Below are 72089 nucleotides of genomic sequence, written 5' to 3'. Positions count from 1 at the left end.
AAGATTAATGCATGAAACAAAAAGACAAAGCCATCCACAACACATAACACCAATATTTGTACGTGGAAACCCTGTAAGGGGAAAAACCACTGTGGGAAACCTTACCCACAATCAGATGATACTACTGTAGATAGTAAGTGTATACAATGGGGTCTGCACATGCAGAAAGGCCAAGCGCCTAGAGCTCACTGCTCAATCACAAAATAGGAGTCACACTAACTACAATTGGATGGTTAAATCTAATAAGAATGTACTGCTCAAAATGGCATCTTCATATGTTGGATTCAGTACCGGTGTAGTTTTGATTGTCTTCACAAAAACCCTCCTTCAATCTTCAAATGATGTCTGCATGTATATCTCTGCTTATTCTCACATATACCTTCACACAATCCTTTTTCACACTGCACGTGATCTTACAAATAAGATCTTACATTTATACCATAACCTAGGACCAATTTTAGTAGGTCAGCTCTACAAGATATATTACAATAAAATTATTTTATAATAAAAACAATATCCGATGCAATAACTAATTTAACATGTCGGCTCAATGCATTTACAACAATAATAAGTCATCTCCATAGCGTGCCATGCTGATCTGGAGAAGATAAACCTGTCGGTGTAACCTAAACCTATTTGCTAGTAACAGCAAATATGTAAATATGAATATGCCAATTAACAAAACTCCAAGACAAGGTGTCCACACGATGTCTTTGACATAACCAAGTGTTTTCCATACCCTTCCAAGTGTCAGTGATCATTTTATCCTACCGGTGTACCAGATACCAATGACTGTGCATAAGTCACTTGCTTGCCGATGAATGTTGCTGATTCTCCAAAGTGCTAGAGTTGATAAGGTTTAGTAGGTGTTGACATCAATGACAAAACCATACCAAAATACCAACACAAACAATGCAATCTTTCGAAGTCTCCAAAACCCTAAAGCACATTCCAAACTCTAGTCCTCCCAAAACACAAAGGAATTAAAATTTTCTAAACTTTGGACTCCGGGGATCCAAACCCCGAAAACCAAATTGAACAATGAATCGAAACATTTTGGACACCCGGAATATGGAGCAATGTAAATGGAAAAAAAAATTATAACTCAAGACCCCACACTCCCGAAATCCCGAAGTCCGGAGTGATGAAGTTCCTGAAGTGAAATGCAAAGAAACTAAAAGCAATTTTTGGAACTCCAGACCCCCGAGGCATGAAATAACTAATCATTTAAAACTCGTAACTTTGGGAGTCCAAAACCCTAGAACCAGCGAAAGGAATGAGTTCGGGATTCTAGACTCCCGAGATATGGAAAAGTTAGTACCCGAAAGCTCCAAGGTCCGAAATCCTGAAATCTACAGGAATTGAAATACCAAAGGCCATAATGCATAAAACAAGTGTATGCTTTGGAGTTCCAGACTCCCGAGATATGGAAGAGTTAGCTTCCCATAGCTCAGAACTTCATAGTTCCAGAATCCCAAAGACAAAATGAGTAACACATCAAAATGCACTATGATGGAGGATGGCTCCATCAAGAAAGAAAACATAGCAAATAAAAAATAATAATTGATGAAGTCTCTTTAGAACTCTGGACTCCCGTGCGCACAGAGAAAAAGTCACTCCAAAACTTCGTAATCTTGAACTTCTGGGGTGCACAAAGGAACTAAGTCCAAGACTCTAGAGAGAATGAAATCCTGGAACCCCAGAGTCCATGATGTATACAAGCTGCATGGAGACAAAAGGAAGATCGCACAAACACTCAGCATGGATATGAATTGATGTTGTAAGGAATGAAGCGATTTAAATGGATCATCAGTGGAATTGAAGAAAGAGTCATGGCCTGCACTAAGCATAAACTGGAAAGATGCCATGAAGATGAGATCCCAACAAAAGTTATACACCACTGAATGTAATGAGCAGACCCAATAAAGAGAAGCATCAAGACATATGCAAAACCAAATTGAGAGTTAAGGCAATGTGATTGTAGCTGAAGGCCAAATGGGAAGTACAAAATGAAGATAGAGTATCGAATTATAGTCAATGAAAGATGGAACTAGCTATTCTCGCTGGAGAAAGGAACTTCAAATCCACAACTCTGAGTGTCTGAGCTGTTAGCACACAGTTAACTTTCTATTATGCCCATGATTTATGGAGAGCAGGCGTTGCATATGCATTGTGAATGTAAGCTAACTAAAGAGTTTTAAACTCAATCTACCTCATTATTTCAGTTTAACTGATCTACATCTTCAGAAATTTCATGCATCTCATGCATAATTTCTGCTCCTGTGATCTATATATCATTTGTAATCATACAAATTTGTTATAATGAAAATGGTTTTATTGCTTTCATTTGTTCTTCTGATTTTTCTTCTACAAGTTTTGCTCTTCTCTTCTTGCTAGATCCATACTGTGTAGGTTAGAAAATTTTACATGGTATTAGAGCCTGGAGTTAGAAAGAAGGAGCACAACAATTATTTGTTGTCAGATTTATGAAGATTACCATCACCATGGAAGTTGACGTAGACCTTTGTTTCTAGATGCATGCATATTCTTCCCTTAATTTTTGCATGCTCCTTGCTTTTTTTTTCCTATTTTGATTCTTTAAAACTTGTACGTGCTTTGCAAGCACTGCATGACAAAGATCTTGAAAATTAAGTTTCCTGAATAAAATAGAAGATTAAATTTGCTATGCTCTCTTCCTTCTATTGACAGTCAAAAGTATTCTTTTGTTCTAAATTCCTATCTACATAAGATTCCAATGTTGCAACTTTGTTTGCTCCTAGAGATTCTTTCTAGCAGGGTTCCTGACTACATGAGATTCCAGAGTCGTATCCTCGTGTGCTTCCAGAGTTTCTTTCTAGTTGGACATTATTGAGCAATGGATAAACAATGGCATCATCCTAATCGGAGGACATTTTGAAGTTCTTCAGCTTGGAGCATATTTCTGCAGATTCATATCTTCCTATCTTCAAATGATCAGTTTATGTATTCAAAGACCGTGTACCTATCTATTCATCCATGTGAGCAATGCAGAATATGTACAACTAATTTTCAAAGTATCCCAGAGGTACTCATGCAATGGTTTCTATGATTCTGTACAATCCTGTTGCAGTGTGGGTTCATTTGCAGTTCTTTTTCATCGGCAATTGCAGCTTTCTTCAATAGTTAGAATAATGGTTAGGAGTTTTTCTCAATTGGGTTTTCTCCTTTCTTCTTTGTAATTGGGTTTCTGATCAGGCTTTGTTTCCTAGACCCATATCTCTCCTTAGTTAGACTTAAGGGGGAGTGTTAGCGCACATTTAACTTTTTGTTTTGCCCATGATTTATGGAGAGCAGGCGTTGCATATGCATTGTGAAAGTAAGCTAACTAAAGAGTTTTAAACTCAATCTACCTCATTATTTCAGTTAATTGATCTACATCTTCATAAATTTCATGCATCTCATGCATAATTTCTGCTCCTGTGATCTATATATCATTTGTAATCATACAGATTTGTTATAATGAAAATGGTTTTATTGCTTTCATTTGTTCTTCTAATTTTTCTTCTGCAAGTTTTGCTCTTCTCTTCTTGCTAGATCCATACTGTGCAGGTTAGCAAATTTTACATGAGAAACATACGATCCAATCCAGAATACCAAGAATCCTAATTAGGGCAAGCAAAAATGTGCATCTCATGGACTTGTGTAGTCAAAAGAAGTCTACATATCAGAGAATCAAATCGAACTAAATGCTTAAGGTTGAGCAAAGAATAAAGCGGCCCGAAATGAAATGAAAAAGTATTGAATCCACGATAAAGGGAAACCTCAGTAACAAAATTTTGGCTACAGATGAAATGAAAGATATCACCATTATTGGAGCAGCATTTGGGGTAAAAAAATGTACCAATGCAGTCAGTAATATGAGGGAGTCATTCGTTGTAATGTATAAAAATTATAAGGAAATAAAATCTGAAATGGGTTCAATGACTGATGAAACATTATGTGTGGCTTTCACTGGATTTGTTTTTCTCTCCAAAGTTGTTTTAATCAAAATCTCTAAAGTCCAAAGAAGGTCATAAACGGATATCACATTACTATGAAGATTTGATAAAGGCCTGAATTTGTTTTTCTTTTTACACATCCAAGTGAGAAACCGTTTTATTCTAAGGGAAAGCAATTCAACTTTTGATATATCTAAACTTCTTGCTTTTTGGTTGTGGTAGGTTAAATATTTTGGAAAAGTGGAAAATGGGTTCTACCATGAAAAGGGGTATCTCTTTTATTGAATTTTAATTTATTTTAAAATTTAATAAGAATTATTTTATAATAATTTAAATCTTCATGCATTATTATTTTATTTTAATATTCACAATGGATTAATTCTTTATTTTAAATTGTGAATATATAAAATAAATTGGTACATTTTGGGAAATAAATTAATTATTTTATTTTATTGTTTTAATGTCAGGTCTTAAATGAGTTAGATTTGCAAATCATGGAGATAAAGTTGGAATGAAGTGGAGATAAGTTGGAACAAATGTTGAACTGGAGTTTACTTGAAGGATAAACATGCAGTTAGAAAAATCAAAATGCATGTTGGAGCAGTGCCACCATCACAACCACTCTAGCTTCAACTAATAATGGATGTCACACCTACTTTTTCAGCAAATTTTACATGATTACGAAGTGTTGGTTCATGCAGCACCGTTTTTGTAATGCTCACCCAGTCCCAATTTCGTAATAGTTAATTGGAGTCCAAGGCAGAGACTTGCAAGTCAACTGCGACTCACTTTTTTTCCAGTTCTTAATTTAGGGTAGGTTTATTTTCTAGATAATAGGGCAGAGAAATTCTATAAATTGAGAAGTTGGATTCATTTGTAGGGGTCCGCAAATTGATGATTTGAGGTCCAATTAGAGATTCCATTTAGAGGGTCCACAAATTGATGATTTGAGGCCCACTTAGAGATTTTAGATTATTGTTATGAATTTGAGTAGTTTCGTGATACATTCTTTGGAGTTAATACAAGCAGCTTATAGATTGTCTGATCTATGCGTATGTGCTATGAATTTGTTCTTTGCAATCTGGTAATGTCTATTGTTTGAAATCAGCAACTTATTTTGGTCTTATGTTTTATTGCTTTATGAACCATATTGCACACATAAGTGGTGTATGAGAATTAATGTGATAGAATGATATTATGGTGGTATTCTTTCCATGAATTTGTGAGGTTGCATGACTTTTCATGTTTATTGGAGGTCTGTTGTTGAATGCTGGTTTGAATGATATTGATGATTTTTGGATTGCAGGGCGCTAATTGTGTAGCTCATTAAGCTGTTATTGTATTGGTTTCATTGTTATTTTCTTGTTTCCCTGATCTATCTTTTGCAGTTTATTTCAAAAGAGAATCTAAATCTGAAAATACAAAAAAAAGTAGGTAATTCGAAGTTGTTTCAACCAGCAGGCCCCTTGACAAGTACAATCACATCAGCCACTGAGTTGCCCACCACCGTCGAGACCCGACTATAGAGACCTTGGAGTGATTAGTTCCTCAGAACTTATCGCTTTTCAAGAGAGGTGGTGAGTGTTCACATTAACTACCTGACTATTGGTGAGTGTGTCAAAACACCCATCAACAGGTTGGTGCTCCTTGGGTTGGTGCCCTAAATCTTTGTAATCCATTGTTTCACTTATGAGGCTGGATGGGAGCAGTAGTCTCCAACAGCATTTCTCACCAAGGTTTTTCCCATATTAGGTTTTCCTTGTACATCTGGTGTTGTGGGTTTCATTTGTGTGTTTGTCTCTTTTTGCATCCTCATTTGTCGTATCGGTTTGACTGTTTAGTGCTTAAGATAATAACTGGTATTCTAAGGTTGTTTTAAAAAGGAAAATAATTTAGGAACCATTGATTCGCCCCCCTCTCAGTGGTACATTATGTTCAATAATTGGTATTAGAGCATAGGTTCTCGGTTGATTAAAGCTTGGGTAGATTCTAGACTTAGAACACAATGGAAAGAAATGAGTCTGCCTCCTCAAAAGCCCCTATGTTTGATGGATCCAACTATGCTTTTTGGAGCAGAATAATGGAGACCTATATTTCCTCCCTTGGTTTTGATGTGTGGGTGTCTGTCAAGAATGGGTATACTATCCCTAGTGTTCCTCCCACTGATACGGATGCCAAGAAGTAATATGAGAACAATGAAAAGGCTAAAGATTCTATCTTGAGTGGGCTATTTGATAATGAGTCTGTCAAGGTCATGCACTATGGATCCGCCAAGGAGACTTGGGATAAAATGCAGAGGTTATTTTAAGGAGATGCAAAAGTCAAAGAGGCCAAGCTACAAACACTAAGGGGCCAGCTTGAAGGCATCAGGATGAAGGATGAAGAAAATATTGCAAACTACTTTCACAGATTTGATGAAACTGTGAACACCATCAGAGGACTTGGAGAAGAAATTGCAGATGAGATTCTTGTCAAAAAGGTACTTAGATCTCTCATACCTAAGTATGATACTAAGGTGTCTACCATAAAATAAGACAAGGATATGAAGATCTTCACAATGGATGAGTTATTTGGCTCACTGATAGCCTATTAAATGAGAACAACCGGTGATACATCCTCAAGGAAAGAGGCAGCGTTCAATTCCACCAAGAAGGGAAAAGAAGTGGTTTCTCATAAAGGATCCAGTGAAGACTCTGATGCAGAGGTAGAAAACTTTGTCAGAAAGCTCAAAAGAGGATTTGGCAAGTATAAAGGATAGCTACCACTCAAATGTTTCAACTATGGTAAAGTTGGACACTTTGCTGCAAAATGTCCTTATAATGAAACCGATGGAGATGAGTCAAGAGGCTTTAGCAGAGCTGTTGGTAAAGACAAAGAAAGAAATGTCTATCGGCAAGGAAGAAAAGGCTACCGGAAGTAGAACATCCTATATACTATTGAGGATGATACCACGGATGAAGAAAGTGCATCAGAAGATGACTACCATGAGAATGAAAGAGAAGTTAATCTCTTTATGGAACTTGATGAACCGGTTGGTGAAGATGAGGAAGAAGAAGACATTGAGGTTGAAGTGGATCTAGAAGGTGAGCTTATAAGTGCTCTTGAGGAGCTAAGTAAAACAAGAAGAGAACTCAAGAAGTTCAAGCTTGCTACAGTAGATGAACAAGGTCTCTTGATAAAATCCCTAGATGAGTCCAATCAAGTTATATCTTACTTGAAACTTTAGTTGGAAGAAACCAAGAGGATATGTGAAGTTACACCCTCTGATCTAATAAAGAAGGAAAAGAAGCATCAAGATTTGGAAGCATAAATAGTGAAGCTCAGAAAGGAGCTTGAAGAAAGTAAGGAAGAAATAAAAGTGAGAAGCAAATATAAAGGCAGCATTGAAGCCTTAGACAAGATGTTGAGAAAAGGGAAGCAATTCAAAGATACCGTGGCTTGGGATTTGAAGAAGGTCAAAGTTCAAATAGTAAAGACACATCTGGTAAGGAGATACAGTTCACTTCTTTAAATGAAGGTTAAGAGAAGAAGACATGCATGGTAAGCAAGGATTTCAGTAAGAAGACATATGCAGATGTTGTTAGAAACTGTCACACAAACCGATATCACAATCAATGAACCAGAGGCCACACTCATTGTACCTACATGCAGATCCAAGGAGAAATGACAAAGTTGACCATGAAGGATTCACCTGAGTCAGCAGCATGAAGGGAAGACCCTCGATGATGCAGTCATTTGCAGGACCAAGGCAACCTAACCGGTATGTTTCAAACTTTCATGGTTATTGTTACCAGTGTAACAAATTTGTGCATAGAATAGCTTACTGTAGATTAACCAATAAGCCTTCTATAAGCTATGAAAGTAGAAATCCTTTTAATGCACTCTAGGATATAAATGTTGTATCTGTTATCATTGCAATGGATATGGTCATAGGAGTTTTGAATGTAGGAAGAATAAATCGGTGCCCTACAATAATTTCAAAGATTCATCATTAAATGAAAATGTGAAATGCTATAACTGTCAAGAGTTTGGACATATAGAAAATTTTTGTAAAAATAGGAAGATCAAGTAGAAGAAGACAAATCCTGATCAAGAACTGGTAGTTGAAACAGAGCACAAAATAGCAGCTGACAAGAAGAAGGAAACCAAACCGGTATGGGTTGAGAAAGAAAAAGACAAGGCAAAATCAAGTCTAGTAGTGCAGACTGCCTTACATATTGAAAGAAAAAATCTATGGGTTGTAGACAGTGGTTGTTCCAACCACATGACCAGTGATAAAAAGAAATATATCAAACTTGAAGACTGGAATGGTGGTTCAGTAAGATTCGAAGACAACTCATCCATCAAAATAAAGGGAAAAGGTACTCTAAATATTGATGGAAAATTGAAGGAACGTGATGTATATTATGTGGAAGGCCTAAAGCACAATCTGCTGAGTGTGAGTCAAATGTGTGACAAAGGTTATAAATTCACCTTTGACTCTACCAAAAGCCAGATAAAGAAAGAGAGTACTAGTCAGGTTGAGGTAGAAGAAAAGAAAACATATGGGAATGTTTACAATCTGAAGGAATGCTATGAGTCCTAATACATGATGGGATAGGTTGATGAAAGTTGGTTGTGGCACCGAAGATTAGGCCACATAAACTTTGATAACTTAGTTGCAGTAAGCAAAAAGGGGTGTGTAAGAAATATTCCACCCATCATCAAACCAGTAAGCACATTTTTTGATGAATCTGTGAAAGGGAAGCAAATCAAGGTGAGCTTCAGAACAAAAGAACACAACACCTCAAGACCAGTTGAAATTGTACATACAAATCTATGTGGTCCAACTAGGACAAGAGCTCTTTCCGGTGAAAGATATTTTATGCTCTTCATTGATGACTACTCAAGAATGACATGGGTCACTTTTTTGCAAGATAAATCACAAGCATTTGACATATTCAAGATCTTTAGGAAGATGGTAGAAAAGGAAAGTGGGTGCAAGATAAAATGTCTAAGATCAGACAGGGGTGGAGAGTTCACATCAAATGAGTTTAAAGATTATTGTGAAAGACATGGAAATAGAAGGCAATACTCAGCCCCTAGGACACCACAATAAAATAGTGTGGTAGAAAGGAAGAACAGGACAGTCAAGGAAATGACCAGAACCATGTTAAATGAGGCTAATCTGCCAGACACATATTGGAAGGAAGTTGTTCATACTGTTGCATATACTTTAAACCGGGCTCAACTAAGAACAAACAACAGAATGACACCTTATGAGTTGTGGTATGACCGGAATCCATTAGTCAAATACTTCAAAGTATTTGGAAGCAAGTGTTTTATCAAGAGAGACATGGATGGTCTAGGTAGTTTTGATTCCAGGAGTGATGAAGGAAACTTCCTTGGTTACTCATCTAACAGCAAGGCCTATAAATGCTACAAAAAAAGACTAAGAAGAGTCATTGAGAGTGTGCATGTAAAAGTTGACGAGGATATGTACAAAGGAAGTCAATCACAAGTAAACTAGTATGATGATTTTGGTGATGAAGGTGAGGAAGCTCAGTTAGACAATGAACCGAAAGAAGCATCCAAAAAGGCTCCTAACCGGTATGTCCAGATGAACCACCCGGAAGAGCAAATTCTAGGAAATAAGAGTGATGGTGTGAAGACTAGAAGAAGACTTTCCCGAAATGATGAACAAGTCAAATCTTACCTCATGACTGAATTAGAACCTAAAATATTCAATGAGGCCAAAAAAAATAGGAATGGATGGATGCCATGGAAGAAGAACTGCAACAGATTGAGAAGAACGGGACTTGAGAATTAGTCCCTAGACTGGAAGACAAGAACATCATTGGCACTAAATAGGTCTATCGGAACAAGATGAATGAAGAAGGTAAAATTGTTATGCATAAAGCTAGACTTGGTGAAAAGGATACTCTCAAGTAGAGGGAATTGACTTTGAAGAAACATTTGCACCGGTAGCTAGATTAGAAGCAATTAGAATGTTTCTAGCCTTTTGTGCCTACAAGGGTTATAAAGTATATCAAATGGATGTAAAATCTGCCTTCCTAAATGGAAATTTGGAAGAAGTGTACATGGAGCAACTGGAAGGGTTTCTACTACATGATGATGAAACCTTTGTGTGTTGGCTGAAGAAGGCCCTATATGGTTTAAAGAAAGCTCCTAGAGCACGGTATTCAAGATTGGATCAATAACTGAAGGAGAAAGGATTCAAAATGGGGAGTGCTAACAGCAATTTATACATAAAGAAAGATGGAAACTACATGATCATTGTGGTTGTGTATGTAGATGACATTATTTTTGGAGGCAATAAGGACACCCTTTGCAAAGTATTTTCTGACCAGATGTTGTCATAATTTGAGATGTCAATGCTTGGTGAGTTGACATACTTCCTTGGTTTGCAGATAACACAGCAAGATAAGGGAATCTTTATCTCACAAACCAAGTATGCAAAGGATATGTTGAAGAAATTTCAAATGGAGGATTGCAAACCAGTAAGTACCCCCATGGTGACCAAAAGAAAATTAAGAAAGAATGATGAATCACCGATTGTGGATCAGACATTGTATAGATCCATGATAGGCAACCTATTATATCTAACTGCCTCTAGATTGGATATAGTGCAGGCAGTGTGCATGGTGACCAAATTTCAAGTTGCACCAAAGTAATCACATATGAATATCGTAGGCAGAATTTTTAGGTACCTACAAGGAGCACTCAGTTATGGATTGTGGTACCCTAAACAAGGGGAATTCATCTTGAGCATACACTAATTTTGATTGGGTAGGTTGCATTGATGACCGAAAGAGCAGAAGTGGCGATGCATTCTTCCTAGGTGACCGGTTGGTCTCATGGCATAGCAAGAAGTAGGATTATGTCTCCCTATCAACTGCTAAAGCTGAATACATTGTTGTTGCTACATGCTGCTCTTAGATACTTTGGATGAAACAAACCCTCAAGGATATACAGGTGGACATCATTGATCCTATTCTCATCTGGTGTGATAGTTCAAGTGCCATCAACATATCAAAGAATCTGGTGATGAATTCTAGGACAAAGCATATAGCCATCAATTATCATTTCCTCAGAGAGAAGGTTGAAGGACAGGAAGTAAAGATAGACTATGTCCCTACTCGAGAACAAGTAGCAGACATTTTCACCAAACCATTGCCGGTAAGCACTTTTGAGTACCTAAGACAAAAGTTGGGAGTTGTGTCACCTACCTTATGCACTTGAGATAGGAAGGATCTATATGGCTCAGGGGGAGTTCATAAAAGAAACTATAACTCTTGAACCACATCTCAGTACCGGCAGGGGGAGCTAGGTATGGATCAAAGGGGGAATGTATAGTACCCTTTGTAATTGTGTCAAAGGGGGAGAAAGAGTACCGTATGAAATCTTGCAGTAAGTTGACATCAATGCCAAAGGGGGAGATTGTTGGCATTATTGGTATTAAGTTGTCATTGATGTCAATTGGTTTGGTAAGGTCACCGGTAAGGAAGAAGTGATGACTGGTATTAGAAGAGAAAGACATGTGAGTGAGCAGACAGAAGGAAGAGTACCGATACACATGAATTGTGTCATCTGTTGGTAAATCAGGCTTACCAGTAAGGTACAAACCAGGATGAAGGTTGGTTGTTTATTTGTGATGAAGAGGCAGAATGTTAAAAGAATCACAACAACACCCGGTGAATCAGAACAGAGAGGATGGCATGAAGACATACCGAAAGGAAAGATGAATTATCAAGAGGATGTGTTATCGGTAAAAAGTATGTTTGTTGGTTATACCGATAAGGTGAACTGATCCGGTAGTCAACCTTGGCCAACAAAGAAGGTCAAACCGACATAGATATCCAAGTAGACATGGATGTCAACAAACATGACAGTTGGATGCTAGGTGGTGATATTGCACGGGTTGGTGAAGTGTGCATCGACGTAACAAGTCAGCAAGCAGGTCGACTTTTATGAAGAACCCGCAAGTCACGGAGGATGCCAAAGGATTACGGCTCAAGGAAGGAAAGTTGGCAAGCGACTGAATTGATCCTGCAAGAAGATTTAATCTTCGTACCCGTCTACTGAAGGAAACAGAAAAGCCATTAATGGTGTATGACAGAGAAAAGCAAAAAAGCATGGTGCAAACTTCCAGATTTAGAAAACGCACATTGGAATGTGAATCTTTGCTGGTGGTGTTCGATGTCATGAAGATCATATCCCTGGAAAACAAGATCGAATCAAATCAAATTTGGATCGAGTTGGAGAAGGCAAAACCTAACACGGCATTGTTTGAATACAGTTTTTGGCGGGAATCCAAGATTATAAATATGTGAGCTCGAGACAGAAATAGTTGATGCTTGATGTGAAAAAGGAGAGTGAAGGGAGCTTGAGCATAGAGAACGATCATCTTCCTTAGAATTTATTCTAAGAAAGTTACAGAGGTTGAGCTAACAAGTAAGGTGTGATTGGTCAAGAAGGCATCCAAGTGTGACTAAGTGTGTTGTGAGGCTGAGCGAGAAGAAGAGAAGGTTGTTAAATGGTAGAAATCTATTTGATCAAGTGTTGCAGAACTCATTTGCAACCAGAAGCTATAATTGTATCAAAATTGTATTTCAATATACATCACCAAGTTGAAGCTTGGTGCAGGGGTTGGTGCTCCTTGGGTTGGTGCCCTAAATCTTTGTAATCCATTGTTTCACTTGTGAGGCTGGACTGGAGTAGTAGTCTCCAGCAGCATTTCTCACCGAGGTTTTTCCCATATTGGGTTTTCCTCGTACATCTAGTGTTGTGAGTTACATTTGTGTGTTTGTCTCTTTTGGCATCTTCATTTGTCTTACCGATTTGACTGTTTAGTGCGTAGGATAATAACCGGTATTCTAAGGTTGTTTTAAAAAGGAAAAGGATTTAGGAACCACTAATTCACCCCCCTCTCGGTGATACATTGTGTTCAACATGAGATACATACTTAACTCTATCTTTCCAAAAACCAAATGCTCTTACAAGACATGATTGTAATTGTAATCTTTTAGATGCATTGACATCAATGATAGAACAGACCATCACCTTTGACCTCAATGACAACCTTTTCTTAATAGAAATATCCAAAAACAACATCCCCAAGTCATAGGCTAGCAAAATCCTCTATTTTCTAGGTGGTTCATGGACAAGTGAAAATATTATAGACTACCAAGCTATGTTATGCTAGATGATCTTCACATGTAACAAATGAAATAACACAAACTAGTAAAACACGTTGTTTACTATGTGAGTTCCATGTCAACAATTTCAAAAATTATGAGCCAAGAAAAACATGTTATTTATTCGATAAAGCTAATATTGTGCTACAAATATGATCAAAAAAGTGTGACAAGAGCACAACCAGCTTTGAGGTGTGTGGACAAAGTGAAACATATAGAAAATGTATGCCCCCACCTTAAAGTAATTGCTAACACTAACCGAGAGCAATTGCCTTTAAGGTACACAAAGAAGGATACATGTAAATAAAAGCACGTTGTCACAACGAATTTCCCCCAACATAGGCTTATCAAGGTGATGTTGGCATTATACACTCTTATGAGAATAGTTGATGTTGGCATTGATGGAAACCAACTGGCAACCAACTGGCAATCATCTAGCAACCCACCGGCAGTTACTGGCATCACCAATAGACTTCTACATACACCAGCAGCGGCAATAATGCATACCGACACTCAATTCGACATGGAATAAACTTTGTTTATTGTTTTATATTTTAATTATCTTTTGTAAAAGCCGACATGGCATATTGTAAAAGACTCATATATATGTGTGAGATCTTATAAGTCATTTTGAGAGATGAGAGGATATGATATGATAAGAGAGAGAGAGGGAGAGAGAGAATAGATGATTTTTTTATATAAGGTGATATAGTTGACAGTGAAGGTTTTGGTAATAGACTGAGCTTAAACCGGTACTGAACCTAGCATAGTTGATGCTGATCTAAAGCAGTACATCGTATTGGATTTTGATAATCCATTTTGTAAGTCAGTGAGACTTCATTTTTGTATTTGAGCAGTGAGTTCTAGGCTGCTAGCCTTCCTGCATGTGCAGGCCCCTCATTGTAAGTAATATTTATTCATTGGATAGTGAGTGAATATTGTGGGTCACAAACCCCACCGAGGTTTTTCCCACACCGGGTTTCCTCGTTAAATATCTTGTGTTATGGTGTGTTCTCTATGTTATCTTTGTTATTCTTATTTACTGCATTAATTCTTATTTACCGGTACACTGTTTTGGGATACAGAGTTATTAATAAGTTTCAATATTTTTCTAACTAGTTAGACACTGATTCACCCCCCCACCTCTCAGTGTCTTTGGGACTTTCATTGATTCTAACAATTGGTATCAAAGCCTAGTCCTCTATTTTCAAAAGCCTAACAGCTTGAGGAAGATTCTGACACCGGTATAGATGGAGAACTTAAGAAAACAATTGGAAGGAGCTCTTGTAGATTATGATGCAGAAAAAATGAAGAATATCAAACTTGAAGATGATCTAAGGACTACACGGGAATTAATTAAAGGACTTCAGGAGAACCTTGCTATAGCACAAAATAAAAGAAAAGAACTTCATGGGAAGATGTAGAAAGATGATGAGGAAAAAGAAACTCTTAATGAACTTGCAAACAAGTTGAGACAGGAAAACAGTAATATGAAGAATGAAATGCAAGATATGACTATGAGGTTATGTAAAGACATTGAAGACAGGAAGAAGAATTAAGAAGACTTGACTAGAAGACTCAATGATGCTGGAAATGAAAATCTAAGACTTAGTTATGAAAATGATATGTTAAAGACAGATCTGATTCACATGCAACATGATAAAACTAAGCTTATGAGACAAAAGGAAATTCTGGAAAATGAGTTGGCTACTGCAAATCAATACAAAGAGAAATTCAAGAAAAGTTCAGAGGAGCTTGATGACATGCTGAAAAGTCAGAAACCTAATGGAGATACTAATGGACTTGGATTTGAAGTTGGAGAAAGTTTCGGTACCGCAAACAATCTAGATCAGAACAAACCGGTAAGACAACCTAATGCTTATAAGTTTAATGGAAAATGTTTCAATTGCAACAAATATGGTCATAGATAAAATCAGTGTAGATTTAGAAACAATCAGAATATTAATGCACCCACCAGTCAATGTTCCAAATGCAACGAAGTTGGTCATAATTCAGAAAACTGCATAATGAATGTGAAATGCTATATTTGTGAAAGATATGGACACATGTCTAATCAATGCAGAACACAAACCAGCGTAGGATATGGAAAGGTTATCCAGAGGAATAATGTGACTTGTTATGCTTGTAACAAAATTGGACATATTGCCAAATTTTGTAGAAGCAAGACTTCACCGGCAAACAATAAAGGATCCAGTTTGAAAGGCAAAGAAAAGGTAGATGAGGTAAAGAAAGAATTTTCAAAACAAAAGATTAGGAAGAGAGATCACAATGTTGATGAAACTATCTCTATACCAATAGAACAGATTAATCCTTCATTGATAGAAGATTCTTCATCCAACTGAGAAATAACCCTTTGGGGGTATTGCAGTAAGTTGAAAATCATGCAGATTACCCTCGATTGATGGTGAGAAGATAGATTTCTTCTTTATTGGCAAATGTGTTAAGTTTTCACTTAAATGGCGAGCATTTAATGCGGTTGATGAGAGAAATGTCATTATAAATCAGCTAATTTCCCTCATTTTCGACTCACCGAGCATTCAAATTAGAAGAGAGCGCAAAAACAGAGTGAAGGCATTCAAGGCGAAGGTGCGGAGCGATTTCTTCAAGCATTCAGAATATTTTCAGGCAGCTAAAGGTATTTTTCAATGGCTTCTTCTTCTGCTCTCGAGTTTATTCAGAACCCTACTATTGTGGAAAATGTGAAATGCCCTAGGCCCGTATTTAAAATAATTCCTGAAGTTGCTAAGCAAGATGACTCTATAGGGGCATTTTCAAAAATTCCTAAAGGTGTAGCTTTTGCAGAAGACCCTAGGATTTATATACATTGCAATATATAAGAACTAGGTTCCAAAGAATTGATGAAAATGTTTACTAAAGTGATTTGTGATGAAAATGGTGTTGTTAAACCCGAACACAAGATTATAGAAACTTTAGGTTTTGTGGAGATACTGAACATTCCCCAATTTCCAAAGGAAGTAGTAAGAATTGTTTTGAGTAGAGCACATGGAGAATTCTTATGGTTGGATTTTGTCTGCAAAATAACCTGGCAAGCAATTAGGGCAATAACTGGTTTACCCTCAACCAATAGTAGACCTGTTAAGACTAAGTAGATTCCTAACAACAAAGTGATGATCTAACAGAAGCAACATCTAACAATAGATCACTAAGAGTTAATGATATCAAAGACATCAATGTAAGATTTGTAAGTATGGTGCTAGGATACAAGACTACACATGCTAACAGGCTAAATTCAGTTTCTAGTCTTTGTATAAACAATGGTTATGAGATGGTTAACAACAATGCAATGATAGATGTGTGTGAATGGCTACAAGATGAACTCATTGACGATTTGAAAAAGATCAAAGGAGATAAGAAAGGGACATTCCGCTTTGGAAATCTTTTGGTATGTTTAATGTTGTATTTCACTATGGAAATCCTCGGTACAGGACCTAAAGACTTTGGATATGATATACCGGTAGGAAAACAATTACAGGAAGCTTTTACTGGCATGGGAACTGCAAAGGACAACAACATAATTGAATACTTCAAAACCTTCCAAGATAAAATGAAAACTAGAGAAAGGCTACCATAGAGTGTAGTGGACAAATATAACAAAGAAATTTGTTTTGTTATCAAGAAAGATGAGACATGGATGGAAGTTGTACTCCCTAGGACTATATGGGTGACTGAAATGGGATATGAGGTAGATCTTAACATTCTTGAGACATATGCAAAGGCTTTACTAGATGCATCGAGAGAACCATCAAAACAAGTTTTTGGTAGTGTTGAGACTATTGAAAGTGATGTAAAAACATTGAAGCAAAGAAAGAAAAGAGAAAAAATTATTACAAATGCTTCTAAGAAAGTTAAGGAAATCAAGGAAAATGTAATGAACATTAGTGGCATATCAGCTAGTGAACTTGAAGGACTGCAACCGGAGGCACACATTTCACTGGTTGGCACATCTTCTGGAACTGACAGTGAGAAACCAACTGAATTTAAAAGAGTTGAAAAGAGGAAGAGAAAACCTTCACCGGTACCCTCTCCTTCACCTAAGAGAACAAGGAATTTGAGGAAGAAACAATGGGTAGTAAGGGGACCACCAAAGAAACTAACACCAAAGAAGAAACAACAACATGTTACCCCTTCTTTGAATGATTTATTAAATGAGAAACTAATGATGGAAATTTGGCCAATGTACACCAACTGTATAACACATTTAATGATTCTGACAAGGAAAGCATTGAGAACGGTATTATTTTACATCTGGACATATACAAAAAGGCTTTAATTGAAGTTGTGGATGACTTACCCAATGAACTGTATAGGAGATTGGAAGCAAAAAGGATTGCAGTAATGGAATTAGATAAGAAACTGAAAGTTGAAAAACTTCTAGCTATACATCCTGTAAATTCAAAAGAGGAAATTGATGAATTAATTTCTGATGCTAACCGATCTGTTTTTGCCAGTGGACACCGACAAGTAAATTTAATGGCAGGAAGAGTAAAAGAGATTGTAGATGAAACTGCTAATAATTGGGAAATATTATTTGTGGAGAAGGAAAAACAAGAGGAAATGAACCGACCGAATAAGACATTTAAAGTATATCAGAAGGATAAGGACAAGGGCAAAGGAAAAATTGGTGGTATTCCAAACATCAAGATCACTGACAATTTACCGCCACCTTTGGATATTGCACCGGTACATACAGATGATCCACTGGTTATTGACACTGAAGGTGTTACACATGATGACACAAACCCTGAATCTGAGGTACTCTTCACCATGAATGTGGATACTCAAGAAGTAAATATTGTTGTAGATAAGGACACTGAAGAGGTTAAGGAAGACAATGTTGACAATGGCAACTTGGCAAAGAAACCGGTAGAGACTGTTGAGGTTGAGATCCCAACCCAAATAGAGCAACCATTAGAAACTGAGAAACCTACTCAGGCAGAGAAACCGGCATTCACTGTGACATCAAAACAGTCTGAGAAACCCTTGCAAGTTGAGATGCAAACACAAGTTAATCCACTGGAGGTAAACACAAGTAAAATGGTTACAACTGATGGAAGCACAGAGGTAATAAAGGCAATTGGTCAGACATCTAGCACATCAACAAGTGAATTCAGACCTACCAATGTAACAGAGGTACTTTTGGATTCAATCAAAAAGATAACGGATTGCAATGCATTGGCCTACAAGGCAATTGATAACACTGTACCAATTCTTAAATTGATTGCACCAAATTGTAACATAGATCGCATTAAGGATTCTTTAGGCAAATTGGACACATTGTCCAAATTTATTGTTGACAATGTAATAATCATTGATAAAGTGAATGAGGATACAATAAAGGAAAGAGTTAAAAAAGAGAAGGACAAATTCTTTGATGACACCATAAAGAAGTGCACTAAACACCTGAATACATTATTATCGGCACTGAACTCTACAATTTTGGAGTATAAAGAGCTATACAGGGAAACATGCAAACCTCACCTTCTGACAGCGGACATAGACAAGGAGATCAGTAAAATACAGAAATAAATTGATGACATAGTTGATAACATAATTGGTTCATCTGGTCACATATCATTTTTTGAGCAAGAGATGGCAGGTTTTGAGGAAAAATTAGAGAAACTTGAGAAAGAAAAGACAAGGATAAAGATAAACTTGGTCCTAAGTTGGAAAATCTTATTTCTTAGAGAATAGAAATAACTAAGGCATTACTTCAGGGAGAACTATCACTGGAAGATCATATGCATCATCTCACCGGTACAATCCAACAGACTAAGGAAACCTAGAATGGCAACAAAAGGTTTATGCAGAGTTTGAATTTGGTTTTAGCAGATATGTTTCAGATTTTAACCAACCGGTTACAGACTTTGAGGTGAAATTTTTGCACTCATTTGACATTTTTTGACAACCTTTGTCATTGATGTCAAAGGGGGAGTAGTGGAGAGAAAAATTGATTAATCCGAGGAGATCATTTGCTCAGGGGGAGCACATCTTTTTGGAAACTTTTTGGAACAGTTTTTGGATTTTTCTCATGAGTGTTGCCAACAATGCCAAAGGGGGAGATTGTTGGCATTCTACACTCTTATGAGAATAGTTGATGTTGTCATTGATGGCAACCAACTGGCAACCAACTGGCAATCATCTGGCAACCCACCAGCAGTTACCGGCACCAGCAATAGACTTCTACATACACCGGCAGGCACTTCACCGGCAACAGCAATAATGCATACCGGCACTCAAGCCGACATGGAATAAACTTTGTTTATTGTTTTATATTGTAATTATTTTTTATAAAAGCCGACATGGCATATTGTAAAAGACTCATATATATGTGTGAGATCTTATAAACCATTTTGAGAGATGAGAGGATATGATATGATAAGAGAGAGAGAGAGAGAGAGAGAGAGAGAGAATAGATGATATTTTTGTATAAGGTGATATAGTTGACAGCGAAGGTTTTGGTAATAGACTAAGCTTAAACCGGTACTGAACCTGGCATAGTTGATGCTGATCTAAAGTTGTACATTTTATTGGATTTTGATAATCCATTTTGTAAGTCAGTGAGACTTCAGTTTTGTATTTGAGTAGTGAGCTCTAGGCTGCTAGCCTTCTTGCATGTGCAGGCCCCTCATTGTAAGTAATATTTATTCATTGGTTAGTGAGTGAACATTGTGGGTCACAAATCCCACCGAGGTTTTTCCCACACTGGGTTTCCTCGTTAAATATCTTGTGTTATGGTGTGTTCTCTATGTTGTCTCTATTATTCTTATTTACTGCATTAATTCTTATTTACCAGTACACTATTTTGGGATACAAAGTTCTTAATAAATTTAAATATTCTGCTAACCGGTTAGACACTGATTCACCCCCCCCTCTCAGTGTCTTTGGGACTGTCATTGATTATAACAAGTGATACCACATGTAATCAAACAAATCGTACAAGAGCACATGTGGGAACCAAATATTAGGGGTTGACATTAATATGTGATAAATAATGTATATTAATATAATTATTTTCAATTGACCTCATCCCTTAAATATAGTGGAACTACAAGTACTATGTAGGAAGCACATATAAAGAATAAATACAAAATCTTGTGTTAACATGGAAGAGCCCCAAATGTCTCAATACTTTGTATCATCTCCAATAAATGAAACAAAAACACGTATACGACAAGAAAAAGAATAAAGCTACACAGAAGAATGACACAATAGATGTGTTCTCTTTATATCCAAGTTCTAATGAAACATCAAAGGTCATCCAAAGAGAATTGACAAAATAAAATGCATGTCAATTAGCACATCATAGGGAATAGCATTATGTGCAAGCAAAAACAAAACACAAAGGGTATTGCACCTGTGAGTTGTTCTATAACAAATCATCTACATCCCAATCTTACGCATCATAAAGAGATGGTGGGTAAGATGCTAAAGGGGCTATCAAAAGTGTATTACTAGTAGAATCACTTGGTTTCATGCATGAAGGATCACTTGCTAAAGAAATACTATCGTGCATGCACCCAAAATCTAAATTCATAAATTTTGCAAACACTATAGACAATTCTACATTATTCTCAATTTTTTCATCCATACCATAAGAATCATCATCAAAATAAATCACAAGAGGTGGTTTAATAGTGTTATCAATGGTATTTCAAGTAGTATTAACCACAAAAGAGGAAGTTGTTGGTGTAAATAATGACTTTATCAAACTAGTTAGCTATTAGACTACCTAGAGAGAGTCCTATTCACATTGTTTAATTCTTCACTTAGGGAATTTTAGATATTTATCTCACCTAATGTGGTTGAGACATGTGTACTCACCTAGTGACACCTCTTGCACACACATGCCACTTTCTCCAACACTTGTGAAGTGTTCTCACTATTGTCCCATATTTGGAGGTGTAGTTGTTCATTATTGCCTACCTTCTCACTTCACTTGCTTGCTTATATATGAAAGCCTACCATATACATTTTAATTAACTCTTTGACAATATTAATTTGGATTTTGTGCGTTAATGTTTTGTGGAAGTTTATCTAGTCTTTGTTTGTTGATCTTAAAAATACCAAGATGGTATCAGAGCTATGCAACCCAAACCCTTCCAAAAAATTGCACCTATCTAAGTCAAGGGTTCCTAATAGAATTATTTTGCAGTTGATTGATAATTTGGTATTTTTCTATCTGTTTTTTAATCTACATACATAAGGCATAAGAAAAGTAGGTGTAAATATAGGGCATTTGATATTCAAAGAGGCTCATTTTTTACATAAACAAGAAAATCCTATATTGCATGTTTGTTTTTGGTGAGATATGGTGATTGCATCTCTTTTGGATCCATTGATCCTTTTGGTTGTCCCATTACATCCAACAAACTCAACAAAGTCAAATTTGCTTTTGTTTCACTCAATTTGGTCCCATTTGTAATTGTGGCAAACAAGAGTTTGAAGTTTGCATTTGACGAACAATTTTTTTAGGACATTTTTGGGCCAAACAAACCTTGTCATTACATTCATGAGGCTCAAAAGATAAATTTATCCATTTTTGCTAAAGTAATTTTTTAAGGATTTTTTTTGCCTAAGCAAGTCGTACAACTCCTTGAGTGCACGGGGCATGAAAAATTTTGTCATCAAAAAATATGTTTTATTTCTGTGGCTTTCTATTTTCTATTGACCAAAAAAAATTATTTGCATTGTCAAAAAAATTATATAGTTGCAAAAATTTTAAGGCAACTTGTAAAGATTTTAAAACAAGAAAAAAAAAAATCGATCTACAAACCATACTAGTTTGTAGACCTTCCAGCATACCCCCTTGTTGGCCTATGTGTACCTTTGGTTAGCACATTTACTTGTTGGGGCCCACATTATTTGTTAGTTAAACAATGGGCTTATTCAATTTTGAAAGAAAGAAAGAAACGAATTTTAATGTCCATTAGGCCAAGAATAGCCTATGGGACAACCTGTCCAATCCGAACCGACTTCTGAAGATCAGCTCTTTGCCTATGTAAGTTGATGACATCTGAGTGCTCCCAGCTTCTCGATATTCTCCTAGCTGAATAAATTATACCATGTGCTAGCAGTTAATATATTGACAAACTTTTCCCTACTGTCTTTAAGTGCTTCACACTCCAAGATAAAATGTTTTTCAATTTCCACACTCCCAATGTTGCAAAGCGGGCAAACTCTTTCTTCCCAAGTCTCTTTTGGCCTTTTCCACTGCATGGTCTCACATCGAAGTTGGTGAGAGTTGGTTCTAAGCTGAGCAATGAGAATTTTAGCCTTCCATGATATATTAACCCCTATATAGACTTTTTGAAGATGATCATAAGTGGGTTGAACTCATTGATATAGTATTGTTTCTCTCTTCCTAACCTAATACCCCAAATTTTCTTGTAGAACTTATCTGTAACAAAGACCTTTATCTCCTTGTTATTTGTGGGGAATGAATTCAAATAAATGTTTCATTTTTTCAATTATTTGATGTTTTGTTGCATCCGCGTCTTCTTCCTTTTGTACAATATATCATTGACAACAACCTTAGGCCATCTACCTTCTCCCATTTACTCGGTTCTTTTTAAATAACTAATGAGATGCACCATAGCAATTGCTTCAATAGGGGTAGCTCTCATTTCACTTAACATGATATCATATGGACCTATACTTTTAATTTTGAACTTGCTTGTGATTAAATGTTTTTGAATTCTCTCAATTTGCTTCCATTAAGATACAAAGGTACTATTGGCCCAAATTTCACAACCATAAAGAACAACCGACAACACCAAAAGTCAACTTCTTTCAATTTATCCATGCACTTTGTTATTGGCACTAACTCAAGCACCTCAGTGTTTTTCACACCTAACCCAACACCACCTCTTGCTCTACACAACTCATCCAAAGCTTCATCTCGCACAATCTATCCACTTCCCAAAGACCACTACCATCGACAATGCCTTGGGTAGCTCCCTTTTTTAGGCATCCAGGGGCTTGGGCTTGGGTGCTAAAAAAAATCATGTTTTTACAACTTGGCCTAATTAGGAAAATGGTCATAACTATTGGAAGTTTGGGGAGATTGTTGGAATAATGTTGCAAATATGTGCTTGAGAGATATTTGAGAGATGTGTTGCCATTGATGTCAACATATTTCTCTATCTGTGACAGTGGTGCAGTGAAGTTCGGTGAATTAGTTTGTTCAGCATGATGAAGATCAGAGTTTGTGGATTAAAGGGTTTTTAGAGGGATGTCTATAGTTGATTCAGTTCAAGTTTCAGAGGTCCGCATGGAGACTTGATTGAGTTATGGGTATCTGTGTTGTGGTTGTTTTTTCAGTTGTTGTCAGTATTTTGATCTACATTGCTCTGCATTGTAATATCTTGATATGCGGATTTGGAGATATGTTTGGGACGTTGGTGTGTGTCCTCAATTCAAGTGGTTTGTGGTTTGGAGGTCCACAAGTGATTTTCCAAGGTTGACAGTCATTGCGAGTGTTGAGCCAACCTTGATGATTCATCCAAGGTTGATGTCATGTATAAATAATTGTAATGTCTTTGTAATTGAGAGTAGATGTAAATGAGTGGATAAGTATGTATGTGTGTTGAATGTATACATCCTTCGAAGATAGAGAAGAAGAGTGAAGAAGAAAAGTTGTTTTGTGCTTCAATGGAACTAAACCAAGCATCAAGGAGATGTTATTTTCTAGTTCATTGTTTCTGGATGTAATTTGAATCTATATGTATAGGCAGTGAGCCTTCCCTAGGTTGTAGCCCTTCTTATTTTGAACAGTGAGCTCTAGGTAGTGTGCCTGAATGCATGTGCATTCCCCATTGTAATACTTCTAACAGAATATACCTATTTTGTGGGTTCATCCCCACCGTGGTTTTTCCCTTGATTGGGTTTTCCATGTCAAAAATCTTAGTATCATGTGTGTTTATGATGTGTTGTTGATTTATGCTTTCATGCTTAATTATTAGATTTGAGAATAAGTTAAAGTTGCTTGAGTTTTTGACACAATGGATTCACCACCCCCCCCCCCCCCCCTTTCTCTCAGTTGTCTACCATATTTCATCAATTGGTATTAGAGCTATTTCATTAATAACTTCTTCATATAGAATCATTTTTTGGCAAATAAAATATTGTCAGAAAGCTAGTTCCGAACACTATCCAATGGTGTGGGTATTTTTTTAGATTTTGTTGTTGGTGCATTTTTTAGCCTATGGAAGTCAGAAGTGCAATTTTGGCTCTTGATTTCATAACTTTTAGTTAGATTCTCTTTTTTTCAAGTTTCTTGTGCCATTGGAATGGCCTTTTAGACCTATTTCAATTTATCCATGCACTTTTTCTATATTTTGCCCCAAATGTAATTAATACATTTTTTTGTTTTTTTAACACTCTAGTTAATTACTTGGATGTTTTGGCACTTAGAACTCCTTTTTTTGCGTGGAATGGCTTCATTTGGGTTGCTTTATATGTTTATATAGCATTTTGTCATTTGTGGATTATTTTGAGCATCTATTGTAAGCACTTTCTCTTTTTTAGATGCATTGAGATAAAGTGTCACATTCTTGTGCATTTATTTTGGGGATTTTGCACAAATGTTGTGCCATATTATTGTACTCACGCTATATTATAGTGTCATGAGAGGTTGTGTAGTTCCTTTATCATTTTCTAATCACACCTTTGTCAAGTGAGCTTCCCTCTATGAAAACCATGGATCTCAACGATTCGTGCCTCATGTATCTGTGCCTTGGTTTTGCACACCCTTTTTCAATTGGTCATTTAAAATGTTGTATCTTCCCCTTCATGCACTATTTGGTGATACCATTTCGGTGGACATGTCAAGACTCTCCTTACTTAGCATCATGAGAAGTATTATATTGTTCATGCTAATGCCTCCTTAGTTTTTCTTCAAGTGAGTTATGAGACACTCTTGCATTCCTATTTTGTGGAGGCAACCTTTCATCCTCGGTTGATCTTATTTCGTTAGAATGTTGTACTCATATTTTCAACTTGCACTGGTTGAGTAGTGATGGTTTAAGTCACTCATACAAACTCATGTGCCATCTATAATTTTGATTGATGGATGTTATTGTCTTTGTTTGTCATCTAATCATTGTTCAAGTAGTGTTGGTGAGGGCACTCATATAAATTGTTGTCTTCTTAATCTTGATCATTATCTTGTTTTTAGAGGAGGTTCTACAATTAGAGCACTAAATTAGTCATATTTCAATAGGTGTCTACAATTTCTTTGTGCTTTAGTGATGTTCCTGTTGTTGGGACATTATTTTTTTAGGCTTCTTAGTCCTTCATGTTTTCTCTTTTTGGAGAGGAGTTTTTCTCCCATGAGATTTTTCTACCTAATTAGGCCTTGTCAGGACTCATCGTTGCATCTTTGCATTGGTTTTGTTCCTCCCTAACTTGCACTTAAATAGGGGTGTTGGTGTGAATAAAGTTATGTTGGACATTGGTGTTTTTACGCCAAAAGCTCGAGTTGTTAACGAACGCCACAGCAGCCAAAGACAAGGATCCACGAGAGGCGGTTAAGCACATGTCCCAAATCTCGAGTTCAGTGTTGAATATCTATTATAGATGTGTGCAAGAATGTGTGTCAATCAAATTAAACACTAAACACATCAATGAGACTAATTGAAAGTAAATTTAAGAAAAAGAAATTCAAACTCCGCTTCCTTATGAATGTCCCGTTGTCCTCTATCTCCAAGGATTTATTCAGCCATGTTAGCTCTCAGATTTATGCACTCATAGCTTTCAAAATGACGACCTAGAGAATGAGATTGAATTCAAAATGCAAGAAATTCTTCCTACAATTGTATGACACTAAGCTAGATGAGATGCAATTTTGATTCTACGTAATGTTAAAACGCACTATTGATCTATGCTAAATGATAATGCTATGCTATGCTATGAAATGCTTAAAGATTACTAAAATGTTGGAAATGCTTAATGTTCCTAATTTGTGCAAAATGATCTTCTAACTTCTAGCTTCTAGACCTTGATTTGTGCAAATGAGAGTTTATTTATAGATTTTCCAAGGCTCGTGTCCTAGGTGGCAAAAATGGCAGTTAGGATTTGATTTGAGAAGATGAAGAGTTGGAGATGGAGAAGTTAGAGAGAAAAGTGGAACATGCTTCCTTAAGAGAAACCAAGTGCTATGTGGAGGATGGAGAGGAAAAGGAATGCCAAGTGTCCTTAATTGGTTGCAAATGCCATGTGTCTCTCCAAGTTTGTTGAATTGGTTGAAGATATTTGATCAATTAAATATTTGAGAATATTTAATTTATGAGACACATGTTGATGTGGCATAATAAGACAAGTTGGTTAGATGATATGGAAATGATTTTAGGATAGGAATAATAAATGTCATGAATCATACAAATAAATTAAAGAATTTATTTATAGATAGAGGAATTAGACATTAAACATTAATTAAATAACATGTATTTAATTAATTTTTTCTCAAGCCAATTTTAGGTGCATACAACTGACTAGAGGGTAACAATCCCCCCCTCAGCGCAACCCACAACATTTGAACCTGTAACCCAGTGCTCCGATACCACTTGTTGGACACCGTTGTCGTTATGGCAAAAGCTCGAGCTATCAACGAACGCCACAGTGACTAGAGACAAGGATCCACGGGAGGCAGTTAAGCACATGTCGCGAACCTCAAGGTCAGCATTGAACGTATATTACAGACTACACGGTAACAAGTTATGTACTTAACTAATTCATTAGTGGGGACCTATTCGCATATTAAGTTTACGTAGGGCCTAGGAATATTACTAGAAGTCTTAGTTGTCTAAATGAGATCTTATCTTATTTTATCTTAATTACTTCCTATATCATGGGTCATTTAATTTTTGCTATGTTAGTTGTCTCATGTCATAGGATTAAGACACATATCATAATCTTATTTAATTATATGCCCTTACCTTGCCTATATAAGGAAGGTACCTCTAGTATTGTAATATATCTGCAAGCATCAACTTGTGTGCAATATCATCATCATGTTTTGTATACTTGATTCGATGGAATAGCATATTTTGGTGTTGCTTCTCTCTTATCTTGTGGAAATTATTTGGTATTGTTGATTGAAGATCTTGGATGATTACTTCAACACCTAAGTCAAGGTTGTTCACTATCTTCACAACGTCCTTACTAATGTTCTTAACATTTGATCCTGATCAGTGTGGACTTCGTTAATTTCCCCTTCCTCCCTAACCATAGCTCCTTTAAGAACATCAACATTAGTCTCCAAGTCATGGCTATCATTGTTCTCTACCATAGTTCTTTGTGAGTCTTCTTATATTACATCTTCTTTTAAGGATTTTTGGCACATATTGTTCAAATGACCAAACCTTCTATAGTTTTAACAATATGGACCTGAATTTTCATAGACAATTGACTAGATCCACTCCCCAAACTTAGATTTTTAAAATTATCCATGAAGGTAAGACTTTGTCCATTTCTGGATTAACACAAAATCTAGCAAACACTAATTATTCTTTTCCTTCATAAATTTATCAATAGTCAGAAATTGACCAAAAGAGCTAGTTATACTTCCAATAATCTTTTGGTCCTAACATTCAAGCAACAAACTACTAATCTCACCCGGGCAGGGGAAACAACACAAAGATCAATTGTTGAATTGAACCCAGGGAAGATTATTACAATTATTTTGATTAAAAACAAGGACCCTTCAACCAAAACCCTATTCATATCTTTCTGAATAGAAAAAAAAAAAAAATGTCCTTCCACCATAGCACACAAAATAGTACCAAACATAGTTAAGCCATTTATGAACTAGATCAATATTGGGTCAAAATGCAAAAACTTGCCTCTAAGATGTTCTCCATGGTTGAAACAACTTCATCCATTACAGAATCGGCAAGGTTGATAACAATGCCTTCTTTTGTCTACAAAATCATTGCTAAATCTACCCTTCCTCCCTTTCAAGGTCCTAGCTTTTTGATAGAGTTAGACCAACTATTTTGACATGTTTCACCATTAAATCCCTTTGAGAAGATGACAATAATATTGCATGGGAACAGTGGAGCCCCACGAGAGCCCCCCAAAGTACCACCCATCAACAAGAATCCCAGCTAAACTTCAAAATTCAAAAACCTAACCCTAACATATACGTTCTCCAATAATGACACTTAAGTTGATACAAAAGAAAGTTTTAATTTTCTCTAGTGTCCAATCCTTTTATCATGGATTTCTTGTGTTTGTAAGATTTGTTTTGAAACATCTATCCATATTCTCACATTGTTATACAAGTTCATTTTCAAGAAATCTAAAAATGACTTCATTAGTCATTGTCTAAGCTTAAATTGTTTACATTGATATGACATTCAGTGTCAATTCGTAAATTTCATTTTGACAATATTAACAACTAAAGATGAAGAACCTAAAAATGACTTCACTAGTCTAAGGTTATATCATTTATGTTGATATAACTTTCAACAACAAGAGTCAATTGCATTTTAATAATCTTCATAACTAAAAATGAAGATTAAATCAAAAGGGCATTCTTTCCATAATACAACATAAATTGTCATATATGGAAATGATATGGATTTATTGTAGGGTACTAATATTTATATTTAAAATATTCATAATACTTAAGCATTTTTTTGGAACCCCAAAATTGATATTTGTATCAAAGTTCAACTACCTAGTTTTTTTTGTCAAACTCACCAAACCGTATTTCATGAGTAGGAATGGTTTACTTCACACTCATTGCATCTATGTGATGCTCATAAGGGTGCAACATTGAAACTTTGCAAGAGCTTACCCATGCCAATACTACTCTAACTCAAACACGCTTAACTTTTACCTCAAGGTTGAACCTAATTAACTCACTATCCATTTGCGAAACCTTCAACAACCATTGTGACTTATAAACCATTCTTTGTGCAGCCCCTTTAGCTCATCAATTGATAATCAGGGGCCATTTTCTATAGCATGTTAAATTATGAAATTTATATCAAGATTCAACTATTGTTGAGTAAACATTGACGCATATTTCATGAATACTGGTTCACACAAACCCATCTCTCATAAGAATGACTGATCCACTTAGCAATCATTGCATCCAAATAATGCTCACATATATGAAGCATCAAGACTTCTTGAAAGACCACCCGTCCTAATATTCTCCAACTCAAGCACACTTAAGCATGAATTTTCCTCCAAGATCATACCCACCTAGCTTGCTAGAACATTTGAAAAGCCTTCAAAAAATGTTGTCTTTCAAACCATTAATTATAGAGCCCCTTTAGCTCATCGAGTGAGTTTGATCTTGGGGAAAACTCCATGATTAAGAGCACTTTAGTCAAATTAGTACAAGTGACCTTAAAAATCTTGATACTCCACCTACTTCACCCCCATGAGCATCATATAGATGCCATGAGTATCAATTGGACCATTCATTATCATGAAAGATGGGTTCATGTAACCACTACTCAATGAATGGTTCCTAAAACATGATACTTGCTAGAAGGTTTGCAATTGAGGTAGCAAGCTAAGTGGACTTGTTCCTGGGGTAAACTCCATGGTTAAGCACTCTTGACTCAGAGAAGTATTAGGATAGCCGACCTCCCTAAAAGTCTTGATGCTTCACTCTTGTGAACATCACCTAGAAATGAGTGCTAAGTAGACCATTCATTCTCATGATAGATAGCTTCAAGTGAACCACTACACATGAAATATAGATCAAAGGTTGGTATGGCTTCATACACCAGTAAGTAAATAAAATAAAATTTGGATAAGCCATAAAATAAATATTTTGTGCATAAAATAAACAAAACAGTAGTTATAATTGATATTTGATAATTCAAAATAGAGTGAGCTGACAAATATGCAACAGCTTTATATTATATGCAGTGTACAATATGGGGAAATAGACGATGGTCATAGTTGAAACTCAAAAACTACCGAACAAATCATCACATTGTTGTCCATTAAATCCATCCAAATCTACAATCAGTTTGTTCAAACTAATGTAATAGGACTAGTATATGCCACTCCCACTCGCTCCATTGTGGGACACCTATTTAGAAGTTCCAGTTTTATTAGTTGTGTTTTTAACTCTTACATTTCTGTAAGTATATCAAAACTATTAATAGAAAAGCTTTACCTTTTTAATTTTTTAAACTATTGGGTTTTTCCCAAGGATACGTAGTCTTACTCTTCAAACTCAACAGGTTTGTTGCCAAGTAAAGTCATGTGACTCAACAGCTTTTAAATAATGGCACATTCCTTTTTTGTCTTTCCCTGCCATTTGAACACGTCAGGAAAAATGCCAATATATTATGCCTCCAATGATTTTAATAGTGAGCCAGCATCCAACTACAGCTATCGCCCAGTATTTCTTCTATGAATTCACTTTCTACGGTTGGTGAAAAGCAATAATAGCGATAACTTCTAAGCACCTGTTTACCACAATGAAAACACCGATATAGCAGGCGGCCATGCCCCGAAAGTGTATTCAATAGGCATCAGAAAACCAAATACCTTGAACCTGATGGCAAGTAATGTGTGTGAAGCAATCAACTTGCATCCTGATGTTTGTACGGCATGATGAATCAATAACACGATATTGAAGGGCGTTGCAACAACTGTTAATTGCTAAGAAAGCTTGAACCGGTTTGCGGCTAAAGAAGATCTGCTATAAGAGATTACTTGCATGTACCCAAAACTATCATTCCAGAAAAAAAGCTTCAAAACTACTACTACAACAACGATTAAGAGAATCCATAGTGCACTTAACAACAACAAAAAGAGGCAGGCAGCAAGCAGTTTGATGAGACAAAAGAATCCATAGTACACTTAACAACAAAAAAAGAGGCAGGCAGAAAGCAGTTTGATGAGACAAACATACTGTTTCATGGCAATACCATGAATTCAACAAATAGATGCACCAGATAATTTAGTTGTTACGGAATTTGATCTCAACATTAGCCTTCCTTAAGACTTAACTCCAATGCCTTTTTACGGTATCAGCTATTTTAATCGCACCAAATGGTCAACACTGTTTGATAATCTTCTATCGAAAAATATTAAGACAGAATCATGGTCATGATGGAATCCACAATGGCCAAATCCTTTACTGCTTTTCTTATGTCAGGGTGGATAAACAAGACTCGATAGATTACAGACAGTAAAATTGATGTTCAGAACTTGAAGGTGTGAATAGTTATGTGGACAATATTTACAGACCTTGAGAATAGATTACTTAGAAAGACCATGATGCCATAGAAATATGATTCACTATAAGTAAATGGATAACCAATTCACAACTGAATTATAATTGCAGAACTCAAGTCCTAGAATATCAGGCCACAAATTTCAAAATTTGAGACGAGTCAAACTAAAAAAGAAAACACTCCTATACAATCACAAGAAATACAGTGAACCAAAAACACGAGATTGGGGCTAGCAATCAATGACACTATTATTAGCAATAATAGAGCTTGCCATGTTAATTAAAAGCTGATGATTTAGTTTTCATAAAATTACAGATTCAGTTAATAGACTGCTTTGATTGGAACTTGTCAGCCCTCTTCACCAAATTCCTTAGTAAATCTCTCGTGCACTTCCAGGTTCTCCTTGCTAACAGTTGGCTTTTGCCTTGCAAGAACTTTATCAAAATCTACTTTTGAGATTGGCGGTGGTAGTATCTGTAGCAGGAGAATTGGATATATGGTCATTTTTTGCTAACTGGTACTGAATATATGAGGTGAATATCAGAAACAATTCAGTTCTGAAAGTACCTTTGCAGCTAGTCCTTCTGCTGCAAGGTCCTGCATAGTAGTCTGCACGGCACCAGCTTGCCTGGGACCACATGGCATCCACATTTCTCCATCCTCTGTTGAAATCTTCCTGAAGAACATGGCATCTTGAGTTTTCCGAACGGGTTCAAATAGAACATCTTTTACCTGTCATCAATAGCAATACGTTAGAACAAAATGAATATGGATGGCATAATAAATTCATCTTAAATAAGGTCAAACAATTTAAACTATTTCTGGCATTCCACAATCTGATTAGTGGCAAATAGAAGTTAGAGATAAAGAGTTACTTACACAGACTGATATATCAGAACCAGAGAATCCCTCTGTTCTACGAGCAAGATCCTCAAAATCTTTTTCACTAAGGTTGTTAGGTGTATCACCTAAATGGACCTAAAATATCACACATGCTCATATTAATTGTATAATATAGTATTCCATAATTTTAACAGTACGTACAGAGAATTAGCCTTGTTCTAAAATTATCTTCTGTTGCTACTTTTTTCCTTTCATATGTTACATTCCAATTCCTCCTCGTGAATAAGGCAGAGGCCGCATACCTTGAACATATGCTGCCTTGCCTTGAGATCTGGTAGAGGGATGTAGATCCGTTTGTCAAATCGCCGTCTGATTGCCTGTAACAAAGTCACCAATGATCAAAGGTGGCATTTCTTATGTCTATTCAACATGTTCAATTTTAATTCCAATCTATAGCATGCTAATAGTAATAGAAGAGCTTAATAAAGAAATTATCTATTTTCTGTTAAAGTTCCATTAGTAAATTCAACCTGGTCCAATGCATACGGAGTATTGGTCGCAGCCAGAACAAGCACTTTGTGGTCATTATTACCTACACCCTGTACAAAGAAAATAGGGAAGCTACATAAAATATTACTTGAAATGTACTAAAGAAAAAACAATGCAAGAAGATGATCCAAGAAATTGGATACTTAACCCTGTCTAACAAAACAATCCCAGCTTGAAATAAATCAATGCTAGGCTCAAGCATGTCATTAAAACAATGAAACAACGGTACTGAGCTGATTAGCATAGACCATTGATGAATTATGAGAAAAAAAAAATTAAATAAGAAGTATTATGCAGCACCAATACTCGCAAGCATGTTCTGCAGGATCTGAAACAATCGTATGTATTACATACAAAAAATTATGCCAAAAAGTATTAAAGCATCCCTGTTGCTTTTCTATAATAAATAGTCTATCAGATTAATTATTGTCCAACAAGAAACTCTTTCAATTTTGGGAGAAGTGCAGCCTTACAAAGAATTATCTACAAATGTTCAGTCCAGAATTGAGTCCTTGTGAGAAGGTTGCTTAACAATACTGGAAAAGCTACCATTCAAGTTCTCCCTCTAGGTCCGAAGCAAAGATAAATACGATATCCCTCCCTGGGCATTATTCTGACATAGGACCTGTATACAGGCAGTTGTAATTTTAACCGAAGAGCAGCAGACAAACTACTCTAGTCTCTAACAGCACTCAAGAAAGTCAAAATGGATCCATGGAAAAAGCTGTTAACAAAACCATATGCTTCTTGTAAGGCATGTGATGTCTAGGTTTCACCATACTCAAATGTCAAGCAATGCTTGCTCGTGCATATAGCAATTCCAAAATTTGAAAATGAAAACAAGCTAATAGACAGAACAGTGTGTGCAACATGAACATCAAACCTGCCAAATAAAATAAACAATTAGATACCACGTCTTCCAGTGCCTGTCTCTCTGCAATATCTTCTGTGATGAAATCTCTCCTATAGCTGAAGCTCTATCAGCAAATTTCTTTTTAATATGGCCTTCTTTCAAGGGATAATTTTGCATCATAAGCATTTATATATACAGACATGTCTAGTGATTATTACTTTGGGATACCTCTAGTTTGGATGTATTTGCTCCTAGATTTCATCTTCTGTGAATTTAATTTGGTCATTCAGTTGCTTGCTAGCAATCCTGATTAGCTACTCTCACTTGATGTACCTTTAAGTCCTATTGGACGACTTCGGAATTCATAGGCATAATCTGTTTCTCTCTTTCTTCTCTACTGAAAAGTCTCAAAATTTTATAAAAAGGCATCCATGAGACTCTAAATAAATGATGGCATCTAGCTCTAATCTTATCACATAAAAAGTTAAACAAATGTTTCTCACTCCCTTTTTCATTGTTACAGAATATGTGTGTATCTTGGATCTTCATGTACCAGAGCATTACCAAAAGGTATGTAACACACATAAACAGTAAAATCATTGTCCATCAGCTATAAAAATTTAAGAGTTAGTCTCTTAATGTTATAGGTGAAAAAGCAGGTGATAACATCAAAATCTGGAACAAGAAAGATAATTAGGCACCAGGTACCAAGCACAACTATCCTGTAATACTCTGCAAGCATTTTCATGATAATTATTATTTATTTAATCAGGCATGAACCAATTTCTGTCTATAGTTCTCAAGAAATAAACTCAAAATTGATTATATAACCTATGGCATAAGGGTGTGAAACCTTTCAAACTGCAACCGATCTGTCAGAAAGACACAGGCAAAACTAAAGTCTTACTACTTTATGCAACAAAAATAACTAGAGCAATCATTCCATGAAGAGGTAAGGCACCTTGCAAATATCTCAGTATTTCCCTTGTACAATATTGAAATTCAAAAATGTTATTCAGATCCAATCTGAGTGCTTGTATCTCTTTCCCACCTCTTAATGTCAGGAAGCAGCCATTCATGGTTCAACAATTTAATTCTACTTCGAATCCACTTCACAAATTTGGCTTTTCTTAAATGTCCAAAAAACACAAACAAGAGCAATCATTGAGTTATGCATAAAAGTCTAACAATGAAGCATCAGTCAAAATATACCCTTGGGCATTAATGTGCAACATAAAAGTGTGACTGAAAACAAATGAAAATAACTCAAAATATCGTTGATATGAAAACAAAACAACCTTTCAATGAGCACTTACAGAACAATTGAAAAAATTTGAATAAAAGCAACTGTAGCTTGAAAAGGCAATATTTGTATTAAGGATATTACTCAGACAATCACAAGTGAATTACCAGATAGAAATGATATAAAACATGACACAGAATTCTCTAAATTTCATAATGGAAAACAAAGTCTATATGGATAATAAAAAGGCTAACAATTATAGACCTGCTAAAAAAACACACAACCACTGACCTGAATGTAAAAAAGACAACACAAGTTTCTCTAAATTTCATATTGACAACAATATCTACACATACACAATGCAATTGCCATCAATCTTGGAAATGCTCAACTAGCATAGAACTGCTGTCTAAACTTACATTTCTGAGCCTAGTATACCAATATGTAATCGGGTAAAGCATCAACCTCCAGTGCTTCTACCTAATCAATATGATCCCACTTCATTTAATAATAAGATATCCACAAAACTTGATGAGAAAAAAATAATTTATTGACTACAACACATTTAGAATTAGAGCACATGTACTCTTTCTGAGCTTGGTTTACTTGGAAAGGAATCTGAGAAACTCAATATCCCATACAAAGGATATTCATAAACAATCTTCAACAGCTTGACGTTTGAGCATATTGTCAAATCCCCCTTGCCCACAAACCAGGCTGTAAAAGTTAAAAGCTTTGACATTGGACTTAAATCTCCATCTTCCAAGTACAAACAAACCTCATCAGCAAGCTTAAAATTATGATGTGTTATTCTCCAACCAATTCCAATAGCTCGACTGATTTCTTGATAATTCAGAAGGTTGGTGGTAACTGATGCAGAAGCTGCAAAAGCTTCAAGTTTATCTGCTCCTTTTTAGCAGAGAAGAAGCAGCTGAAGATGATAAAATGCAACTCATAAGAGGAAATAGGCAAAATACCACATTTAGTTTAAAAAAGGAAACAAGTGAATGAGTAAAACACTTGGTTATGGGCATGCTCAATCCAAATCGGGCTTGTTTCATCATGTCAATCAATGCTCGATCACAGATTCCAAAGGCTTTTGAGGGCAAGAAAGGTAGATTATTTAAACTGGTGACCTAGGAGTTTCAACAATGCTTATTAGAGCCCAAATTTTCTCCAAGAGGCCATGGCCAATGAAAGAGAAGTTGTGCAACTTGGGTACATAAATAGTCCTGTTGAAAAATTAAATAAATGAGTCAAATCTAGCAATTGATTTCATACCAATCAACCACTACAATGACTAATTATAATTTCAGTAATTGAAAATCAAAAAACACTAATCAACTTCATACAGATTCTCTACTAATGATTCAGGTGGCAGTAGCATTACGGTACAGAATTTAGAAAAAAGCCAAAAAACTAGGTCACGTAGTCAGGGTGTAACTCCTTTCACCCTTTATCATAATTGGAAACCATTTAGTGAATTGGAAAAACATGGATCATACTCTAGACCCACCAAGATGGTTGCATTACCATTAATTTTGGCCAAAAAAAGTTTGAGCCTCCAGAAAGTGCTCTGAACAGCCTGAAACTGAAATACAAAAATGTAGAAAACACCAAAATTGAAGGTTTTGTGAGTTTATTATCATGACAAATCGCCTCTTCTTCTTGAGCAGTTGGGCCAACTTTTGTCACATGATTTATCATTTTCCATATTGATTTGCTTCATTTTCTATTTTTAGATTGTCAGTTTCCTACTGAAAATAGGTATAAAGAAATTGGCATCCAAATGTTAAAAAAGACATTTTGATGTAGCTTCACAAACTCTTCGCAGTGACTGCACCTTTCTGTAAATAACACATTATTTTCAATAAAGATTTAGTTTACATTGCAGTATATATTGATTTGTCATTTGTGATCACTTGATTCAGTTTCCTTGTCGTTTACATTGCTTTTATAACACTATAAGTTTTTGAAATATAATGCGCTGTCCACTTGAGTGCCAGTCGAATCTGAGTCAACCAGGGCCAAGCCAGAAAAGTCATTGGATTGAATATTTCTAGCTGCTATAGAACTTTAATATACTAAAGAAAGTAAAATGCACACATCTACAGAAAAGGCAAGAAAGACAATCCTAATTTTGCAAAATATAGTCATCTAGGTAGCTTTTAATAAACTGGAAAACGACTTAATTTCCAAATATCATAGGCGCAAATATAGCCACTTACCAAAACATAACACAATTTTCTCCCTTGACAAAGGGAACATGTCTTACGTAAATGCCATGAAAAGCCTCAATTCCTAACAGTGAAACTTACCGTGCATAAGCAACAGAAAACAAACACTAGACTAGGAAGATAAAGCCTTAAAACATCATCATTTGTATTCAAAAGCTATGTTACAAACAATACAATCTTCTAAATCTAGGTTATAAAATATAAACACATGAAAGTATTTAGTTATTTAAATTGATTTATGAATTCCAAAATAATTTCCAAAAGAGAACTCATCCAGCTTTCTGAATTTTTGGTGGCTGAAGAAGTTTATTTGATTGATACCTGCATCTGAACCAGAAGTTCAGTTTTTATTCGTCGAGAAGCCTCACTTTCATTTCCTTCTCCACGTTGCCCACACAAGGAATCTATTTCATCAATGAATATAATAGAAGGGGCGGAATCCCGAGCCATTTGGAACAGATTTGAAACAAGTTTCTCACTTTCACCCATCCATTTTGAAACAAGGTCCGATGAAGAAATGCTGCCAATTCAATATTGCATATGTTAACACAGTGAGCAACCAATATCACAAAACCCATATAGGTAAATCATTTCATACACTATGAATATTTGAAATGCATTCAGATATAAATTCAATTGAATTCTTTGAGAAAAAATATGGCCTGCTGCCATACACAAAAAATATGTACAGAACTAAAGCATCAAGTTGAATTTATGATTCAAATTCACCAATGTCTCTTCCAAAGAATACAAACTAAAATTCATTTAAATAGAAAATACACAGTAGACAACAACATTAAGGTTATCACCTATTGGGGGGCTGTTGGTGCCCTGATTCTTGCCTGTTTGGAAACAGAGGATGGTCCTTTAACTGGTTTCTCTCCTTTATCACCTATTGAGGTGGTGATCTTGGAGGGTATATTGTGCTTAGCTCTGTTCATTCTCGTGATCAAGGTTAGGGGTACCTTTCAAAAACCCACTGTTTTAGGTTGCGGGAGCCTTGTAAAACCCACTTTCAGGATTGAGGGGGCCCAGAAAAACCCTATGTCTCTTGTGTTTCTCAGGGACAAGCTGAATGCTAGCAGTTTTCAAGGGCCTAGGTTGGCCAGTGTTGGTTTTTGGTTAGGTTTTGGCTTTGTGGCCCAGAGTGTCTGATACAGGTTATGGGAGCCTGGGAAAACCCTTCTTGTTGACTGAGGGTGTCTGGAAATACCCTCGTTCTTTGCGTCTTGTGGTCTATTGTTTGCTGACCCACGATTTGGACCAGCCTGGTTTGTAATGCTCTACTCTTGATGTCTGGCTGGCGCTTGGTTGTTTGTGGCTGCTTTGGTTTGTTGCTTATGTTTTGTGCAGCCATTGGTTTTGGGCTCTGGACACCCATAAGTCCAGAAGGTTTCAGGTCCTTTCAAAAACCTGTGGTTTGCTGCCAGGTGGTCTTGATCATTTTTTGATGGCAGTTCTTTGAATATAAAGGGTTTTGTTGTGACCATTTCACACATCGCCCCATTTGAAATGGGGACCCCTCTTTTTGCTCATTTTTGCTCGCCTTTCGCTTTGCTTTTTTAGGATTTTGGTAGTTTGTCAGTTGTCTGGATTTAGGGTCAAGCCTTAGGGTTTCCATTACTGTCTTTTCAGGCCAGAATCCAGTCAGTTTTGAGAGCTTTTTGAGCTTCCTCTCGTAGGATGCAATTTTGAATAAAATGAATTCGCCAGAATGGTCTATTTTCAATTGGAATTTTTAGTGCAGAGTCTTAATTTGCCTAAGTGTTGATGATGAAAATATGAATTTTATCCAATTGAGTAATTTTGACCAAATTTTGAGTTTTTTGCTTTTTGATCCTGGGCATGGGGAATGATTTGTTTTTGCCTTGTGAAGTGATTAAACTTGAGAAATCTTGATATTTTGGCCTGTAGGAGCAAAATCGCTCCTGTCCCTCAGTGAAGGACCGGAGCTCGTTTTCAAAAATCTTACTGTCTCTGCAGGGTCAAGATGAATTTCGAATTGGAAGTGATAAAGAAAGACGTGATCTTTCCGTTGAATATAAATTGAAGAACTTCACGAACACGGAAATGCCCCAGGAGTAAAAAAATCGCTCCTGTCCCTCAGTGAAGGACCAGAGCTCAAAATCAAATATTGCTTTGTCCTTGCAGGATTTTTACAACTTGACGATTTGAAGAGGTCCAAGGAAGTACATTTTACCCGTTGAATATAATTTGAAGGCACAAACATGAAGAAAAATGGACCTAATTGCAAAATCGCTCCTGTCCCTCAGTCAGGGACCAGGGCGAAATCCATTGTAGCTCCCGTCCCTCTCCCAGGGACCAGAGCGAAATTCTTCATGATGCATGTTTTGGGCAAAGATCAAGCAAGTCTTAGGTTTGAAGGCAAGAAAGGAAGTGATTTGAACCCGTTGAAGACAAATTGAAGATTACCAAACACCAACAAAGGCCCCAAATGCCCAAGTTCGCTCCTGTCCTCAGTCAGGGACCAGAGCGATTTTTGTCTCAGACAAATTTCTTGCCAAGTTACAATGAATTCCAAGACATGGATGAGTGAAAGAGAGTGCAACAAGACTGTTGAAGATAATTTTTGAGGATAGCAAAGTGAGATGAAGCCTACAAGAGCAAATTCGCTCCTGTCCCTCAGTCAGGGACCAGGGCGAAATGATGATTATTTTGCTTTCTACTTAAGTTCAGGACGCTCCAAGAACGAAGTACAAGGTGGCGAGGATGTTTTAAGGCGTCTCAATCAAGAACGAAGTTACAAAGACCACTAAAATGAAGGATTTGCACCAAGACACTCAAGTTCGCTCCTATCCCTCAGGCAGGGACCAGAGCGAAATTCCTATAAAGGCCTAGATTTTGAAAGTTTACCAAGTATTAAGCGGCCAAGAAGGATCAAGGGACTACGTTTTACCCGATGAAGGTAATGGCAAGTTGAAGAAGGCAAGGACGAGCTCAAAACCTTGAAATTCGCTCCTGTCCCTCTCCAAGGGACCAGAGCGATATTTACTATATTTGCCAATTCATGCAAAATTCATGCCAAGTCAAGGTTTTGTGAGGTCACACAAGGTCTAAGGCGTCTTAACAAGATGATATACAAGGGTTTTAAACGTCAAATGAATACCAATTTGTACAAAGAAGCTATATCGCTCCTGTCCTTTGGACAAGGACCAAAGCGATTTTTATTAAAACCTTCATTTTTCCTCAAATGCATGTCAAGGCAGGGTCGCGCAAGGTCAAGGACGCCATTTGGAAGACTATGAACAAGAGGCAAAGATCAGAAGTTTGCAAATTTGAGCCAGGACACAAAGATCGCTCCTGTCCCTCACCAAGGGACCAGGGCGATAATCCTCCAAACATCAAATACGCCTTGTAGAAGTCAAGTGAGATAAGCATGGAATGAAGAAATAACATTATTGTTCGCCTTATTATGGAGATTTGAGATTTAAAAGGCAAGATCAAGGAGAAACTATGAAGTTCGCTCCTGTCCCTCTCCAAGGGACCAGGGCGATAATGGTCATAAGAGGCATTCGTTCACACAAGCAAGTCAATCAAGCTCGAATGACCCAACGAAAATGGCAATTTCAACGTAGGAATGAAGATTTTGAACGTCAAAAGTACAAGGATCGAGACTAAAATGGTAGATCGCTCCTGTCCCTCAGTCAGGGACCAGGGCGATGAGGTTTGAATCTTCCCACTTTTCCAATTTTGGCGCTAAACAAACATTTTGAATTTATTTAAATGCTAGAAAATTCGATAATCTGAAAATTTAATTAAAAATGGCATTTAAAATTTGCGCTTGATCATTAATTAATTATTATTTTGCCTTGTCAAAAAATCGAATTTATTAATTTATAAACGAAGGCATTTAATAATTAATTATTAATTAATTTAAAAATTAAACGGAGCGCTTGGTATTAATTGGTTTGTGAGGTCGGCCTTTGTTATTTATTTAAAAATCGTTTTAATTACCTTATTTTTACCAAGTCGGCCTCAAGGTAATTGTGGTATGAACGCTTATAAAAGGAGGTGAAGATTTTCATTTTCACATTATCATTTTATCATCCACATTCAAGAGCGATTTGAGGAAGATAAAGGAAAGTGCGAATTGTGTTTAGAGAGAGCGAATTTCATTTCAAGCAAGGTGGTGTGAAGTATCATCAAAGGAGGTGCGAATCTAAAGTTTCATATTGTGCGAACTTGCCAAGGATATTGGAAGATCACATCAAAGACTTGAAAGGTGGCGAAGTTGCTAATTTGAAGAGGAGATCACATTGAAGCCATCTAATATCAATTTTGCCTAGGCGATTTTATTCATTTTGCATTCTAGAGTTAGTTCTCTAGTGAGGTATGGCGATATTGGTTTTATTGTTTTTAATTTTAATTTTAGATCGTCATAGCTTAAATTTTGAATTTTGAAATTTTGAATTCCAGCTAGCTCGATCGTTTTTGAGGAAATGATAACTCTAAGACTTATCATGATGTTTCCTAAAATCTATCTAATCTATGTTATGCATTGCAATATCCAGTTACTTATCGTGAAATGTTGTGTAGGTATGGCAACCCCTAAGGCGGGAGCATCCACCAGTCGTCCAGCTCTCATGAAGGAAGATCAAAAGACCGAAGAAGTGGAGACCAAGATCGTGTCGAAGTGGAGCAACATTGGAGATACTAACTTGGGCAACTTCAGCACGAAGAAGTTTCGAGATGTCCCTTACATTGGCAAGCCATCACCTGTCGCCTGGAGGATAATTGAAAGTGGCATCATTAAGGCGGTCGGCTTCCCTCCAGCAGTACAATGTCAGGAGTTGATGATCGAGTGTGCTCGTCATTATGATCCTCAATCCAGAACGATCGTGTCCAAGGAAGGAAACACTTTGGTTTATCTTTCAGAGGAAGCTATAAGTGAGGCTTTCCATCTTCCAGAGCACAGAGATATGGTCTACAAGAGCATAGAAGGAGCCAGGTCAATGTACGAAGATGATCCAGATGCATGTCTAAGCATCATTAACAAAAACTGGTTACTCAAGAGTCGTCCTCGCCTGAGTAAGGTACCGAACACACCACACAGGATTGATTTCCAGGAGGAGTACAGAGATTTGATTACAATGCTCAACCGAGTCACAGGTGCACCTCAAGCTTTTTATTTTGAAAAATGGATGTTCTACTTCATTCAGGTAATAGTTCAGGGTAAAGGAACAATTCATTGGGCTAGAATGATTAGCCACTGCTTGGACGTACAGTTGAGGAGACTCAAAGCTACCAAGTCCTTCCACATGAGTTCATACGTCATCTATGCCTTGATCAGGAGTTTCGAGTACGCAGGACTACCTCACAGAGGAGTGATTGGAAGAGGACCCGGCGAGGTCAGAGCTTGTGATTCCTATGTTCACTTGCATCATCCGCCAGGAAGCAACTACAAGCTAGTTAATGATACCTTCACGATGAACATCACAAGGACGTTGCAAGGCGGGATTCACAACAGATTATCTCAGGATGCACAGGAACTAGTAAAGAGGTACGGTGCTTGGTTTATCCAATTTCCGAAGTTTACTTATATCAGAGTTCATGGATGTCCTTCACCTCCATATATGTTGCCAAGATATTCGACAGACAGAATTGTGTTACTTGAGGTAACAAGACAGTTGGCAGCTTATGCGAAGGCATTCAGACACAGACATGGAAATGGAGTTCCGGTACCTATCATATTGGGCAATTCAGTTGAGGTATGTCCTAATGCTTTAGCCATGGATGACGCAGAGGAGGAGTTAGCTTTGTATTCTTTTTCATTCTTTGCTTTGAGAGAAAGCTTTGATCCACATGGATATATAGAGGAGACAGTCGGTAGGAAGTTTAAGCATGAGTTTCAGATTGAAGATTTTATGATGAATCTCTTAGACGATCTTGAAGTGAAAAGAAAGATGCATTCTAGATTGCCTTTGGATTTCATCAGGAAATGCAAGATTTACAGAGTGGCCGACCAAGCACAGGACAGTGGCAGACATCTCCAGTCATCCTATGATCGAGAAAGTAAATCAGTAAGGTTAGATTGGAATGAGCCCGAGGTCGTGGATTTAGATGCTTTGATGGCTCCAGTCTTGTCTTGTACTCGCAGATGGGTTGATGTGCAGCATCAGAAGTTGAGAGAGCAAGGCATAGCTATGACTTTCACTTTGGAAGAGAAGCCAGCAGAGGGTGGAGCTAGTGTAAGTGAAGGCAATCCTAATCCTAGAAATTCAAGTGAAGGTAACCTTCGATGTGCCAGTGAGGGCAATCTCCATCCAAGAGGTTCGAAGAGGAAAGAAAGATCAGAAAAGAAGGAATCTTCCAAGAGGAAACAAGGAGTCAATCGTGATCGTTCATCCGGTACATCTTCTAAACCAGAGAAGAGGACACTTCAAGTAGAAGAATCCATGGAGTCGATGGTACAAAATGATAGGCAGGAGGAAGGACAGGCATTGCAAGGGTCACCAGATGGATCTCTCCAGGATTATGAGTTAGATGAAGATAGAGAAGGCAACGAAATAGCATCTCCTCCCAGACAAGAAGAAGTAGTGCATAAGGAAATTCAAGTTCAAGAGACAAGATCGGCCATCCTAGATTGGTTGAAGGAAAGATTAACCAAGGTGATCGTGATAGAGGACGAAGATAATGTAATTGATTTAGAGAGCCTTGTTGGACGTTCTCACGAAGTAACAGAGAAGAGGAAGGCTACCAAGATGTCCAAGATGATTCGAGATGAGATTGGATCCAGAAAATTACAGATAGCTACACCGGCAGTAGACAAGTACGAAGGTGAGATCTTAGCAGAGGAATATGATATAGAGACATTTGAGCTAGGTCCATCCACAGCTGAGCAGACACTAGATGATGCCACCGATTCATTTGAGGCATTGAAAGACAAGCTTAGAGAAGAAATGGAGAAGAATAGAAAGCTTGAGAGAGAGGTCAGTGCATGGAGGACATATTTCAGTCATCTCAATGAACCCTTGGGACGTCAGGATCCAGCGAGATCACCAGTGCAGGCACTTCCACTTCAATCAATTAATGAGGCAGAAAGATTCAAGAATATGGTCCAGCGTACGAGTACTTGGATGGATAAATCTCATACAGTTGCCGTAGAGTTTGTGACAAGGATGATGAAAACTATTCATCAAGCTATCCAGGTTCTTGAGATAATCCACAATTTGATGATAACAGTAGCCGCCTTCGCTCATACCAAAGATGTTATCATTCCCGTCTTGAAAGTAATTAGACACACATCAAGGAAGGTCTTAGCGCAGGAAAAGATCATGGATGGAGGACCTCACAGTTTGCTTCAGTGGTCAACCTTACTCCATATGAAGAGTGTTTTCTTTGAGGACATCAGTACTAGATGTAGCCAAGTGGAGGAGGTGATCAATCCGATCCAGGACAGAGTATTTGAGGTACTACGTACCATTCTTGGCAGGAGGATCGAAGTCAAGACAGATGTGGATATGCAGGAATTAGAGGATAGAATCAAGGTCATCTTTTGTAAGGACACTAATGTCACAGACGAGCAATATGATCAGATGTTTGCCACCATGCTCCTGATTGAAAGAACAAAGGAACTTGAATCTTCATGGGACGCAGCTCTTCTAGATGCATTTGATCAGGTCATCCATTTGGAGGAAAGTATGAAGAATCTTCCCGAGATTCCAATTGCAGAGATCGAAAGAATCGTATCAAGATTCATTGCATATGCTAAAAAGGAGCATTGGAAAGGGAATAAGATTCTAGATGAGAGGTTGTTATAGATGACATGGCATCTTATTTGTCATTGGTTTATGTCTCCTAGGTTTTTGTGCCAAATTTAATATTTGGCTATGCATTTAATATTGTTCAGTAAAAAAGGAGGCCATTTGTAACAAACCCTAATTAGGGTTTAGGTGTCATGATCTTGACCGTTGATCTACTTTCAATCTGGACCATTCATTGTAATTGAGGATGCTATTTATACCCTCATTTTCATTTCATTTGGAATAGAATAGTAAGATAATAGAGAATAGAGATAGTCAAGAGATTAGAGAGATTAGAGTTTAGAAGCAATTTGTTTTTGTAGCAAGATTGAGTTTGAGGAAAGGAATTCAAACAATTGTTGTATATGATGACTTTGAAATCAATGAAATATTGAAGTTATGGTGTTTTGTTGCAATTTTCTTGGTTATCTTCATGGTTGTTCAATTTACTTGAATCATGCTCAATCAAAGTAGTGTGTTAATTTGAAGGACAAAGTGTGAGACTTGATCTTTGGTAGGATTCGTAATCCAAACCACTAGCTTCTTGCTGATTGTAGGAACGCCTTGTGTGGTCGACTGGAGAATACCTAAATCATTTAAACTTCAATCATTATTGTATCTTGGATATGTACCTTCGTGGTAGTGTCTTTGATCTTTGATGCGTTGAAAATCATTTTGTTACCTTAGAAGATCGCATCAATTTCAATTGAGTTGTTATTTTATGGCGAAATTGAAGTTGGTAGAATCTTGCCAAGTCTTGTCCACATGAAGTCATTCTTAGGGTTAGATTAGATTAGACTTCTTGTAAAACCCTATCCTTTTGTTATTTTTTTGAAAAGCTTCTTAGTTTAGTAAAATTTCAGGCTTTCGGAGCGTAAGACCCCTTGAGGATACAGCAAATCACATCATACCACTGGTGCTTGTCCACACGTAGAGACCCTACTAACCAGAACATTGGAGTCATCCTAACTGATCCTTCATGCGAATCTTCAGCAGTTAGAGACTTTATTCAAGAGAGGATAAGATGCCTTTAGGTATTTTATTCTGTGTATGATTGTGTACAAAATACACGTCAACAGGTTTCAAGGCCCCTTCAAAACTTGTTTTACTCTAATCAAAAACATTTAGGTTATCAAAGGCTTTCTTGTACAGTATGAAAACTTATAATTGGGATGTTTGGTGCTGTGTACTAGAATCCAACACATGAAAAAGGACTGACAAGTGTAATCAGATCTGTCAAAATCTTACTGTTGCTATTAATAATGTGGTACAAATGTGAAAACATATTGTAAATTAAAAATCACATGCAGTTACCAATAAAATGTTATAATCCACCTGAAGAGTTAGTTGCTTAACTAGAATTCCATATATGGTGTCAGAATTTTTTGGCTCCATAGCAAAGCTGTGGCAAGCCACACAACCGTAACAGCTTTCAAATCAGCTGTTCAACTTCCCAACTAGCAAAATATTGGCGTCAAAAGCCTATTTAAACAAGGAGAGGGCTGTTTAATGAAAAAAACAGTACATATTCATGTTGTGTATGTTGATATGTTATCTATAAATACTAAATATCCCTTCTTTGGGAATTTAAGGCAAACAGAAAGAGAACAATTTGAAGACACCCAACTAGACAAGATACTTTTTTCCAATAGATAAACTGAGAGTACAACAATAAAAGGGTTGCAATAAAATCAAGTACCTACAGGTTGGCTTAGCAAGAAAAATCCCAAGCTTAAATAAACAATAAATTTGCAACAATGAAACATTTGATGAGATTATCGTGTTGATGCTAACCCTTTCCACATAATGTTAATCACTACCTTTGGTCCATACAAAACTTCCTACATGGAGTAGCAATCAAAGTATCAGAGAGAGGTTGCATATGCCTAAGGGTATAAAGTAGTTTTGAATTAAGTGCCCCACATATCCTCTTAAAGATTACATTGTCAAAGTGTGTACTTTAATCAAAAAAGGCCGTTTGTACCAAGCTCTTTTTCTGAAAGTCTAACTTGATGCACACCACATTACTTAAAAATTTAAAATGGTTCACAAGAACCATTGAACGGTATGATTAGTTATATGATCTCCCATATCAATCTTTCAATCCTTCCCATTATAAATCATGTGCTTGTTATCAGGAAATATAGTTACTAAATTTATTTTTGGTATGTGTCAGAAAACTGGGAGGTTATTTCTTCTGGTGAAATTTTTCTGCATTCCAAAGAAAAACCTCCATGTGCAAGAGCATGAACACTGGTATGCCTCCAGAAGTCAACTTACTTCCCCATTGGAAGAACAATGAAAATGTTTGTTATAAATCCAAGCATATTCTTGTCATGAGATCCGGAAAAAGAACAAATATTTCACAGCCAGAACACTCATTTATTGCCTTTAAATCCATGTTACCAGATCCTACTTGTTTGTAGCTTAGCGTCTAAATTTCTGATTGTATTCTAATGGTTTCTATATATACAGAAACATGTCTATATAAACATTTGATAATAAGTATACTGAAGAAATATAATATTCTTACGAGATTTGATATTGTTAATGATTTGACGCTTCCACAGTCAATAAAAATTGGAAAAACATTTTCATGAAAAGTACAAAGACTTTGATAATCAACATTTCTGGTCACATTTCATGACCCATTATAAAGAAGCATGACCCAGAATGTTAATTATCAAAATCTTTGTATAAAAGTGTTTTCAGACCTATACAACGATATTGATCAAACAAGCATGCAGTAAATTTCAAACAGTAAATTGCTATTGTACTTTTTGTAAATCATTGTGCAAAGCAATGTCTCATATGGCCAGAAAAATGACATGAGATGCACGTCAAGCAATGAGTCACATACAACTCTACAACATAGTTGTCCAAAATTGACAACTTACAGTGTTTAAGTAATTCAGACTTCCCACAATTTCCTTTTCCTATGAATATGGTCATCTTTTTGGCTGTGTCAATGCATGGCAAGCATCCAATGTACATAAAAAAAGTATAGCTGCTAAGAAAGCATTGCAATCTCCAGCAATCTTGCTACTGAGTAAATTATATGTTTACAGGATTTTGTTCATTCGTTAACTGATAAGTTTGGAAAAACAAAACCTCTAATGGACCTTTAGTTACTCTTTCAAGTAGTAGAGCATGTATCCAATTACAGAGTAAATGCACTGATTGCTTTGTGCAATTCATGACATACATCCCTTTTTCCTTCACTATTAGTATACATAACCCTTTTTTTTAGAATTATTCCATGGCTTCAATAAACAGTACCTGAAAAATGTTGACTCTGCTTCAGTTGCAACAGCCTTTGCCAGGTAAGACTTTCCAGTTCCAGGAGGTCCATATAGAAGAAAAGCTTTCCAGGGTTTCCGCTTCCCTATAACCATAACAATAAAATAGAACTCTTCCCTGTCAAATTGGTCATGTATGCACCCTATACATTATTAACACCTTCTAATCTGATTTTAAATTCAATGAAATGCTAAAAGAGAAAATAAGCTAGGGCAGATTGGCAAGATGCATATGAGCCATAAAACTTCATTCTTCAAAAAGTTTTAAATAATAAATATCAAGAATCATAAGTAGCTTTTGTAGTCCTGTTATAGTAAGTCCTTGAATTGTTACCAATCATGCCACTCAAATAATTCATGAGAATATCAGCAAATAAAGTGTTCCAATTACCTAATTATTCATTTGCTCGTTTGATCAGGATTAAATTGGGAAAATATTGAAATCTAATTTTTCCAAAATTTTATATGTTTTAGTAAATTGCAATTTTGAGGGTCTTCGGTGCATTTTTGGACAAATATGGTGCCCGGAAACATGATGAGACATCATTGATGTTTCCGAAATTTGGTTCTAGATTATTTGAGTACCTTTCCAACGCATCAAACGGTTTGTAATTCGGAGCTAGGATGAGAAAGTTATGCCTTCTCAAAGTGGACTGAAATTTTATATTTAGTTTTTTTTATAATTTTGATAGTTTTAATAGTTTAATTGTAATAAACATTATGATGACTCTTCATTTCAAATTCCAAGGGATTTGTGTGACCCTTGGGATACATTCGACTTGTATAAACTCCAATTTTGAATAGAATGGAGACAGTTTTTTTGGTTTGCAATCTTCTTGTTGTCAATTTCTTTTTGTTGAAATCTACAATACTGCAAGTATCACACTAGGTATTGTAATCTGGTTTTCATAAATCAGATCAGTGGTATCAAAGCGGGAACGCTCCTTTATGCCAATTTACACAAGGTCTTCCTACCAAAGATTAGGATTGGATACACAAGATTTGTCAAAATACCCACCTTTGAGACGCACACAATCGAAGATGTCAGACAATGATGTTAAGAAGTTGGTCGAGGAAGCTTTAAATAAGCAACGAGAGGAGATGATGAGTCAATTTTCATACCTCCTACAGAAGCAAAAACCCTCTGAATCTGAAACACCATTTCGTGGAAATACCCCTTTCAAAGTGCAGGTCAATTTCGACATCCCAAATTTTGAAGGAAAGGTCGATGCTGAAGCTGTTGATAACTGGTTATCAAAGTTGGATAGGTACTTTTCTGTAAATAATTTCTCAGATGCTGAAAAGATAACATTTGCTCTCCTCAAAGCTGAAACCCATGTGAAATTAGCATGGGAAACCAAAGTAGCAAATAAAGAACAAGAATCAGTTGCTGAAGATGCTTTTATACTATCTCTTGATAAGAAGCCCACATGGGGAGAATTTGTGGAATATATCAAAGAAGCCTACCTCCCGGAGGATGTATATGAACAAAAATACATAGAATGGCAGCTTCTTCGCCAAAGGAGGGATCAGTCTGTGCAAGATTACACCAATACATTCCATTCACTTGCAGCAAAACTCGGTATTAATGATTCAGAGAAACATAGAATTTTGAAATATCGGAGTGGACTTCACAGGTATATTCAAACAGAGATGGATTTTTTAAATATTGAGACATTGGCAACTGCCTATAAATATGCTACAAAAATTGAAGAAAAATCCAAGCAAAGAGGGAAGAGGGACTACTTTGCAAACAACAAGCCAAGGGCTGAAGGTGGCAATAAATTTGCAGGGAAACAGGTGACCAAGGAACCTCATTCAAATTCACCCAAGAACACATGGTGGTCTACTAAAAAGACAGACACAGGCATGTGGTGCGAGATGCATAGGTCCCCAACCCATAATACAAAGGATTGTCGAAGTATTAAAAATTTGATGACAGAAATACGAGGGGAGGAAGCTGAACCTGAATCGTCACCAATAGATAATTCTAAGAAAGAGGAGAATGATTCCATCATAGAAGCAAACCCATATGCCGTAGTTGGAACTGCTAAAGTATTTCCCCGTGAAGATGAAGAGAGACTTTTTCATTCACAGATGTGGGTTGATGGAAAGCCTCTACATTTTATTGTTGACAGTGGGAGTCAAAAGAATTTGATCTCTAGGGAGGCAGTCAAAAGATTAAATTTGAAAGTGACAAGACACCCACAACCATACTCTATGGGATGGGTGAATGAGGGACAAGATATTCAAATCAATCAACAATGTCGTTTGCCATATTCAATCAAGCCTTTCAAGGATGAAGTGATATGTGATGTAGCACCATTGGATGTATGCGATGTCTTGCTGGGGCAGCCATACATGTATCAGAGGCATGGGGTGTATGAGTCAAGGCCACGTAGTGTTACAATCAAGCTTGGTGAGAAGAGGTACCGAATACCAGAGATATGTCCAACACAAACTACATCTTTAATTAGTGCTAAACAATGTAAACGCTTGATTGCTCAAACTGGAGCTTTTATTGTACTCATGATTCGCCCTGAACAAACAAAGTCAGTTGTTCTTAATACACATGCTAAGGTAACAGAGAATCAACAAAATCAAATAGATAAAATTTTGAAAGAATATCACAGTGTGTTTACACCACCAGTGGGAGTACCAACACACTGTCAAGTCAAGCACTCTATTGATTTAATTCCACGCACACCGCTACCACATGAGCCAATATATAGGAGGTCAGTTTTGGAAAATAATGAGATTAAGAGACAAATTCAAGAGTTGATTCAGAAAGGACACATTCGTCCAAGTGCTTCACCTTGTGGAAGTCCAATTGTCCTTGCTAAAAAGAAAGATGGGACATGGAGGCTTTGTATTGATTATAGAGCATTAAACAAAATCTCTGTTAAAAATAGATATCCAATCCCTCGAATTGATGATTTGTTGGACCAACTTAGGGGGGCTAAATTCTTTACAAAAGTTGACTTGAAGTCTGGATACCACCAAGTACCAATTGATCCAGCAGATGTGTAGAAGACTGCATTTAAATCTAAGGAAGGTTTGTTTGAATGGTTGGTCATGCCTTTTGGCCTAACAAATGCCCTAGCCACATTTATGAGATTGATGAATGATGTGCTTAGACCATTCATTGATTCCTTTGTAGTTGTTTATTTGGATGACATACTCATCTTTAGCAGAACTTGGTCTGAGCATTTGCAGCATGTTGAACAAGTTCTTTCAACTCTGCAAAAACACAAACTTTATGCCAACATTGAGAAGTGTTCTTTTGGTATGCAGAGTATTCAATACTTAGGGTATATCATTGACGATGAGGGTGTTCATGTTGATCCAGCAAAGATTCAAATAATTCAAGATTGGCCATCCCCTAAAAATTTCACAGAGCTTCGCAGCTTCTTGGGCTTAGCCAACTTCTATCGTAGATTTGTGTTTGGTTTCTCACACATATCATGGCCTCTTAATCAATCACTCAGGGGTGGAGCACAAGCAAAATTTCAGTGGACAGAGGCACAACAACAAGCATTTGAGGAGTTAAAGAAAAGACTATGTTCAGCACCAGTATTGGTCCTTCCAGATCTACACCAAGCATTTGAGATACAAACAGATGCATCAGATTATGCTCTTGGTGCGGTACTCACACAAAATGGGCATCCTGTTGCCTATCACAGTGAAACTTTTTCTGATACAGTACGTAAGTATCCCACCTATGATAAGGAGTTGTATGCCATTGTTCAGGCTTGCAAACAATGGAAACACTATATACTGGGAAAAGAAACTGTTATACATACAGACCATAAACCACTCCAATTCTTGCAAACACAAGGAAAGCTACAAAATGATAGACATCAACGGTGGTCAGTCTATTTACAACAATTTCACCTCAACATTCGTCATAAAAAAGGAAGCAGTAACAAGGTGGCAAATTGTTTGAGTAGGCCTCCAATTGCAGGTTTGACAATAGTGTTGGATTCATGCGGTCATCAATCATCCACTTGGGAACAACTATATAGTACTGACCCTGATTTTGCTAACATCTATAGTAATTTGGTAGAAGGAAAATCTGTCTCTGATTTTCACTTGCAGGATGGGTTTCTTTGCCATAATGGTCACATATGTGTACCCACCGAAGAACGGAAGAAAATGATATGGGAAGCTCACTACAGTCGTGTTGCAGGACATTTTAGTATTGGTAAGACTACTGCTATCCTTCAAAAGTATTTCTATTGGCCAAAAATGAAGCAAGATGTCATTTCACATATACAAGCTTGTGCAGCCTGTGCGATTGCAAAACCAGCAAACCGTAAGTTGGGTCTATACTTACCATTACCTATTCCTGATAAGCCATGGCAGTCTATTTCAATGGATTTTATGTCTGGGCTTCCAACTACCAGGCGGGGGCATGATTGTGTATATGTTGTGGTAGATAGGTTTTCTAAAATGGCTATCATGGTGGCATGTAAAAAGATGATTTCTGCAGAAGATACTGCCAAGCTATTTTTTGAACATGTGTGGGTTCATTTTGGTTTGCCAAAAACCATTATTTCTGATAGGGATAGCAGGTTCATCAGCAAATTTTGGTCTGCACTATGGGCTAAAATGGACACGAAACTGACAAAGTCCACAGCATTCCATCCCCAAACAGATGGGCAGACAGAAGTGGTGAATCGAATGATTATTCATATTTTACGGATGTATCATTCAAAACATCCTCGCACGTGGGATGAAAGCTTACCCTATGTGCAACACAGCTACAACCGTGCACTCCATAGTACTACAGGGCACAGTCCATTTGAGGTTTCTCTTGGGTACTAGCCATTGGCACCTATGGATGTAGCAATACCATCTCTACAGTCTAGTAGTCCATTGAATGGTGACAAGGAGGTAGATAAAGCAGAAAAATTCATTGATAACATTAGACACCTACAACAAGAAGTTTATGAGATATTGGAGCAGAGTAATCAGAAGTATAAGGAAAGACATGATAAACATAGAACTCCCCATCAGTTTCAGGTTGGTGACAAGGTATGGTTACATCTTCAGAAAGAGCGCCTGCATGGACCAAATAGGAAGCTTCGACCTCTTCGTTATGGACCATACACTATTGTGAAACAAGTTGGTGAGAATGCTTTTGAACTTAATTTGCCATCCTTTTTGGGACTGCATCCAGTTTTCAATGTGGAGTTGTTGAGACCCTATTTTCCTCCTTTATTGGATATCTCTCAAGCTACTGAATACATTCAAGCTGCAGAGTTAAACCCCTCTACTACTGCTCCAGTCCAGTGTGACCATGTTACTGAAGCCATTTTCAAGACTTTGAGAAATCAGAAAATCCCTTTGTATCGGGTGGTTCGAGCTGGTCAGCATTCTCATCAAGGCAAGTGGCTTACTAAGGAACAAATTGAAGAACAATTTCCTCATCTGTTGCAGCAGATTAGTGCAATGGGGCCCATTGCCTCTTAAGGGGGGAGGAATGATCAGGATTAAATTGGGAAAATATTGAAATCTAATTTTTCCAAAATTTTATATGTTTTAGTAAATTGCAATTTTGAGGGTCTTCGGTGCATTTTTGGACAAATATGGTGCCCGGAAATTTGGTTCTAGATTATTTGAGTACCTTTCCAACGCATCAAACGGTTTGTAATTCGGAGCTAGGATGAGAAAGTTATGCCTTCTCAAAGTGGACTGAAATTTTATATTTAGTTTTTTTATAATTTTGATAGTTTTAATAGTTTAATTGTAATAAACATTATGATGACTCTTCATTTCAAATTCCAAGGGATTTGTGTGACCCTTGGGATACATTCGACTTGTATAAACTCCAATTTTGAATAGAATGGAGACAGTTTTTTTGGTTTGCAATCTTCTTGTTGTCAATTTCTTTTTGTTGAAATCTACAATACCGCAAGTATCACACTAGGTATTGTAATCTGGTTTTCATAAATCAGATCATCGTTGAAAATAAATAAGCTCGAATATTTTGAATGAACTATTGCACTTGTACTATTGCTCATGCACTATACTCAACTGACAGTTGTTTGCAATTAAATATATTCACAGGTTGGAACAGTTACAAGAATAGCCTCACATTTATATATTTCAACTGGTGAACAACCACAGAAAGTCAATTACTCTAATTTTTTATTTTACCATTCTTGAAGACATCTATAGGCAGATTTGGATGCTGACTTAAGGAAATCTTGTTCTACAACAAAGATTCCTCCAACAATGAATTTCTCCATCTAGTAGTCAGATATGCATATGATGTTTTCTCTTTCTGCAATCTACTCAAAGTATCGAAGATTTTTGAGGTTCTAATATCGTTTTTCACTGTTTCTCAAACATTGGAAACCCTATTTAATTTGAACAGAGACTACGGTTTCCTTTAGGACTCCAATCGTGGAAGGCTGTACATTTCCATGGCATTAGTAATCAAACTAGTAATAGTGTTTGTCAAACTTAAAAGTGAAATGAAATTGGCCGATGTCCTTTGACAATTAGTTCTTATACAACTGGGAGGTGATCGAAGACCCAGTTGCCTGTTTGAAATTCATCTTTGGGTCATTGTAAGTCAGCTTATTGATTTATTCAATTTCTTGTAGCATTGAGGTTGTATTGTGATACACTGGGCCTTTGACAGATATGTCTGGTGGAAAAGTACAATCATATCAAATTAATAAAAACTTAATCCTTAAGCATCAGCGGTTTATATTAATTTGAAAAAAACCATTTTTGCTCGATTGGGATATGTAGTATTAAGCCTCTATCCTGCCAGATGGTTAGTGTTCTCAGTTGTAAAACTTCAGAAGTGTCCAATTGTTTGATAACTATTATTCTCGCTGTTATGTACAGGATGCTTCCACTTAGGAATATAATTATTTCCATGTGTTTCTAGTCTATTTGGGGTCACAATTGCTACCAAAAAAATTTGGATGTTCACGTAATGCATAAATAATTTGCATGAATTTTTCTGCTATTTAATGGCAGAGCATTTTACTTCTGTTGCTAGGATGTGTAAAGTCAACTTGTGGCTAGCATAGCCCTCAAATAAGTTAGATGATCATTATAGTCTTATATAGGTAGTTGGGCCAGGTGGCTTCCATAACATAAGTACGGTATATATAGAAGGTTAAGGTTAGTTTATTATCATCATATTGAGTATTATGCAAATGAAAGCCAGAATTTGTGAAGAGTTGCCCATTGCAATCTGAGAAGAAATGTTGTTAGAAAGAGAATCAAGGAGATCATGGGAATTGTTCATGTGATGTGAAGCACCTAAATCAAGAATCTAGCCATCTGTAGATGAATGCAAAGCTTGTGTAGATTCTCCTTTCTTCTCTGATTGTTCGTTTGCTTCATTTTGGAGGGAGACTCACTACTTGGAGAAGATTTGTCTTAGGCTTCTTATTATTTTCTCTACCCTTAGATGATTAAGCCATCAATGCTTGACTCTTAGAACTAGGAAGTGCATCTGTTTAGATTAACTTGGCCTTCTCCCTAGTAAGACACTCACAAAACAACTCAAAGATAAGCATCTTAAAATCTTTCCCCAAGGCATCCATAGCAAAATAGAAAATAGATGACAACACCTTGAATGGACCCTTTGACAAATTCAAGAAGATACATTCTTTATCAGATTTCTCATGCCCACATCTTTTTAATTGTGACAAAAGCAATCTGAACTTTGTAAATTAATCCTAAATAGTAGGAAAATCATATGGAGAGAGTGATTTGAAATCTACCTCTAGTTGCAAGATTCAAAACTCATTGACTGTACTATACAATCCATCATGGTTGTCCCAAACTTGCTTAGGTGTTGTGCACTCTGCGATGTAAAACAACAAATAATCGGATACATACAATCCCATAAGTCCCATGGCTTCATTTAACTTTTTCTATGAGAAAAATTTTCAAACTCCTTAGTAAATTTTGGTTGTCTGTCATTTAACATTGACGAGCAAACGCTTATACTGAGAGGGAGGGGTCAATCAGTATAAGTCAATCTTTTACTTTTACAAATCTTAACAACCATAACAATATCAATGCAGAGAGAAAGAAAGCTCCTTGCCCTCATGATAGTTGGCACCCCCGGATGGAGCAGAGATTGCCCAACTGTGGGGTTACGGCACTACACATTCGATGGTTTTCTGGGACTCAAGATCCCTTAGCCATGGAACACGGCACAATTGTGTGTATAAGGTGGGTTGGACACAAGAACTAACAATTATGCAACACAAGAATACAAGATTTACATGGAAATTCTTTAGGGAGAAAACCACGGCAAAATGTTGCTTATAAAATTCTCTTTACAAGCTTTGTAAGCATCAACCCGCAGGAAACATCAATCCCCTCTTAAATGATTTGTAAACACCAACCCACAGGGGCCACCAATCCCCTCTAAAAATATTTGAAGCCACCAACCCACTAGAGACACCAATACCCACAACTGAGTACTAACTCAGCAAGAGCCAACAATCTTTTTTCTTAGGAAGCACCAACCTCCGAATGAACTCTTCAATAAATGATGATCAAATGATTTACCTTTATAAGAGTCTTCTTGTAGATGTTACGTTCTTTACAAGTTTGGTGCAATCACTTTCACATATTTTCTTTCTTAAATCTACATAAACCTTTTCACAACTCTGCTCCAAATTCCTTTTATAAGTCTGCTCTAAATCCATTCACAAATCTGCTTCAAATTTATTCATAAATCTGCTCTAAATCCCTTTCTTGAATTAGCTCTGTCAATGTATGATGATCATATATGCCTTCCTCACAAATCTGCCTATGACTAATTTTCTATTCTCTTTACACAAATCTCCTGGTGTATATCTGATTCAACTCTTTGTCTTCCACACACACTAGGCTCCACATTCCACAAACTCTTAATTATATCTTCATCAAGATAGGCAACCTTTTGGAGGGATGTAAAGCTTGGTAAAATGAGATGACTATTCATTGTTCTATACTCTTTCAAAGCACCCTTTGATAGAAAACTTGGGCGCTCAAGGTCGGCCACCATTTTGAAACATGGGTCAGCCCTTCAAAACTTATTTATTTAAAGACAAATAAAACTTTAATTTAGGGCACCCACATGGCAGTGAAACAATGAGATAATTTTCTGAGATAGTCGGCCATGATTAAAGTCTTCATTGGAGAATGAGTTAGTGGCTTTTGGCCCTCAATTGCTTCATCAGTCCTAGTTGCAGCGATCAAATTTCTGTTGACATCAATGACAATAATGCTGACAAACATTTGCCAAAATCTTTTATATTGCAATAGTTGTCTCATTTTTAGCTTCTATGTGTGATAGTTGTCTCATTTTTAGCTTCTATGTGTGATAGTTGTCTCATTTTTAGCTTCTATGTGTGATAGTTGTGTGGAGTGAGTGGCCCAAAAGTTCTTAGTTCCACCATGATTAGCAGAAGAACACCAAGAAAACAAAGAAAAAATGCCTTACACCCCCTAGAATGTATTAAATCTGTATTTGGCTTTGCAACCTCCCAAGCAAATTACAATTGACAGTTTTTGCAATTTGTACAAATGAAACTCAAATCAACCATTTACAGCAGTGCTTTTACAATTTAAAAAAAAACTTGTTAAAACAAAAAACTAAGGTTACAGACAAATTCGTTGCAATTTTCTGAGCAACTTCAAAAAAAAGGTTTGCCAATTTTTGACTCCATATGCAAAAGTTATACCAATTGCAAGAATAGAATGCAAGATGTACCTTCCAATTGGTAAACTGATAAAAAAGGGCAAATTCTAGAAAAATCACCTACACCACAACAGGGTTCATAAAACCAACTTTCCAATGACTGCTCATTTGCAAAAATCAGACGTTGTGATGCCAAGTTATGCTCTGTAGAAAAGATTTGCTCCTTCTAGAGCAAAATGGGGTTTGGAGGCCTGTTAGCAACGTTCAGCAACAAAGCCACTGTCTAGGGGCCCACGAGAGCGAAAGTGGTGATTTGGTGGCCCATGAGGGGTGGTACATTGGAGGACTGTTGGTGAGGCTTGGATGTTGAAACATAGAGATTGAACGTTGAAGTTTAAGCACTATCAGCACCCGAGCATCTAACACTATCAGAAGGTGTTAAGTGCATATGAATTGTGGGTGAGTCCCAACAACCCTACCACGCCTGCAAGGGTACAGCAAATCTCTGCAATACAGGGATTTGTGAACCCTTGTACTATATGTTTTTTTTCTTATATTAAATTTTCAACAAGCTATAGAAAATTTGAAAAAACTAGAGAAATAATTTGTTTTTATTTTTACCTGACAAAATAATGGTTCCTATAGACAAAGACTAATGATACTAATGCCTACGCAAACCATACAAATGTCGTACAACCAAGGAAGGGAGCCCAAAAAATTACCAATCTGATTTTCTCCAAAGCATATCATGTTTACTGTCGATCCATATAAATTCTTGACCTAATCGTGCGATCAAATTTGGTCCAAGACACTCTCAACAAAACATGATGGCAAAAACTCTCCAAAATCCAGAAGGGGCTTGCCAAATTCAAAGCTCTGATACTATGTTGAAGTAGACAACCAAGATCAGCAATCTGCAACACCAAATAACCTTCCACACACGAGAGAAGCAACAACAAAAGATGTTATTCTACCAATCAAGAGTTGTCATGACCCCAATCAGATCATAATGAATACCATAACAGTATTCATTGTCATATCAGGAATAAATAAATAAATTTAGAAAATTGTCTTAATTTTAATAACTGTGCCTAAACACCAATCTGATCCGACAAACAATGATATATACACAAATCAACGATCAGTGTGTTTGGTTGATTATGAATAAGTACGGCATTAGGGAAATAATGATGCATATGTTAACAACAATCAAAGACAATGGTCCTATTTCAACTAAGTCTAAAACAACAGACGAAGGTAGCGAGCTATTTATGATTGAAAGGAACAGCAATGATCTGTTTGTGAAATAACTCCTTAAGGATAGCATAGATTAATATTAAGGAGGCAACATGATAGCAATCAATGACTAACAATTAAAGGCACTTAAACAAAGATTAGTTTGAGCTATGAAGAAACATTGTGGTGAAAGGGTGTGAACCCCCCTGAAGGGATAGCCACGTCTAAAGTATTGTCTCTCCTCAGAGGGACATAAAGGTATAAAGTAGAGAAGACCCGATAGGGAAAAGGCATCGAAGGAAAATAGAAAGAAAAAGCTGTGATCGGTGGATTGACAGCAAGTTGTTATATTGTACGGCCAACAGTATGTCTATTTCATAATTGTTACAGAATTTATGATTCTTTCTATGAACCGTTCTGCAGTTATATACATTTATAAAAATGTCTGAAATATAAATGAATATATATATAGATATAATGTTTGATCAGACAAATAACAATATTAGAATGTAAATCAGAAAGAGCTCTTAAGTTAATAACAGTAAGAAGAATATGTTTATATATAATGCTTGTTACTACTGTCAGTATTTAAGAAAGTTGGGGATGGAGTTGTTTCCACAAAGGGGCAGTCTAAATCCAATCATTAAGATGATTCCCAAGATAGGGTAAGGATCAGTGTCCCGTAAACTTTGAGGGCATGGTCCCAAGATAGGGTAAAGGCTTGGATCCGTAAACTTTGAGGGAGCCTATTGTATTTTGGTCTCTAAGCGCTTTGGTAACATAGACATCCTCTTCTTCTTTAGAACTGAAGTAGTAACAAAGGTTGACACTTGCATTAAGAATTATGGATGATAAAATTAATTATCTAGTATGATAGAATTAATTATCTAATATTGTAGATGAACAATTTACTTATTAAATTGATAAATTAATTGAACTATGGAATATCATAGATTTGATTCATGTTAAGATAGATTTGTCTCCTAATCAATTTAGTTTAAGTCATAAGTATATTGAAATAGATTAATTATGGTTAAAATAGGCCTAAACCTAGTAGGGGACATTACAAGAGTACAAGCATGAATACAATATTCACAAGATTCTCAAGATGCATAATGTACTAAAGAAGCCTTGCTTGTAAAGGCAAGGTGAGACCTATAAAATTATAAATACATAGGATTATGAGAAAATGTCACTATCATATGCAATGAGAAAAAAAAAAAGTATCCTAGATGTAATCTAGAAGCTACCAAAGTAAACTTATGTACTAGGTGTGAATAAGTCCTAGAAACAACTGGTTAGGGAATCATCCTTTTCACACCAACAGAATTGAGAAAGGAGGTTGGGATAGCAAATGTCAATAAGAAGCTCACATGGCCTCCAAATAGAGGTAACGAAAACACACAAATTAAAGATAATGTGGTTCTCCAACATGAACATGAACTAGAGTATGTGCCTGATAATCTTCCAGGTTATACAGGGCTTGAGAAAAAATAGTGGGATTTTCAAATCTTATTCCTGCAGATGTAAGACCAGGAATTTTCAATAGTCTATTACATTATTATATATATATGTATGCACTACATGGAATAATAAGGAAGTGGACTTTATTGAGAAGGTGAAAAAATTGATTTAAATTTGTTTTAAACCTATGGTCTAGGCTTTTTTTACAGTTAGATATGGAATTGAAGAAATGTCAAATGAAGTACTCAGGAATTTTAAAAAATAAATGATAGAAATTTGTGTTAACCTGTGGTCTAAGCATGGAATTGAAGAGATGTCAAATGAAGTTCTTGTGAAAAAAAATTTAATATTTGTAGATTTGATTAACCAAAGCAGTGATGGTTTTTAGTATTTACATTAAATTGGTAAAAGAGCAGCAATTGATCTTCATTATAAGGTTGCAATCTAGCAAAAAGAAATTGATTTCAGAGGAAAAAGGTGATGAAACAGATTTCTAAGAATATATTTCAGAATTTACCATATGGACTGCCACTGGATGGAGTCAGAGAATTCAATGTAATTGCTTTGGGCAGAGCAATCTGAGATGGGGGCATTTTTATGAATCCATAAAGAGGCATCTTTGTGGAACACATCAGTATTTTGATAAAGCTATACAGGAACAAATTGTATGTGTGAGAATAAATAAGTTATGGATGAACAAATGAGTTATGGAAAAATGTCAGTTATATCCTGTGCAGCTATCAATTATGAAATCATCATCAGGTTAGAATAGACTAAAAACTGGCACTACAGGGAAACAAGCTAATTACATTACAGCCCGTAGGATTCCATCAATTTTGAACTAGCACGAGGTCTTCAGACCTCAAGCAAAATGGTGTGATTTGGATAGAAAAGTAAATAAGCAAGATCCTGGGAAAGTGCAGCACCCATGTTGCTCAAAAATTGGCTCAAACTTTGCAACATCATCTTTACAGAAAATTTTGTTTGTTTGGGAATGTCTGCCAATGGTTTTCATTAAAGTGCAGCCTTGTTCAAGTGTTTTCCTCAATACCTCAGTTTGTTCCCAAATGAATTAATTTCCTAAAACTTCAGTTTTCCGTCTCAATGACATTAGAAAAATGAATTTCAAGTTTATGCTTCCAACCTGTTGGTGATCCAAATTACACCATATAATTCTATACAATTTACCTGAAATCAACTCCCAAGGAATGTCGAGATGAAGTTTAGACAAAAGATTGTGATTAAACTGCAAGAGAATTTGGACCTACTGAGAAGAGTGGGCAACACTCTTACAGTTTTGTTTCTGCTAAATCAGGGAAGGCATTCCTGGAGATCTCACAGATCAATCAAAGAGAAATAAAAATAACAAGGTCACATGGCTTAGCTACACACTGTGCTAGAGGATATCAATTATTTGTCACTAAAATAGCCTCTCCAACAGCAAACAAGATTATCCAGTTAGCATGCTCAAATTACAAATATTGATCAATAAAATAGCCTCAAAGGTGTAAATCAATTGTAAACTCCCACTGACTAATGTATCCAGCTAAGAACCATTAATCACCAAAATCACTTATCAAATAAACACAGAATTTCAGGATTTGAATGGTGATCAGTTGCCTTCAATACTGGTGCCTTATCCATTAGCGACAGAGTCGAGATTAGCAAAAAATGTGCAGAAACAGAGAGTAAATTCCACACCCTAAGAATCCAGTCAAGTTACTGCAAGTTCATCTTAGACAACATTCAATGAAATGAAAACATCAAGTAAAGCTGATCTACAAATGATCCAAAGAACCCCTTATGTGTATTCAGAAAAGAACATTTACATCTAGCAATCAGGCATTTCTTCACCAAGGATCCCACACCTAAAAGCAGAGACTGATCAAGAATGCACAAGAGATTAGCAAATCTGACCCCAGAAGAAAAGAAATAATTACTCCCAAAAATACAATGCTTTTTAAGGAGAAATTGTCCCTACCAAGCAGTTTCCCATAGACAAGCCTTCACATGAATTTATAAACATAAATTCACACAAATTCCTACTTAAACATACTGCTATAGACACCAGAGAGTATAGACAAAGGCCCAAAAGTACGAATTCTGCCAAAAGATCAACCCCCCCAATGTCTCAAGAAATTGAGTTGTAATTATAGACAAATGAACAAGGCATATCCCCCATTGGATGATCACCAATGGTCATCCCGCTTAACAATTAATCAAGGCACGCAAGGATCAAATTGAATCAGGCAGGACCACCACTCCCAAAAATGCTTAACAGTTGATTAAACAAGTGGCATCCAAAATAACCTACAAAGAAATCCCCCAACAACCGTATAGCACTACTAGAAAGAAGACCTAGACTCACAGCAAGACTGCACCAACAATCACCCCCAACAAAACCTAAGAAATAACAGAACATTGTTCTGGGTTTAAATATTGATGTAAGGTGCACCAGAGACAGTCAAAGATTCCAACACAGGGGCATTCAAACAAAACTGCATAACCATTTTAAATACCCAAATGAGAGAATGACCCAGATCTTCCCTGCGAAGAAGAAATGGCCCAAAACAACTCATCAGGGACAAAAAACAAACCATGAGACTCCATGGATGAACTGATGTCACACTACCTATTCCATGTGGTAAAACTTATGCACCGTTAGAGAAATATGCCATGGATATCTAGATATTTTGAAACCACCATGGGCCTAATAAGCAACTCCCCAGATGCTAATAGGCCAATGAGAAACAGCCGCCTGGAAGCCATTGGGAGAAAGCAACCCAAGCATCAATGGCTATGACCTCCTCCAAAGCCATCATAGGTTCCATAGGAACACCCCAGCTAAAAGGCAAACCTGAAAAATATTCAAATCCAAGCTTCACAAAACACCTCAAATCTGCCTTCACTTCAGTGCAAATTGGGAACAAGAAAGGCACCAAAATCCTCCAAGCAAATCCAGATCCAAAAACCTAAGTAAATCAGTGATAGGCACATCATCACTAGAGAAACCAGGTGTACAGCAAATTATAAACTAAGCTACCAATTGTCACTCAAACATGCCATGCATCATCACCAGAGGAATCCAAGCATACCAATCGTTGCCACCAAATAACTACCAGGATCCAACCCATTAAAAATCCAGAGTCAAAACCACAAAAAACTTGATTCCATTGCCTAGTCAGACCCAGAATGCTGATGCAAATAAAAATTAGCCAAAGAAAACTGAGTGCAAAAAAAATTAAAACCAAGGAACAAAGCACTTCGGGCCCGAATTACTTCAGAGACCAAAAAGAAAGAGGAAATGCTCTGAGGCCCATTCATTACCAAAATCCTATTAACCCGAATGATAAGCTGGCCAAATCCAGATACACCAAAATATCCCACAGCCACTCAGAAGGAAATGGACCAGTGGGAACCACCACCTGGCACCATTTAATTCCACCACAACACACATATGGTAAGTACTCCCCCAAATGAATATAACAATCCAGATCCAGAAGAATCTTATAAAACTGGGGTACATAAACATCTTGGAGCATATCAAATACTAGTAGTCCTACCAGATAGCATCAAAACATTCCAGATGCAAAGTCATTTGGTAAGCCAGATTGAACTACATTTTGCATCTGGTTCCCTCCCTCCTAAGACATTAAAGACCAAGCAGATGCTGCCACCTCATCCCGTGGAGATTCCAAGTTGACCCAAGCTATTGCCATGCGACTAGATAACAACTTTTGTAGCAGTACACTAGTAGCTATTGCCATGTGTGGTTGACTCGCCAGTCAGCTTCAACTAAGTGCTCATATAATCTTCAATTAATCTCTTTATTGATCTTAAAGTGCTTTCATGTTCGTATTTCACCCTTGTAACTTGTTTGAGATATTTTCATCTTTTGACTTGGTCACATCTTACTGCATAATTAAATTGGCTACGCCATGTTCCCAACAGAATATTTGGTTCCCACAATCAGCAGAATAAATAATGCCAATAGTTTTATTAATATAGTACTATTCTCACATTAGAAATGGATGGACTAGTAAAAAAGAAACACAATACATCACTAGAGCATATTGTGTTCATGCTATAACTTCATGGGAAATAAAAATATGAAATGTAATTCATATTTTGCAAGTGGTGATAATGCCATTTCAACTATAGAAGGAAATTATACTCAAGTCATCAATGATTATGGGGGTATAAATGCAAGAGAACTTCTAACTGTAAGCACCATTTGGCATTTGCAATTCGCTAGTCAACATACTCATTCACTTTAAAATTTTAAATCAATTTATTTTCATAATTTTACCTTCAGCCATAACTCACCCACCATGTGACAGATGAGAAAAGGCAAGGCCAATTTTTTATATTAAAGGCTAAGAATAACATTTAAATAAACTGTGTATAGTGATAATAAATGAATTTTACACTAACGACCCACCTTGTTCAAAAACATTCAACTAGAATACATAAAAATCAAACACAAAACACCAAACAACACCAGCCAAATTCAAACATTGGAAACTGCTCGTACTGTGCCATATCCTGAGGCTTCAAAGATTTGCATTTTAAGAATATACCGCAGGGGTAAATCAATGTTTTTGTATGTCCCTGATTTGCCTTTTTGACAGATTTGAGTACCTATTGTTATATGAAAAATTATGTGGACCCTGTCAGTTTGCTCTGTGTGGAATCAATAGCTTTTGTGAGAGTATACCTTGGAATTGTCTTTTCCTAAAATCTAATAGGGGTGCACAACAACCATGACAACTATCTGAACAAAAAATGCACTGGACATGGAACTGTGTCGAAGCATTTTACATATACTTGGAGTAAATCTTCATTATTCCATATGATGCATCTTATACCCCCATAACTTATTCAGTGCATTGAGATACCCAGTTTTTCATGGAAACTTTGCAATTTGTTATATATTAATTTAAAATTGATGCTTTACATGAACAAAAAAAACGAAGTATAGAAAGTACGAAATTTTCAACCAGGTTATATCTTTTGAAATAACCAATTTCAATGAAGATGTTAGCTTTTCTTGCTTTTATAGGAAGTCTTTCCTTGCAAATTTGATATTCAACTGATGTAAATCTCAAGATGGATTTCTTCGCAACAATCATTCAATGCAGCTGAATTTTACTAAAAGAATAACAACAGCAGTATGGGAAAAGTGTCCACCTGTGAAAAACTGTGGAAACTTCACAGGAAGAATAACTGCCTCTTGCAATGCCTGTTTCGCACTTTCAAGACCTGCCACATCATTCCATTTCACATTTGGCTTCTCTCGGATAATTGCAGAATTGAGCCCTGCACGCAACTTTGCTTGCTCAGGGTCCTCTCCATCTCCATCTCCATCCTTGTTTCCAGGCTTGCTTTTAGCTTTAGTAGCAACAGCTGCATCACCATTTGCAGCAGGCCTCGAATTGCTCCCATCATCTAAGACAGCCCTGATCTCCTCTGCTCTTCGCAAATATTCTGTAAATTTCTGTGTAATAGCCTCCTTGATTTTCGGATTCTTCTCGTATTTCAGATGGGTCTTGAAGTATTCAAGTGCATTCATGTAAAGAGGAAAGGCCTTGGCATAATTCCCAGCATTATCTTCCTGAACCGCCTGCCTAACATACTCTATTGCCTGCTCCTTGAAATTGCTATACATTGTTGCTGAAAAATCCTATTGATGACCGCAACAATGGCCAGAGAATTGAAGTACATGAAGAACAGTGAAATACTAATTGGACAAAGGACCCCAACTAGGTATCCACCGCATAGAGTTATAGAATATGTATGCACGCAAGGACTTCCTCCACCAGAACCAAATCCCCACTTCCCCACATTCACTATATGATATAAATTTCTCTATAAACCAACAGAAAAGATTATCAATATTCATATTTATAATCAAGTAATGATCAAATATCTTCAGAAATCAAAGCATCCACAAAGTAACTGATTCATAAACCAAATTCCCAGTTGTCACTTTCAGCCATCTCCTCTGATGAATTCCAAGGTATGTATCAAGAACCAATGGCCTAAAAATATTACCTTTTAAGAAAATTTAAATTTAGCAAGAGAGGCTGAAGCTGTTTGGGACTTTCAACATTACTTAGTGAGTTGTAAAGATGAAGAAAAATACCAAAGCCCTATACTAAAGAGTCAACGAGATTTGGTTATATTGGGAAAAATCCTAAGGATGCTCCAACTAATTGGTTTCTTGATTCATATATTTCTTTGTATAGGAAATCCTCCACGTATCCATCTCCAGAAAAATCCATCCTCATAAATAAACTCTATCATTAGCAACTAGCAAGTCTTATTAAACAAACGGAAAGAAAGAAATAACTTAATTCTTAGAGAAAGATACAGTCATCTCCCTGTTGTCTAGGAGAGTACAGAATCAGCCCTTAAAAATCTGCAAATGCTAAACATTAAGTATTAGTGCAGTTACAAGATGTACTCCACAAAATGCAACAAGATGAGGTTACTTCCGGGTTGTTGTTGATGACAGACAAAGAAACCTTCACCCCCCACTCTCCTGCCCCCCTCCCATACCATCTGCACACCCTCCCTCCCTTCTTTAGGAATTGTAAATTTCAACTGTGGCAACACGACAAAATCAAATACAGGAGAAACATTCTGTGGAAATGTTGTAGGAGACACAAAAGGAGTTCTCATTAAAGGACACATGCTACACTTGGGAGAGCAATGAATTTTTGGTAAGAAGCAGAAATAATTTCAAGGAGCCTCATTCTCATCCTCAAGTTGGCTTTTAAATTTTTAATAGAATAACAAGAGAGAATACCAAATAAGGCATAATATTTGATCAAAAGTGATGAATCTGATTAAAAGCAAGGTGCTGAGAATTGGTTCTTACAAACAAGATTAGAAACGATATAATTGCAGTTGTACGACAATTAGTTAATAGAAAGTACTAAATATGGCAGCATATCTGATCAAAAGTGATATCTAATAAAAAGCAGAAGTGCTGAAAATTGGTTATTACAAACACGATAAGATACAGTGTAATTTCAGTAGTAGAAAAATTAGTTAGCTCCTCCTTTACATACACTCTCCAAGAAGGGAATAAAGCAGCAGATCTGCTTATTTATTTAACAATACAAATAAAGAATGCAGATCCTGTAATATTGAACCCACGAGCCGAGACAAAAAAGTAGCTGAACAGACGAATATGAAATTGGCCACTTTCCATTCCTCATAATCATGTACAACCTTTTCAGTTAATGGGCAGGAATAATTTCTGATTTAGAATATCGTACATGATGCTAGTTTTTCTCCTCTTAAACTTGTGATGAGAAAATTGTGGAGAAAGAGACTTCAATATTGGAGTTATGGCAGCTCAATTAGATGGATGGTGCTTTTTAGCTAATGCAATCGGCTAAGTGTTTTGGTTATTCTTCTGCTATGCATGTTTTTAAACAAATTTATTTTACTGTGTTGGTATAAGAATTGTTTGCAATGGTACAGCTTGTACTTTAGCCAGTTAATGGAATGTTGCTGTTGACAGGAAGGTTGTAGTTCTGTGTTTATAAATAGCCCCAAAAACAGAGTACTTGTGAGGGCAATGAGGTAGCATTGAGCAGATGTCAGCTGCACAAACATCTCTATTCCTGATATTGTACTCACTTTTATTATGGTGTGCTTCAGGGATTGCAATGTTCTAAAATTCCTAATTTTTTGAATCCTGCTCCTGAACAAATCTTCAGTGGACAGGACTCAGAAACACCAACAATTTCGAACTAGCACAATAACCCCAGAAGCAGACCATAAACAAATTCAACGTCATCAGGTCTACAACAATTAGTTGTGCACACATATATTCAATAAAGCATCGGCCAATTGAAAGAAACACGCAAAAGATGGCCAATACGGCTTTTTTCACATTGATGCAATGATCCATACTCTTGGGAAAACAGGGTAACCGCAAGGGTTTCTTGCAGGAAAAGCATCTTCCTAAGAGACCATCCCAGATAAAATCATGAATTGATTCATAAATCGCTCCCAAAAAAAACACTCAATCGCCTGGTAGATTAAATATCTTGTGTATAGACCATAAATTACTCCATGCGAAATAATCTCAAAGCAATGACAGAAAAAACAGAGATCGGACCTCGTCACATACCTTTGATTGTTATACACGAGTTGCCCGCAACATCGATTTGATACCCAGAGGAAATTTGCAGGTTGATTGTCTTCAATTCAATCGAATGGTTACTGAAATTTTGTGGGTTGAGCCTGGAAAAATGGTTGACGAAGAATAGGAAAGCAACCAATGAGTTTCAAGGAAGAGAAGATGAATAATGTTCAGTTCTAAAATGACAAAATTGCATCTTTTTTACAGAGTAAAATACCATTTGGGATTTTTTTATTATAAGAGACTTTGTATAGAAAAGAAATTGGATAGAGCCGCCTTTGAAATTTGGCGTTGGTGAGCTTACTTCAAGTTCGTAGAAACATACATTTTATCATGTTTTGACTTCTTCCAATCACCGGACACCATGTTTAGTGAAGCCTTTTAACTCCGTCACATGCATTTTATTTATTTATGTATTTATTTATATTTCATTTTTAAGAGTCACTTTGTGATTTCTATGTCTTTAGTTTACTAATAAGTGTGAAAAAACAAAGATTTTTAGGTTAAAGTTGGCAAAATAATCAAATATTTAGTATTGAATTCATTTGCATTAATTCTCATGGTTTCAATCTTACTGTCAAGTTAAACATTCTTTATTTTAACTCAAATTTACATTTGAAGAAATGATCTTGCAACATGTGTATAGCACTTCTTAGAGTTTGATTTAGTCAAGAACTTCATCGTGGTCCATGTTTGCTTATGGTATATTGAGCAATCTTACCTAGAAATGTCCACATGGATTTTATGCTAGTAAGAGACAAAAATTATTAGTTAAAACTATTGAGGTCTTTGAGAGGGGTTTGTGATGTGGACATCTTAGTAGGTGATGATCATAAAGGTCACTGAGCCACCAATTTCAAACGTTTGGGTATAACTTGCAAACCTTAGCATCCATGTGTGTAGAAGACTTACGCAATCATCATTGAATGATCTGGTAGTAGATGAAGGAGTAGAGTCTTCTTACAACTAACAATAAAGTGATGAACTCTGGTTATTGACACCAACAAGAGACAAGGATGGAGAGGACTACAGCACAAGATATAGTTCACCCCCTCCACATCCAAGACTACAAGAAAACACACAAATACCCTCTTGAACATGCCAAGACTAGTTGGTCATGAAGAGATACGACAAGTAGTCATACTCTTACTATGGCATATCAAGCATGTCCATGAGTACAAGTGCACATTGATCTCAACAAAAGGGTCATAAGAATATGCAAATACATCAAACTAAGAAGAAAGGAAGGAAAAATAGGCCCTAAGGTACAACTTTCCTTTAGAAAAAAATTATTTAAGACATCAACAACTACTCATCATCTCATGATCAACCTTTTGAGTAAAACTGCCCTATTACAATTCAAAATCAACCCTATGTATCCTAAAAATACTTATGGCTAGGTAGAATCATTTATATCAGCAATAAACTGTCCCTATACAAAATAAGCAATTTTGAATGTTGCAAAAGGCCTCAAAATGAACAGTGAGGTTACCATAGACTCTAAATTTGACACTAAAGTTGTCAAGAGGATTCCCAACAAGCCTAACAACCAAAATTATGCATAGGACTATATTTCAACACTAAGAAATATGAACAAGATCCTCACAACCAAAATAGGTGGATAACTAAATCATTGCGATCCCAAAATGTCTAACATGAAATACACCTTTGAAAATCACTTAATTTTCATGTTGTTAATGAATAATTTGAACTAATGGGTTTCAATATGATAAGGATGGCATGAAATGCTAATTTTTTTATAAAAGATGATACAAGACATTGACAAAAATGTGATAAGGAAACGTTCAACCAAGCTTTACTCGTACAAGAATAGATATAACAACCATGGGTCAATAAAGTCAAATTACTTCAACATAACAATTTAGCATAAATAAGGTCTATAAACCACTTTCTAACATGGGTGCATATTAGGCCTAAATGACATCAAATCAAGACTTACAAATAATAATATTTATATTTTAATTCAACGTATAATCATATATCAAAGATAATTATTACATGATTAAAGTGTATTATTCACATATAAGGAACACACTTTGGCATGTTGTTGATCTAAATATGCAGTTACAACATAATTTAAGATTACAACTTTCACAAATATAATAATTTGTTATAGTACAAAGTCATGAAGAGCTACAAGATCTTTGTGTAAACTCCATAATGCGCCACAATGATTCTATTGCATAATCCCACTAATGATCAACATCATCCAACCATATGGAACCCTAATTCCACCCCTCTAAACTAGGAGACAAACTTCATGCTTATCAATCATACTCATGTCATACATGTGTTGGAAGTATGTGCTGCTATGGTTGTCATTGATGTCAAACTTGTTATTCCACATAGATGTTGGTCTGGAAGTCTATGATGCAGAGATATTTTGTTGTATTGGTGTTGAAGTTATTCTATTTGTTGTTCCAGAAGTGTTCAGGTCCATAAATCATTATTGATGTTGTTTGGTGTTGTTATCTTCATTGGCTATGTTTTTGGCATTATGGATATGTTAGTTTTATGGTCTGAAAATATCTTCATGTTCTCCAGATGTTGTGGTATGTTTCATAGCCGAATGTGATATTATGTGTTTTGATTAATTAAAAATAGGTTTTGAAAGGAACCCAAAACCTTGTTACAAAGCAAGAGAAAGATAAAGCATAAAAGAGGCAAAAAACAACAGTGCCTAATCACCCACACATAGAACAGTTCCCAGCCAAAACAAAAAGGGAACACAAGACAAAGGAAGCAACACTAGACAGCCAAAGGAAAGCACAAAGACACCACAAGGACAGCTAAATGTTTCTCATAAGTTCTTCAGCATGAACCACCATCTGCTTCATATTGATTGCAAAATTTTTCATTTCTTCCATCTCTTTTTCCTTGATATTAACCTGTTTTTGAGTGTTGGCCCTTGTTCTTTTTTCATGACCCTTATTCTCCATCTGATCCTTATCACCCTTCTTGCCTTTAATCTGTTCAACTTTGTTAATCATGATGTTAATATGGTCAACAGTGGCCTTAAGGATCTGGAAGTTTTTCTTAGCAATCCTCTTCACAGTAAGCTCCATCCTATCCACTCTGTTGACCAGATTGTTCAGGTTAGTATCCAAACCCTTAGCATCTTTGTTCCCTTCCAACTCCTTCACCTTCTTTTCCATTTCTAAAATTTTACTAACCATAGCCTCAATTACTTCAGCCTTGTTAATAGCAACCATTAATTCTTTTATGTTTTCAGAGAGAGGCTTCTCGCCCATAGTAGCCTTTTTTATCACATTGAGGTCAGTCTTCAAGTCACTAATCTCTTTCGCCATTTTGCTAATGACCT

At 36.5% G+C, this 72089-nt stretch overlaps 1 protein-coding gene across 2 annotated transcripts; it reads right to left on the bottom strand.

The window, feature by feature from the left end:
* Positions 1–31499: 31499 nt before the first annotated feature.
* On the bottom strand, positions 31500–69043 carry LOC131069125 (protein SUPPRESSOR OF K(+) TRANSPORT GROWTH DEFECT 1). Of its 2 annotated transcripts, XM_058004456.2 has the most exons (9): positions 68735–69043; positions 65776–66453; positions 48196–48301; positions 37475–37673; positions 32802–32870; positions 32574–32648; positions 32308–32406; positions 31996–32160; positions 31500–31902 (listed from the first exon to the last, which is right to left on the bottom strand). In XM_058004456.2, exons 2-9 carry the CDS (start codon positions 66251–66253, stop codon positions 31777–31779), a joined length of 1317 nt encoding a protein of 438 aa, XP_057860439.1. In that variant the 5' UTR covers positions 66254–66453; positions 68735–69043; the 3' UTR covers positions 31500–31776. The 2 variants fall into 2 exon arrangements, with proteins under 2 accessions (XP_057860439.1, XP_057860440.1); XM_058004457.2 differs by lacking the exons at positions 31500–31902; positions 31996–32160; positions 32308–32406; positions 32574–32648; positions 32802–32870 and adding an exon at positions 32947–33445 and having other exon boundaries at positions 68735–69036.
* Positions 69044–72089: the final 3046 nt, after the last annotated feature.

The sequence above is a fragment of the Cryptomeria japonica genome, chromosome 1, assembly GCF_030272615.1.
Source record: "Cryptomeria japonica chromosome 1, Sugi_1.0, whole genome shotgun sequence".
Lineage (NCBI taxonomy): Eukaryota > Viridiplantae > Streptophyta > Pinopsida > Cupressales > Cupressaceae > Cryptomeria > Cryptomeria japonica.
Note: the sequence above shows the minus strand (reverse complement) of the source record. Positions and strands in the feature narration are given on the sequence as shown.

Coding starts and splice junctions, on each gene's coding strand:
- LOC131069125 (XM_058004456.2), bottom strand. CDS start 66,253: ATGTATAGCAATTTCAAGGAGCAGGCAATAGAGTATGTTAGGCAGGCG. Junction 48,302..65,775: donor GTTTCCACAGTTTTTCACAG/GTGGACACTTTT, acceptor TTATGGTTATAG/GGAAGCGGAAACCCTGGAAA. Junction 31,903..31,995: donor CAGAAGGACTAGCTGCAAAG/GTACTTTCAGAA, acceptor CTCCTGCTACAG/ATACTACCACCGCCAATCTC.